At 49.7% G+C, this 70,697-nt stretch overlaps 1 protein-coding gene and 3 long non-coding RNA genes across 4 annotated transcripts in view; 3 read left to right on the top strand and 1 right to left on the bottom strand.

Annotated features, from left to right (window-relative positions):
* The window catches only part of LOC141371920 (uncharacterized), an 11,217-nt gene extending 8,427 nt beyond the window's left edge, over window positions 1-2,790 (top strand). Inside the window, exons 1-3 of the long non-coding RNA XR_012377267.1 lie at window positions 1-873; window positions 1,134-1,320; window positions 1,415-2,790. The exon at window positions 1-873 is cut by the window's left edge and continues 8,427 nt beyond it. This is a non-coding gene — a long non-coding RNA (uncharacterized lncRNA). The remainder of the gene's footprint in view (window positions 874-1,133; window positions 1,321-1,414) is intronic.
* Window positions 1-10,927, top strand: part of LOC141369897 (uncharacterized) — a 50,094-nt gene extending 39,167 nt beyond the window's left edge. Inside the window, exon 3 of the long non-coding RNA XR_012377265.1 lies at window positions 9,449-10,927. This is a non-coding gene — a long non-coding RNA (uncharacterized lncRNA). The remainder of the gene's footprint in view (window positions 1-9,448) is intronic.
* An 11,012-nt stretch (window positions 10,928-21,939) lies between these two features.
* LOC141371925 (uncharacterized) lies at window positions 21,940-39,897 on the top strand. The gene is made up of 4 exons (XR_012377275.1): window positions 21,940-21,997; window positions 34,779-35,899; window positions 36,598-36,705; window positions 39,526-39,897. It is a non-coding gene; the product is annotated as an uncharacterized lncRNA (long non-coding RNA).
* On the bottom strand, window positions 22,846-31,955 carry KCNMB1 (potassium calcium-activated channel subfamily M regulatory beta subunit 1). Its single transcript, XM_025867054.2, has 4 exons — window positions 31,833-31,955; window positions 29,515-29,672; window positions 27,859-28,030; window positions 22,846-23,670 (listed from the first exon to the last, which is right to left on the bottom strand). Exons 2-4 carry the CDS (start codon window positions 29,646-29,648, stop codon window positions 23,419-23,421), a joined length of 558 nt encoding a protein of 185 aa, XP_025722839.1. The 5' UTR covers window positions 29,649-29,672; window positions 31,833-31,955; the 3' UTR covers window positions 22,846-23,418.
* Window positions 39,898-70,697: the final 30,800 nt, after the last annotated feature.

Raw genomic sequence — 70,697 nt, 5'->3', positions numbered from 1 at the left:
TACTGCCTCTACTTTTATGGAGTGGCTTTAGGGGCCAGGGGCAGGAGTGGTGGCACCCAACAGTGGCAGCAAGTGGACAGTGATAATGACCTTTGCACAGACAGAGTGGCTTACTATGCCAGGCACTATATTAAGCACATTGATTTCATCGAAGCCTCCCCAGATGAGGTAAAGATTATAATTCCCATTTTCCAGAAGGAAAAGCTGAGGCTCTTCTGCTTGCACAGCAGTGGCTAGACTGCAGACCTTAGCATCTCAGGCCTGTCTTTGGCCTTTGCACTTGCTGTTCTCTCAGTTGGAACAGTTATTACCCCCACAGAGCTGTGTGGCTGGTTCGGGTCTCCCTTAAATGTCATTTAATGGAGACAAGCTTTTCTCAGTGACTCTGTAACCTTAGGAGCTCCTGTCCCTATCCACCCACTTAGTGCTCTTTTCCTTCAAAGCACAGTCCTGTATGTAGACACACTGTCTATCCGTCCTTGCACCACAGGAATGTGACCCCAGTAAGCCCAGGGACTCTGTTTTGTTCCCCATTGTCTGTTCAGCGCCTGGAGCCAAGGCCCAGCTAGTCGGTCTTCAACATTCATATGCACGGAGTAAACAGGCCGGCGGTTAAACGCCTGGGGCAAAGGGCCATGCTCTTAACCATCACCTATCTTGCCTGGAGCGGGGAGGGGAGACTCATTCTTGGGATTTGCCAGCTCCCTCAGACCACAGTGCTGTGTCTCTTTCCCCCTATGTTTCCAATGACAAGACTCCAGATTCCGGAGCTGGAGCCCAAACACAAGTCCCCCCTGGACCTCTCCTGTCATCCTGAAACAGATGCTGCCCGCAGCCTCCTGGGAGCCCCTCCTCCTGCAGATCCCTGGCCAGGTTTGAGTTCGGCTAATGTCCCTGAAGTCACAGCCATTGTTCCTTCTGGCTTCGCGATCTTCCGTGTCCCTGCCTCGTGTGGGAGGGAAGAGAGAGGCAGCAGGGTCTAGCTGAGAGTCCGTCCTGCGGCGTTCAGGGGGTGGTACTCTCTGTGGCAAGTGGCCAGGTGGCCAGCATCGCCCCCCTCAGTCTTTCTCTCAGCTCTCTCCTGCTCCCTGGAGCCAGGTGGTGATGCTCTTTGTCTGCTCCTTGCCCACCAGGTGTGTTGCACGGTCAAGTTCTTTCCTTCCCCTTCTTCACATCTACCTGCCCTGTGTCTCCATCCCACTAAGATGGCGAAAGGTTAACAAGGTTCATGATGCATCCACTCCGCCGTCAGGTCAGGAAGGCACTGAACCTGTGTGTCTAGGTTGCCTGGCCCAGTGTTTTCTACATCCTGGGACCTCGGTAAATATTCACGCAAATAAGTGAACCAAAGACCAAGTGCCATTAACATTCCCAGATACCATGTGAGTTTTAACTGGAACCTTCTATCCTTTAGGGAAAAAAGAGTGAATAAAGCGGCAATTTAAGCCCTAAGACATCAAGCACAATGGGGTATTTTCCATCAGGACTCCTCTCTCTGTATATGTTGTGACTCATACCATGCCGGTGAGTCAAGGAGCTCTGTGTTTGTGGGCTGTCTTCGGAGTCTGGTCTTAGAGCTGAAATTTGATGGTGACCCCCCAGAAGGGCTGAGATTTGTTTCAAGATTCACTTCCACGTGACTCATGTAAGATGGGGAAGAAACCAGACGTGGAGCATGAATTCCACTTGTCTGGCACTTTATCAACTGGTAGCCCGTTCTCTGGCTCTCAAGCAATCTATTCTTCTCAAACATCTCAGAGAAGCAGATGACAGGGAGACAAGAGAGGAAGAGAAAGACTGATGGAGAGGAAGAGAAAAACTTTCCCAGGGTTTGGCTTATTTCAGCTGATGGGGGATTTCACTTCTGCTGTTCGTGTGGCCACAGGGCCTCACTGTGATGCTGATGGCCCCAGGAGGACCTTTTGAATCACCAAGGAAAGTAAAGAGCGGACGTCATGGGAGAGGTTCATGCTCTGTGTTTGGGGGGGGGGGATGAGATGTCCGCCGAGGTCCCTTCCGACCTGCACAGTCTGTGGTACTGAACAACAACCAGATTTTTTATTAAGCCTATCTGCATACTGGGTTTCATATTTGCATACTGCCTTGCAGGTTTACTTCTGAGTATTATACTGTAATCAAATTGACTTCTCTTCTGGCATTTCTGAGGACTACTTTCTTCATCGAGGAAAGCGCGAATCGCACTCCTACCCGGATGAGAGCGCAGACTTTTGGCCGACTCTGAGTCGGGGCGCTTAGAGCTGGAGGCGGTCAGAGGCATTGGTCTTCCCAGTCCCAGTGGCAGCGAGCCCCTGCTGCTGGTGCGGGGGAGGCGGGAGCCGCACAGCCCTGCTCCCCCGGGGGTCCCACCCAGCCTGACTTCATGATGCAAACCAGGCCGCTCAGCTGCTGCCTGCAAACTTTCCTCCGAGTGCCAAGCGGCAGCTTTCGGCTCTGTGGGGACTTCTCCCACATCCTGATCAGGGCAGGGAGAATTGATCTGTTAGATTCACCAGGAAGGAAAGAGCGGGAGAGCGAGCAGGAGGCTGCTGAGTGGAGTGTTTTTGCGTAGCAGTCCCTCCCTTCTGACTCGAGTATTAATTGCTACATTACCACTGCCATGTAAGAAAGACAGTCGGCAAAGCCTGGGAAAAACCAGCTCCTCCCTCTCTGCTCCGCTCAGCCTCACTCCTCCTTGGTTCCCTCGGAGTGCCCTGTGCCCTGGCAGGACATCCCCAGGCCGGCCCCCCACATCCTGAGGGCCTCCCATGGTGAGGACTTGAGTGGACAGCAGGAGGGGGTGGAGGGAGGGAGGGAGGAAGGGAGCAAGCCTCCTGCCCTGCAGGCTTTCTGGATGCAGAAGCCGGACTCACTGCAGAGGCAGCTGTGCTGTTCCCGGAGCTTCTGGGGTACCTCCGCCTCTCAGGGTTTGCCCAGGCGGGCTCCAAGTTCCAGGGCCACACGAGGTGGCTGCTTTCCCTTTCGGGCACCGACAGCAGAGCCTAGCTTCCCTCTATCACCATGAGCGGCTGTTCCAAAACCTGCAAGCTGGGGTTCGTGAAATGTGCCCAGACCATCTTTAAGCTCATCACTGGGACCCTCACCAAAGGTAGGGAGCCTGGCCTTGACCCTCGTTTTCTGTCTTAATGTGGTCTGGCTGGCCAAGGTGGCAAGTGCCTTGGCATGGCATCTGCGACTGCTCTGGTGTGCCGGGGTCTCAGAGGAGGGCGGGGGCGAATGGGTGGCTGGGCGTCGGGGTTGCTGACAACCTGGGTCCTGGGTCTGAGCGGGCAGGCACCCCGCCAGGGAGCTCAGCCGGTCATAATTGCCTGGAACTTTGGAAATGGATTTGGTGGTGTGTGGCTGATTGGTTACAGGCAGGCAGAGGGACACAAGCCTTTCCAGAGCACTGGAAGCTGCTTAGCGTGACTGGAGTTTCAAGAAGTTATCCAGGGAGTGTTGTGTCTTGTTGATAAAAGAGAGATTTGATGCGGTGGGCTGTGAGTAATTACGCAGAACGGAGCCGCTTGAGGAGGCCAGCTGGAGGTGGCGGCCGGGCGGCAGTCCACCACGCACGCGTGAACGCAGGATTCGTATCCACTCGGGGGGCTGATGCGTCAAGGACTTTCTCTCGCCGGGTCCTGCATTTCTGGGGCTTTGTTCATCGCTCTGCTCTCTTGGACCCCTGTCCCTCTGCGGATGATGTCTGTGTCAACGTCTGTCTTCTCTACTCCTCCAAGAACTGGGGTGGCAGGGGATTGGTAGGTGCAGCTCCCCAGGCGGCAGAAAGGGTGGTTAGGAACCAGACTTGGGACTGTGTACACGCAAGTCAGCCCCAGGATGCGGAAGGGAGGCTGACTTCTCCTCGGGGTGGCTCCTATCTCTGGAACCCCCCATGACACTGTGCCACGGAGGGTTAGGCATTCCGAGAGACTCTGGCAAACTTTTTGGAGATCAAATTTGGAGAGAGAGCAGCAGCATGGTGTGGTTTCACTGGCTGAAAAAAAGCCTTTAAATATTCATGCCCTCTTTCAGGAGCAAAGAGTGTTTGGAGGAGATGCACTGGAAGCAGCAGGGCTGGGTATTCATTCAGGGAAGGAGGGAGGGCCACAAAACCTTGGCCAGGATTTTTTTAAATGACAAGGAGGGAAGATAAAGGCTGAGTGTGGCCGGCTGTGATGACTGGGGCACAGGTGTTCCGGGCCCAGGAGGTCTGGCCTGGGGCAAACTGAAAGGCCACTGTGGGGCGGGGGGAGGGCTGCTGAGGTCTGCCAGCTCCTTTCTCAGCCCTGTCATCACCCCTGTTCTGCCTGCACAACACTTCTCAAATGGGGCGCTGCGCCTCCAGGATGCCCGGGGAGAACAACAGCCCAATGCTGAGGGTCAGGCTGTGGGCAGATTTCCTGGGGCCCATGTGGGATGGACAGAGGTGAGGAGCTGAGAGCCAGGATTAGAGGATGCCGCAGAGTCCTCCCCACAATTCAGTCCTTCCAAACAGGATTTTCTTCCCATGTCATGGGCTCCAGGATCTCAGGGAACGTGGGGTGAGGTTCAGCCTTTGCTTCCCAGAGGTTTAGCAGAAAGAGCTTTGGCCCACACTCGGGAAACTGAGGTCTCAACTCTGGCTTTGCTCCCTGTGCTGGCCTCAGCCTCTCTGAGCCTTAGTTTCTTCATCTGTAAAATGAGTCCATTACCTGCAACCTGTTTACCTTCCAGCATTGTTGAAAGGCTCCAGGGAGGCTGAGACACGGGATCCCTCTACGGACTGTGTTGCAGTGACCAGATGGGAGGGACCTGACAGCTCAGGGACTGAGGTGGGCATGGGTCTGGAGAGGGTGACCTAGGCCATGCCATCTGCAGGAACAGGGTCAAAGGCCTTCAATGTAGCTGGATGCAGGTGGGTCTGTGCACTCCAGGCAGCTCCAGAGGGGGAGAGACCACAGCAATAGAGTTAAGTGTGAGAAAATGAGTCAGTCAGGGAGAGCGGGAACGTGCAGAGGTGTGTGTGTGTGTGTGTGTGTGTGTGAGAGAGAGAGAGAGAGAGAGAGAGAGGATAGATGGCTATTTGAATAAGTGAGCAGGAAGATATTGTCTTTTGCATATTTGCCTACAATCATTTGCTTAAGATTTTATTACTGAGCACCTACCCTGTGCCACGCTAACTGCTGGACACTAGACACGTGGAGAATATGACACAAGTCCTCCATCAAGACATGTGCACTCTGGTGGGGCACAGGCTGAACACCAGACACGCTGAGTGCAGAGATGGAAGAAGGCTTGGGGGCCAAAGAGAACCCTGAGGCAGATCCAGAGGCTCCTCCAAAAGTGGCATCAGCTGAGATGAGAAGGGGGGCAGACTGGGCAGGAGGGGGCAGGTTGGCACTAGCAGAGGGAGCAGCCCTGGAGTCATAACCTCTGCAGAGAAACCAGACCGCAGGTCAGGATGGCACCTCTCTCCCCTCAGAATTCCAGAGACTAGGATCCATGGGACACAGAAAGGGACCAGCACGGGGGACCTAGTGGCCACCTGGACTTCCTCCGACCTGCATCCGTACTCGGTTTCCTATAGCCAGGGCTCAGGGAGGCGGACCGCGGTGGGCACCGGGGCAGGATCGTGTCTCTCCACTCTGCAGAGAGCACCAAGTGTTTACATGGCCCTGGCTCTGTGCCAGGCACGTGCTGGGAAACCAGTGTTCTGCCCAACCCAGGTGTTTGCTAAATATTTGTTAAATAAATGACCATGGGAGCAGGGCCAGGACCGGAGCAGCGGAGCAAAAAAGGTCTTTCTTATGCATAGGCCAGCCCTAGGTGACTATAGATTAGATCCTACATGGACACATTACAGTAGTTTAATGATATCTGGGTTTAATTGTGATCTCACTTACTCATTACTCATTGCACAGGGTCCTCGAATTGCAATAATCCAACCCTTAGACGGATTTTTCTTTGTCCCTTTCAGAATTGAGGAATGTAAAGATTCTACAGGACCAGGCATCTCCTGCTGGTTATGGGGGCAACTCGTTATTTCCTACCTGCCCGGGGAATACCCAGAGAATGGGGAGAGCCCAAGACCACCCTTCCCTGTCCTTCCATTCCGGGACCACAGCCACCTCCCCCTTATTTTAGCAATCCCCTCTCCCACTGCTCTAAGCTGCAGGTGGCCCAGACTTTTCTCACCAATGCCCTTTGCAGAGATGAACTGATCAGGTCCTCCTGCTCACACATCTCCTTGACCTTGAGCTTTTCCTCCATAGTTCTGATCACAATCTGTGATCCATGTTCCTTTTAAAAACATGTTTGCTAAAGGCTGTCTTCCCCACCGGACTTGAGCTCTGTGAGGGCAGAGATCACATGGGCTTTTCCTCATCACTGCGCCCAGAGCAGCTTGGCCAGTGCTGGGCCCGGAGTGGCTTGCTTTGCCGACAGCATGAAATGATCGAAGCAGCACCTCAGGGCGCAGACGTCCGCCAGGGGTCCTGAGAGGAAGTGTAGAGTGGGAGCTTTCCAGGACGCACCATGCAGGCCCGTCCCGGAGGTGCTCAGTAAACACTCTCTGAACTCTGTCCAGCTGCAAGACCCAAGTCTGTGGCCAGAGGGTGAGCCTCCAGCCAGCCAAATGGTTCAGAACTGTGCCTGAGCTTTCTCGGTGTCTCAGAAAGGGCATTTACTTGTCCCCCAAGAAGGGAGGCTGGGTGGGGGGAGATCCAGCACACCATTCCAGCTCCTTCAGCTTGACCCTGATTTGTTCTACGTACTGAATTTCTCCAAAATTTAAAGAACGAGTTTCTCTTGCTTTAAAAAACAAAACAGAAAAGTTCGTAAACCACTTATGCAGTGGAAAGGACAGTGGGTTGCCAGCCTGGGACATTCTCAGGTCCACTGCACAATGTCCAGGAAGTCTTCTGCAGGGTCCCTCACCTCTCCGGCCTCAGTTACCTAATCTAGAAAATGGAATCACAATGCCCTCCTTATAGGATTAAACAAGAGAGCTCCCTGCATATTAAGTACTCGGGAAATGTTTGTTGATAGGACTGCAGTTCCCCAGGACCATGAGTCCTCAGGGCAGGCACTCCATCTCACTAACTGCTGGTTTCTTCAGAGCTGGCCCAGACGCTGAGGTGGCCTCTCTAGAATATTCTATTCCCCTCTCCAGAACTTGCTTTCCTAAGGTCCCACCTAGTGCTAAGATTGACCTTTGAGTCCTTTCCCACACCTGATTCTCTTATTAGGAGTTAAAAGCGTGACTCCCAGAGCCAGGTCCTCCCGGCTCTTTAACTTAGCAGCAGCCCAGCTCCTGGCTGAGACCCCCAGTTAACCCCAGGGCCTGGGGAACCTGCCTGGTTCTCTTCCTACACAGCCAGCTCCCTAGCCACTCCCCAGAGACCCTGGGGCCGCGGGTGGGAACCCAAGTCGTGCAGGCTCCACTGTGGTTGCAGAGATTTAAACCCATCTCCTTCTGCACTTTGGGAACCCATCTATCACCCCAGACACAGATGGCGAAGCCAAAGCCAGCAGGAGGGAAGAATTCAATCCGGGAGAGCTTCTAGCTGTCCAGGCCACCCGCACGGCAGCAAGGTGGGGAGGGGGTAGAAGGGCTGACCTTGTGAGATTTATCACAAGGACAATGCCCTGGAGCCCCGACTCCCCTCCCCCACCCGGGCTTTCTCTCTGTGCTTCGGAGCCATCACACACACACACACACACACACACACGCACACACACACGCACACACGCACGCTGTTCCTCTTGCCTCCTCTTCTGGGGGAACTGACCTTGAACTTGGCTCTGCCTTCAGGCAGGCCCAGCTTGAGGCTCAGCTCCGTTATCTAACAGCTGTGTGAGCTTGGGGGAGGTATACAACTTCCCTAAGCCAAGGCTCATCCCTTTTAACTGGAGGTAATAACAACACGTAGTGCGAAGGTTGTTTTGTAACTCAGTGAGGATGACGCGAGTGGCAGGCTGCGGCTAGTCGGGCTAGTGGTGGGTCCCTCCTTGCGCTGTGCCCTAGGCACCTCTCCTGTCTTGTCCCAGTCCTGACCTTGGGAGTAGGGGTGGCAATCACCATTTTACCAGATAAGGAAACTGACCAGGTGGCTCAACTGGCAGTGAGTGGCAGAGCGGGGATTAGGACCCAAGTCCTATGGGGGCCAGGACTAAGCACTTGCCCCTCTACTCCATGGGGCTAGAGAAGACACCCCTGAGGGGATTGCTCCCCACTTTGTCGATGGCAAAGAGTGCCTCAGCTTCCCACTAATTGTGTACGTGGATTTGTCAAGAACTGTTATACCAGCTGGGGCTCTTTCTGTCTTCCAATGGGTTGTGACAAATTCCTTAATGTGGCATGGCCTGGGTTAAGGAATAAGGTTTATGGGGAATAGAACGCTCTGCAGGCCAAGGTCAGAAAGACAGCCACATACATGCTCTTCCAAAATCACTGTCACCTCCCAGATAGGTACACTGGGGCCAGGGCACCTGCCAGACATTAAATGGGCTCCAAGTCCATGAGGGACCCTCCCAACCACTCTCCCTTCTTATAGGGCAAGTGTGAGGAAGGTTCATGTCAGTGGGGAAATACACGAGGTTTTAGGCACCAGGCACTTTAGAATTGAGAGACTGACTGTTCACTAGCATTCTCTGGGAAAACAACAGCCTTGACCCTTGGAACCTCGGGGCCTATGAGATGTGACAGAGCCCTCTGCCAAAAGGAGGAGCCACCTATCCCATGAGCATCTCAGCTTATGTGCACTTGCCCCCCACCCCGGGTCCCAGCTACCTCACTGTCCTGGCACCTCAGGCCAGCACTGGGTCATGTTAGGACAGCCCTACTCCCTGGTTGCATCCAGGAACCTCTGAGGGCTTGTGCCTTGTCACAGGCAGAAAGTTCAGTCCCTGGGGGTTCTGGTCCACTCCTGCCTCTCCAGTCACAGCCAGCACTGGCCAGTGTGGGGACCAAGCTCACCTGGGCTCTCCCCATGCCCACTGGCTCTCATTCCAGCCTACCTGTCTCTCATCCTTGCCTCCCTATACCATGCACATCACTCCCTCACCCACTTCACTGGCCAGGTGCTATCTGGGGTCCCCATAGTCCCATAGCAGCCTCCTGCCACCTACCAAGGCTGTCCTTCTTTGGGGGCCACTTGGCCACTCTTCCATTCCAGTTTTCCCATGCTCTGTGAGATTGGCCCCTCAGTGGCAGGCCTGCATGGCCTGTCTGCCATGGCTGATCAGTGTCCCCTCAGTGTCCATCTTGTCCAGGAAGGTAGGAGGGAGGACCCGTGCTCTGAGGACCCTACGGAAGGGCAGAGGGTTGGGGAGAGGAGAGGAAGCAGGAGATGAGATAGCACAGGCTCCCCGGGGCCAACAGGAAGGAAAGGAGGCCAGGACCCCAGGAAAAGATGTGAGGGAAGGTGTTTACCCCTACCACTGACCACCCTCCCTATATTCCTCACAGATCCCCAGTCTGGAGGCAGAAGAAAGCCTTCCTCCTGTTGGGATGAGGTAAGGAAGGCCATGAACACAAAGCCAGCCCTGGTCCGCTCTGGTTGAAGCCATCACATGTCCAGTCCGTGTTCTTAGACCTACAGCAAGTAACAGCTTTGAAGCCAAACCTGAGTTCAAATCCAAATCTTCACATTTGCGCACTGAGGGGGTGGCTTTCTTCTCTGGACCTCAGTTTCTTCATGTCTAAAATGAGGGAGTTGCTGATTTTGAAGGTCCCGTCCAGTTTTAGAGTTTTAAGACTCAATACCCATAATTACAGCACTCCTCACGGACCTGCTCTGGGCCCGGCCCCGCTCTAAGCTCGGCGCATGCGCAAAAGCACAAGAAGGTGGCGCACTCTAGTCAGCCCCACTTACAGATGAGAAATTCCGGGCTTCAGAGAGGGAAGGGCCTGGCTCTGAGTCACACAGCCAGCATGGGACAGAGCCGGACGTGGAAGTCAGGCTGTTGGTCTCCGTGTTCCGGCTTTGGCTCCCTCATTTCACACCCTCCATTTCTAAAACTCAGATCCGAGTTGGGAAAGCAATGAGGACAAAGCTGATGCCTCCCCGGTTTGGCCAAGAGGCGAAGTGTGCTCTTTCAGAAATCAGGGTGTCAAGGCCACTGTTCTGACTCAACCAGCACAATTCCGGAGAATCCCCCTGAGACCCAAGTCCCCCGTCCACACTGCAAACCACCACCACACGCTATCTTTTCCAGCCGAACAACAGAAAATAGGGGAGAACTGGCTGGACGGGCCCGGCCTGCAAGGACAGGAAAGAAAGAGCACCGTGCAAGCCTTCCCTCTATAATGTCAGCCTGACCAGTTTCCACCTCTTGCTGGAAGGAGGTGGGTTAGGAGCAGAGGCAGAGAACTGGGCAGGTGTCAGGGAGGGAGATGTGATTTTGATGCTTGTGTCTGGGAGGCCGCGGGTAGCCTGCCCTAATTTTCTTTCTGTCATCTTTTGATTAACCCTGGGCCAGTTTGGGTGGCATTTTTCAAACCATCTACGCTTGGCAGGCAGAGTCAAGCCCAGGCTTGCCGCTCACTCTCTGTGAGCATCAGCTGGGAACTGGCTGTCATTCAGAGCCTGGGACAACAGGAGGCACACTGGCCGCAGAAGGCTCTGGCAGCCTTGTGCCGGTTAATCACGCCCGTGCCTCCCAAGCCCAGAAACAGCAGCCTGTCATGCCAAGCTCAACAGGCACCGTGCAAGGAAGAATAATTGCCACAGTCCCTTGAGTGCTCTTTATTGGCTGGGGCTTTCTGGGGATCCCTACATTCAGTCCAGCCTTAGCCCTGTGTGTGTTCCGGACTCTCACTGTTCCCACCTGAGGATGGGAGACGTTGAATAACTTCCCAAGGTCACAGAGCCAAACGGGGACCCAAGGTTCCACGCAGTACGAAGGGAAGACTCTCTTGGTCGAATCCCTCAGCGCTGTCACCTCCCCCCCCGGCATGGAATGAACTGTGCCACCACCCCAGTGCATTTGTTGGAGCCCTCACTCCCAGTGTGACTGTATTTGGAGATAGCACCTTAAAAGAGGTAATTAAGGTTAAATGAGCTCACGGGGGTGGGGCCTTGATCAGATAGGACTGGTGTCCTTGTAAGAAGAAAGGCACACACAGAGAAAAGGCCACATGAGGTCACAGGGGTCATCTGCCTGCAGAGGAGTGAGGTCTCACCAGAGAGGTCTTAACCTTGCCAAACACTTTGATCTTGGACTTGCAGCCTCCAGAACCACAAAAAAATAAATTTCTGTGAAGTCACCCAGTCTGTGGCATCGTGTTATTGGCAGCCCTTGAAAAGTAACATCCCCTCTACGTAGCATCCTTTCCCATATTTTTTATTGTAGTAAATGTACATAACATGACATTTACCATTTTTACCATTTTGAGGTGTACAGTTCAGCATCGGGAAGCACATTCGCACTCCTGCGCAACCATCCGCTCTGTCCATCTCCAGAACTTCTCAGCATCGCAAACTGAAACCGTGTCCTCAGTAAACACCAACTCCCCGTTCTCGTCTCCCCCGGCCCCTGGCAACCACCACTCTCCTTTCTATCTGTACAAATCGACCTGTTCTAGGTGCTGCGTGTCATGGAATCATACAGTAGTTGCCCTTTTGTGTCTGGCTTATTTCACTTAGCAATGTTCTCCAGGCTTACCCATGGATGTGTCAGAATTTCCTTCCTTTTGAAGGCTGAATAATATTCCATGCATGGACAGACCATGATTTCTTTTACCTGTTCATCCACTCCCATATTTTGAACATACAAAAGGGATCCCATTATCCCTTTGTTCACAACTCGGCCTCCGGTGGTTTCTTGACACATCTAGGGTCAAATGCAGACTTTTCTCTGGGGCTTCCAGGCTTTGCTTGATCTGCCCTCTGCAGTAGCATCCTCCACCTCTGGTCTCCTCGCTGTGGTGCACCCCAGCCACCAGGCCCTGTGGCTCTTGCTGGCCTCACAGTTACTGTTACCTCCCCTGGACACTGTGTCAGATCTCACCTGGCTCTGTCTGGCACATCCTCTCCTGTACAGCCCCCCAACCACACACACCAGGCACTTTCTGTCCATGAATGCTGCCTTGTTTTTCCACATAGCACTTACTGCTCGTGCAAGGACATTACCCATTGATTCACCTGTTTCTGGTCTGGCTCGCCCACCAAGAGTTCAGTCCCATGAGGGCAGGGACTGTGACGACTGTCACTGCTTTCTCAGCAGTCGGTGCAGGGCCTGGCACATAGGCAGGACTCAGGGGAAGCTGAGGGGTTGACAAGGCAGGTGAGAAGCCTGAGGGCCAGGGAAGACCACCCAGCAACCAGGCAGCAAAACTGGCCTTGAATCTGGGCCTCCAGATCCTCTTCCCTTTCCCCAGAGGCTCTGCTCTACCTTCCTGTTAAAGGCCCTGGTTCTCTATTCCACCTTCCCATGTCTGTCTGTCCATCCACACTTACCCTTTAGCAAAGCCACCAGTGATCCTGCCATAGGGCATAAGGGCTTGAGCCATCTGTCTGGCTCCTTAGACCCCATCCTGAGAGTTGCCCCTTCCCGTCACTGCAGCGATGGGCCATTTAGTTCATCTTTAATGCATTCTTCCCATGGGAAGAGAGTGGTGTCGCTGCAGGGAAAGGACTGGTGTTGTTTTCCTTTTTGCCCTCTGTCCGTTCAGCCGGGAGGCTCCTCTGTGAGTGTGTGAACTGACCAGTCCTGGGCAAAGGCCTCTGGGGGCTGTAGACACAGCTGACTCCCCTGCCCGTGCTCCAGCCCTTGCGGGTCCAGGACCTTCTGGGACCATGATTTTTGGAGCTCCTTAGACTCCAAAGCCAACCATTACCCTCTGGAAGCTGTTCGAACTTTGCAAGTCCCATCACTTCTTTGAGTCTTGCTTTCTGCTGGAAAGTGGACACAATAATATCAGTCTTGCACGTTTATTGAAGGAATGCACTCCAGTGTTCCGTGCAATGCTGTTTCATATAAAGAACTCAACAAATTATGGCCTGTTTTTACTTTTATGGGTTATTGCTGTTTATAAGAACCAAGGTTATGTCTCCTCTCTCCTCTCCTCCGTATACTAGTCAAACCTCCTGGGTTTCAGAAAATGGCTGGTTGACCGAAATCAGAAGAGCGTTCGAGACTTCTCCAGCATGCTCTTCACCTTCCCTTTCCCTACCTAGAATCGGAGTATCAGTGGCAGAGAGTCTTATTCTAGGCAGATGGGACAGGAGGGCTAGCAATCCATTCGAGAATGAGCTTAGCATCCAGAGTCTTCGAAATCCATTCAGTCCATGGGGCACCTGGGTGGCTCAGCCAGTTAAGCATCTGCCTTCAGCTCAGGTCATGATCCTGGGGTCCTGGGATGGAGCCCCATGTAGGGCTTCCAGCTCAGCGAGGAGTCTGCTTTTCCCTCTCCCTCTGCCCCTACCCCCGCTCGTGCTCTCTCTCTCTCTCACACTCTCTCTCTCTCTGTCTCAAATAAATAAATAAAATCTAAAAACAAAACAAAACAAACAAAAAACCCATTCAGTCCAGTCCCTCCCCAGTCCCTGCCCATTCACAGTGAACAGTCTCCGCCTGGTGAAAAACAGGAAGTATGGAAGTGAAACCTTAGCATTATAAGCCTAAAACCTGAGTGTTACAACCTCTCTTGTGGCCTGGGTCAGACTCCCCCAAGAACGCCTCTACCCTGGAGGTGGGAAGCTGGGCCCCAAATCTCAAAGCCTCAGGGCAGGTGGGCTCTGGCAGGACATTTAGCAACATTTGGTGAACTAAAGCCCAGAAACTACAGGGGACCTGTCTCCCTGGGCACTGTGGTGTAGAAGGCAGGCGTGGGGCTCCCCAGCACTAACCAGCACCTGTATGTCATACCTTGGACTTTGCCGTCCTCCCCAGAGAGCTGCTGAGAGCCTGATGGTGGCCAGCATGTGAAGGGAAGTCAAGGCCACTCAGGCAAATGACCAGCATGAGACTCCTAACACTCCACCCCAAACCTCTTCCGTGTACAGATGGGGAAACTGAGGCCAGAGCAAGGAACACGCTTGAAGTAGGTACCTTGAGCCAGAGTCTGGGGGCTGGGGGCTGGCAGCCAGGGGCACCAGGATGAAGAGAGAGCCAGCTCCCCGCAGAGGTGTGGCCACCCAGCAGATGGCTCTTCAAATCCACACAGTCAGTGACTTCACCTGAGACAGAGCAAGGCCCCTCCTCTCTGGCTGTGACCTTGTGCCTTCTTCTCTTGACCTTGTGCCTTCTTCTCTAGCAGGTCCTCCCAAGTCTCGCTCCCTTGCCCTGGCTTGTCTCTTAAGTTTCTGGGCCTGCAGGAAACTCCCCAGCTGAACTACGAGCTCATGGGGGACCGGGGCCATATCTTAGTTATTTAAGAATGCCCAGCATCCAGCACAAGGCCTGGCACAGAGTAGGGGCTCAAAGGATGGAAGAAGAAAAAAGGGAAGGAAAGGAGGAAGGGAGGGAGAGATCATAAACCCTTCTATATCAATGTCTTCCTGTGCCTCCACTCAACCCTTATAAATAAGCAAAGCAGACCTCTCTCTCACCTTCTCTCTGTTTCTCTGTGTCCCCGGTCTCACACCCTGAAGTGATCTCGCTAAGTCCTACTGACCGTTTCTGGCCGGCATTTCTCCCGTCGCTGTCTTCCCATTCTCGGCGCTGTCCCAGAAGTCCACACCATCACCATGTCTCAGTGCTGTGCTGCTGAGGCCTGCAGCCTGCACTTCCTCCTGTTTCTCCCGCCCCTTGCCCCCTCCATACCACGGCCAGACACAGCCAGGGTCCAGCCAGCCCTTCCACCCAGGAGCCGACATCTCGAAATCTGTTCTAAGCAGGTGATCAGGGATGTGCACAGAGACTGGTACACGGGGGTGCTCACCATGGTTACTACATTGTAATAGTGAACAATTGAGACCAGCTGGACTCTAGTCCAAAAACAGTGGGGTTTTTTTGGGCTCATCTATCCGATGGAGCAATATTAAAGCTTTGAAAAATTATTTTGAGGACTACTTAAAAACAAGCAGAAATGGTCTTAATATTAGGTAAAAAAAAAAAATCAGGATACAAAACTGTATGTACCATGAAGGTCCAATCTGTGAATAGATATGTGTACAGAAAAGTGAAATAGAAAAGAAATAAACTGATGCATTAGCGTGGGTTTCAGTTGGACTTAAGGGCTATATTTTAAAGTTCTTCTGGATACTTATCTGTATCATCTACATTGTCTTCAATAAGCATGTATATTTAATCAGACCATAAGGAAATCATTTGCTGAATATACATCTGCAGGTTTTTACTTCCTCTCGAGACCTTCAGTGATGGCTGTGCTTTCCCTACCTCAGTACACAGCCTTCCCATTCTCCTGGAGCACGCCCTGAGCTTCTCGGCCTGGCTGTCACAGCCATGGCCTCAGCCCACCAGCTGCTCGTGGCTCCCAGCCTCCATCCGCATTCTCCTCCAGCCAGACTGGTTCCCACATGGTTTCTAAACCAGACTTGCGTTTTATGTCCCTGAACCTAACTCTCCAATGATTCATTTTATTTAAAGATTAATTATTTATTTATTTGAGAGAGAGAGAGAGAGAGACCGAGCACGAGCAGGGGGGAGGAGGAGAGAGAGAGGGAGAAGCAGACCCCCCGCTGAGCAGGGAGCCAGATCCTGGGATCATGACCGGAGCTGAAGACAGACACTTACCCGACTGAGCCACCCAGGCTCCACTCCGATGATTCAGAAAAACAAATACACACACACATAAAGAGAGACAGACAGACAAAGAGAAGGAATGCAAATACAGCAAAATATTGACAACAGTTTGTGAACCAAGTACATGCTCCCAGGACTAATTTTGCAACGCTTTTATAGTTGGACACTTTCAAAATTAAAAGTGGGGGAAAATAAGGGAGCAGTATAATGTCATGCTTAAAGGTATAGGCTCTGCTTTGAAATAAGCTGAGTTTAAATCCCAGTTCTGCTAATAGGGCAGCAGTGACCTGAAGCAAGTTGCTTACTTTCTAGGTCTCAGTTTCTTTGTTGGTAAAATGAGGATAATGAAAATCATAGTGTATTTCTGTCCTACAGTTGCCTGGAGGATGGAATAAATGTGCGCAAAGGCCTTGGTGAAGAGTCTGGCACACCCTTGAGTACTGTGAACTATTAGTACCAGTGTTAAATATAGAAATCAGATTCTGAATGGTGATGCTATCCACAATGCCTTCTACTTCCCAAAGTAACTCGACCCTTGGTTAACTGAGTGAAGTGCTGGGGCTTGGAAATCTTTTGCTTACGTGATTCTCTTCCTGCCTCTGGTCCAGAGCAGCCAGAACGCAGTACGGTTCCCACCGGCATCCGTACCTCCAAGTCTTGGCACAGTGTCCGGCACCGAGGAGGCAGCCAAAAAGTGCACATAACCCCAAATGAGGAACTTGAAGGGCTCAGGTTGTGCTTTTAAGAAAGTTCTTCTCATCAGATACAAGCTTGTAATTTTGCTGATGCAGCCACTCTATTCCCCTGGGCTTCCTGGAGATGAGGCATCACCTTGATAAATTAGCTGTGGATATAGGCGTCCTGCAGTTGCATGGAAATGCAATTTAATTTCCAATTAAGCCTGATTTCTGGGCCAAGGGATTTGCCTGCCTCACACTTGGAGGATTATTCCAGCCAGATCTATTGTTGTCAATGATGATGGTTCTCCCAAGAAGAGGACTTTCACGGAAGCTGGTCCATGGCCCTTGGATGGTTCGGCCAGGCAGGGATGTGGCCCCTCAGGGATGTGGCCCTTGTGTGCAGGCACTGCTTTTCCTCAGGAACTAAGTTTATGCAAATAGATTCAAGAAAGTTCAACACAGAGACAGGCAGTCTGTTTGTGGCTGAAATTTTTAAGATGGAGTAGAGCTAGAAATGGATTGGGAGGGACAGAGAGGCAAGGTGGTCCTCAGCGGCACTGATGAGAAAGAGAAGTGGGAAGTTGCTAGCGAGGAAAGGGGACAGTAGGAAGTTCTCTGGGCTCAAACAGAGAAGGATCTGTATAATCAGAGGAAAGAGACATGTTTGCTCAAAGAGAGAGTGAGCATCCGTGGAGCATCTTTTATGTGTTCGTCACAAGCAAACTATACGATGAACAATGTTAGGCTCATTTTCCAATTAAGGAAACCGAGACTCAGGGAGATTAAATAAACTGCCCGAGGTCCCAGGCCAGCCAGATTCCAGATCTCACTTTCCTGAGCTTTCTTCCCTACAGGTTCACCCTCCAAAAACAAATAAAACATGTAACTCGGAGCCATGAGAATAATAAGGTCACACAAAGCTGAAACTTACTTCCCAAAAATGTCAGAATGAGAAAAAAGCTTTTAGAACATGTTCTGAGAGTGAAACTAGCTGATGGCTGAGTCTACTCGGAGCAAATAATCTGATGGAGAGACAAGCAACGCCCACCTGTTTGGGTTTGCTCCTATCTCCTCCGCAAGGAGTGAGATCTGAGGACTGGGAGTGATGACCCAGGATGTCTAAGAGGCTCACGTGAGGCCAGGAGCTCAGAGGGCTCACGCTGCTCCAAATCAATGAAGTTCTGGCTTGTGTCTCAGGGAATTTCAATGGAGGGTGTATCAAACAGTGTTTAAAGACACATGTCTACAAGACGTTTCTAAGAATATGACTACTTGAGTGGTCAACAGAGTCCTAGAAAAATTACTTAAATAGCAAGAAGAGTCACTAACGATAGTAAGAGAAGACTCTAAAGTTATACATAAATAAGCATGCTGTCAACTTCTGGATAAATTCTAGAGTGGCCAAGTGGACTATTAGACCAATGGTTTGGGAACAAGTGGGAAAGAAAACAGGTATCACTGAGAGAAGCATGGGGTCCTCAAGAAAGAATCATGTCAGACCAGCCTCTCTTCCATCTTCTTCTGCTTTTTAATAGACCAATTCAGGGACTGTTGTGGCCTGGGGCATGCCTGGTTCCTGCCCAGTGTCTGATGGGCTATGGGCTGGGCGGTGACGGAGTCGGGCAGATTGTGCTGACTGGCCCCTGTCTGTCTTAGTAGTGCCCACATCAGAACTTTGGCGGGGCTTTCTTGGATACATATGTTTGGACCTCAACCTCCCTCTGTTCACTCTTCAGAGGTGTGGTTCCAGGGAGCCAGCTGAAAGCCGGGGCTCTGTGGGAAGGTATATGGAAGCATCCGATAGACTCCCAGTCCTGACTGCTCGGCATTTTCCATTTTGGACACAGAGCAGAGACTACGGGGCAGGAATCACAGAGTTTTGAGAGTATGGTCTGAAGCCATGCTGTCCAGGTTTGAATGCCAGCTTTGCATTTGACTAACTTCTGATCTGAGGCAAGTTAAGTCCCTCCCCTCTGCCTCAGTTGCTTCATTTAGACAGTGAAGACAGGAATAATAACCTAAAGGGTATTGTTAGGGTGAAATGAGCTGTGCACATAGAAGCTCAGCCCAGAGCCTGGCCAACAAGTGCTCAACATGTTTTAGCTCTTCCTACTATTAGGGATGACACATTCTCGAACAGGGAGACCTTTGCTAAACATATCCCCAATGGAAGTGGCTGCTTCCCAGTACAATGCGTTACTCATCAAAAGGATGTTAATGTAAATTGTCACTAAAGAGGACTATTGTAGGGAGGATCCCAGCACCAGATTAGAAAGAGGGGAAGCACTAGATGATCTTTAGAAAAAAAAAAAAGATTTATTTATTTTAGAGAGAGAGAGCATGAGCTCCAGGGAAAGGCAGAGGCAGAGAGAATCCTCAAGCAGACTCCCTACTGAGTGCAGAGTCCGACACGGGGCTCGATCCTAGGACCCTGGGATCACGACCTGAGCCAAAATCCAGAGTCAGCCGCTTCACTGACAGAGCCCCCAAGGCACCCAGCACTAGAGGATCTTAAAGAACCACTGACCTTCAGAGAACATGAGTTTGTATTGGAATAAGGGGAGTCAACGAGCAGGGGCTCCAGAACTGACACAGGGGGGCTCAGACCCTCACAAGTCTCTCACTGGGAGTGGGGAGAGAAGGCATATCTTGAAGCTGCATGTACTTAGCAAGCCCCTGTGTTTAGTTTATGTATGTCAGAAAAGAGGGAACTCAGTGTGGGGGGATGGAAATTATGGGAGATTAAAGACGCTGCAACTGCAGGAGGAGGTGCAAGCCTTTGGGTAAATCCCCAAATTTGTCCACCGGTCATCTGGAAGCTGTAGGCTTTGCATCTATATCCAGCCCTTCCCCATCTCTCAAATCTTTAAGGAAGTTGACTGAGGATCATCTGCTTTCTATGAGTGGGAAGGGAGAGTTATGGAAATCTAGAAAGAAGCTGAGCATCTCAATATTATCGTGAACGGTTTTGACCTTGCAAGCCTCCTCTCTGAGAACCGCTGCACTGGATTGGGGTGAATTTCTCCCTGTCTTTCCGATCTTGCTTCAATCTTTCCCTTTCCCCCCATGTGAAAAGGCAGCCACTGATGAGGTACACGATAGCTACACTTTGTTCAAACAGTACCTTCCCAAATATTTCATATAGCTCAAAATTCCCTGAGTGCAATTCTAGTCTGAAAGATGAGATATTTTTATGCACCAGCCTGTGTTGTCAATTAGCAATAGAATGAATGCAGTTTACAATCCATTCACTTGAGAAAGGAGTTCTAAAATTAGGATAAATTTTGGATAAATTGTTGTTGGGGTGGGGCTGGAATCATTTCAATGTCACAAAAAGATTTTGTTAATATTTTATATTGCACTATTCCGAATTTGTGTAAGTTAGGCTCTTCACCATGAAGAAGGGAGCCCTTGATAATGGTGGCGGAGGGGGACAGGAGGAGCGGCAAGAACGGAAAGCTCCTTGAAGGCAGGCACTGGGTCTGATTCATCTCTACCCTCCCCATCCCCTGTCTCCAAGCCCCAAAGCGTGGGCTGAGTTCCAGGGGAGGGATGCGGGAGAGCATGCCAGGTGCATCTCTCCAGGTGTGAGTCAAGATGAGATGAGAAGCCAGAACGGTGGAAGCATGAGATGCTCATTAGTAGTGATTTATTAAGGACTGATGAGGGCTTCCTGCTCCTCGACAGCCATTATTCCAAAAAACATCTTTCCTGAGTGTCTGACTTATCATGCTTAAATGCTCGTATTTCATGCTCATCCTGTCCAGGGAGTTCGGTGAGCAGCAGGAAGATGGAAGCCAGTCTTATTGACAGGAGGAGGGCAGTTGTCCCGGGCCAATGAAGGTCATCATCAATAATGCATAGTCCAGTGGGGGCTGGGCATTTTTCTAGAGCCACATGGCCTTTCCCCTAGCAGGGGCTGTTTGGATATTCTGAGTTTCTGTGTATTTTAGCCCCAAATGCAGGTACATGGAAACCAGATGCCAAGAAGTCCCTTTCAGAGGGACTCACGCAGCAAGACTTACGGTGGGGACTTTTTTCTTATTATTTAAATTAACTTACGTTTTTGAGATACTTGCAGACTCCCATGTAGTTGTAAGAAATAATACAGAGAGATCCCATTGTACCCTTTGCCTAATTTCCCCCCAAAGGTAATGTCTTTGGTTAGTACCATTACCATAGTACAATGTCACCACTGAGGTTTTCTTAAAAGACTCGGAGGACTCTTGAGACTTCCCTGACCCCAGAAAGGAGAAACTCTGGGGTATGGTGTACTGTCTCCCCTTGGAAGGAATATCCCCACCCAAGTGAGAACCTGGAGGGCATAAGGATACATCAGGGCTCCCTGGTTGGAAGCGAGAGATGTTCAGGCAGATTATAGATGCTTCCCCTTCACATCTCTGACTTGTATGAGGGCACCATTGGGTTCCAGGGGCCCAACAAGTTTCCTTACCTGGCCCCTAGGGCTTTGGAGGACTGGGGCCCTCAGCCCTTTAGCTGAGTCTGCTCAAGTACTGTGGTTGACAGTCCACTCTGGAATCACACAGCCCAGGGCTTGATTCTTAGCACCTCACCAGCTATATGGATGAGCTTGGCCAATGACCTCTGAGAGCTTCAGTTTTTCATAATATCATATAGCACTTACCATGCGGCAGTTACTATTCTAGGAAGCCTATAGAATAACCAGTTTAATGCCAACAATCCTAAAAGGGAGACATTATTAGTTCCTATTTTGCAAATGAGGAAATTGAGGCACCCAAAGGTTATTTGCCCAAAGTCACCAGCTAGGGAATGGCAGGGTCAGGTATCTGAAGGCAGGCTGTCCTCATTCAAGTTCACATAGTTAACCACTGTCCTGTGTTGCTTCTCCTCCTCTCTGAGGTAGGCTCAGTAGTACCTCACTGAATTGTTATAAGGCAAACTGCTTAGCACAGCGCCCGGCATGTAATACATAAGCACCAGTAAATGCTAGCTAACATTATCACTGGTATCATTGCTTCTGGAAGTTTCTCAGTATCCAATTACTTGCATTCTGGCCACCTACCATGTGCCAAACCGTTATTCGGCACCCCCAACTACCCTAAAGGAGGAGTCACTTTTTTATAGATGAAACAACTGAGAATCAGTGAGATGAAATCTGGCAGAAGCAGAGACAAGATTCCTACCCAGGGGCTGTGGCCAGAATCACAGCTCCTGAAGGAACTTCGGAGACACCAGCCTAACTTCACATCCAGCTCAGGGCTTGCCCTGTCAAGTAGTCATTTATCTGTTCTGAAAAGCCCGGTGACAGGGCACTGGTTCTCTATACCAGTGGTTGTCACGCTTGAGGGCACGTCAGAAACACAGAGTGCTGTCCCCTCCTCCGTCTGCCACCCACCCCACCCCATCCCAGCCCCTTGTGGTTTCTGACTAGGAAGGGCTGGAGCCAGGGCCTGAGAATGTACATGTCTCCCAAGGCTCCACAGAATGCTGATGTCGCTGCACCAGGAACCATACTTTGAGAACCGCTGCTCTAGGAAGACTTCTTGGAAGAGTAATGGCAGAGATGATGGCATGCTCCACCTGTGACCTTTCAAATGTGAGACGGGCTTCCCTTGCAGGGCCAGTGCCATATACTTACCTGTATTGTAAGTTATAAATCCCCATCTATATGGTTCCCTTCCTTCCATAGAGGGTTCTTAAAATTCTATGTTCTCAAAAGCCTGCCTCTGATTGGAGCCCAACCGCTCCCCAGCCCACTTCCAACTGCTTGGTGACGTGAGGCTCACCCTTCCAAATCTTTCCAAAATAATATCTATCATTGTTTTGGGGATTAAAAACAAACCCAATGAGGGGCACCTGGGGGGCTCAGTCGGTTAAGCATCTGCCTTTGGCTCAGGGTATGATCCCAGGGTTCCTGGGATCGAGTCCCGCATCGGGCTCCCAGCTCTGCAGGGAGCCTGCTTCTCCTTCTCCCTCTGCCCCTACCACCCACCCCAGCTCATGCTCACTCTCTCTCTCTCTCAAATAAATAAAATCTTTAAAAAAAATGAAGAGAAGCATAGTTGTTTAAAAAAAAAAAAATGAACAATGAAACCACACCTTCCTACGGCTGAAAATTTAGAAAAGTACCAAAGATAAAAAGGGGGATGAGAAAGAAAATTAAAATTAACCACCATCCCAATCCTCAATCCCACTGTTAATATTTTGATATATTTTAGTGTATTTTCTTATAGCCTCTTGTGATACATATATATATATATACACACACATATCTACACACATATATATTTTTATTGAGATATTGATATATAACATGACGTTAGTTTCAGGTGTACAGCATAATAATTTGATATTTATATATATATTGCAAAATGATCACCACAGTAAATCTAGTTAACATCTGTCACCGTACACAGTTATAGATTTCTTTTCTTGGGTTGAGAACCTTTAAGATCTCCTCTCCGCCACTTTCAACTACGCGGTACAATGTGGCTAACTATAGTCACCATGCTGTCTGTTATATCCCCAGGACTTCAGTATTTTGCAACTGGAAGTTTGTACCTATATTTGTTAATATGGGAATAAAAACGTACATAGCACCTAGTGTCCTACAAGCAAATTCTAAATGTTCTCTATACATGGGAGCTGCTGTGGTTTTCATTATGGAATTCAAAGAAGGAAGTGAGGTCTGCCAAGGATGACAAAGGTAGGCCTTTGAGCCGACCATGAGAATGCAGGCACGGAGAGACGAGCATCCTTGCCGTCTGTGGGCTGGTGGGGGCGCAGCAGGAAGTGGGTTTCAGTCAGCTGAGTGGGGACAGGTAATGGGAAGCTGTTACCAGCCGGCCTTGAACTCTCTGAAGCACCAGGGAGCCAGTGTACATTCTTAAACAGGAATGACATAACAAAGGGACTTCCCAAAGCCCACCCAGGTAGCAGAGGTTGTTATGGGCCGGGAGCGGAACAGTGAGAAGGCAGGGGGAGGGGGCAGGTCTACGCAAGTCCGGAGCCACCTGGGGCCCACCCAGTCCCCTGCAGCTCCCGCAGCTCGGTGGCATGGATAGGTCTACTTCTGAGCCGCCAGGATGGAAAGGCACTGGTTGATCTTCACCATGGCGATAATGAGGAAGGTGGGCCAGACGAGAGAGAAGAGAAGGGTCCGGGGCCCATAGAGGCGCTGGTACAGGACACTGGTCTCATTCTCCCGACTTGTTGAGAAGCAGTAGAAAATCTGTTTCTTGTGGAATGTGGCCCTGACCTTCTCCACATCGGCCCGGGCCTCTTGGTAGTTCTCCAGGCTGCCTGGGATGTAGGAGCACTGCGGGGGGGAAGGCAAGAGCACCCATGAAGTTGGAAATCCCGGTTTCTCTGGGAGAAATGAGGGGCCGGCATGAAGGAAAGAAAAGTGCTGGCTTTGGAGTCGGGCCTCCAGGTGGGAGTGAAGTCTGTCGAGAGCTTGGCAGGCTGTGCACTGCCTGGTTCTAGAGGGTTCCTTCCCAGTGTCACGTGTGAGGGGGGCGGCCCAGGAGCCGCTCGCCCGGAGGCAGGGGCCCAGCTGGAGTCCTGGCTGTAGAACCTCAGGCAAAGTGCTTACCTTTCTCAGCCTTGCTGACTTCTCTCTTGAAGGGGTTAAGAGCAGTATCTCTTTCAAAGGATGTTATTAAAGATGGACTTCAAACTTCACTAACCTATGAGTGACACAGACCAAGTGGGCTCTGTATTCGGATTCAGGGCAGAAGTCCTACACTCAGTTTCCCACAGGGCTGTGTGCACGTAACGTCCACAGGTGAAGTGGGTGAGGGAAGATGACAAGAGCCAGCGGACACTCGCCTTGTGCCATGGAGGACAGTCAGGGACTGGGGAGGCCTGGTGAAATGGAGAGAGCCAGAAGCATCCAGACTGGCAATCGTCACTCCATCTGGACGATGGATGCCATGTGATCCAGGAGACCTACTGTACCAGGCCTCCGACATTTCAAGAAAAGCCAGAAAGCCAAATTTTAAGGTGAACTCCCACAATTTTAAAATAGTGGCAAAAATGTGCATTGCAAACCCTTTGAGGTCTAGCCCTGTGTGAGTGAAACAAAAGATATTGGCAAGCCAATATTTGACACTGGGATTCAAAGGAAGGAGAGAACACATTTGAAAGAACTTGCACAGGCAGACCATAGAACACACTTAATTCTGACACCGATTGTTGTTGTTAGGAGCCTCTGGCTTGGTCAGGTGAGGTCCAGTTGGAAAGCTCTGCAGAGGAAAACTCTGCACAGTGGGGAGACCCTGGTTTTATCTCCGTTCTGTGCCGGGAGGTCTGAAGGTTTTTATGTGAGACTCTGGAAGGTTCTACAAGGTGGGTCCCCCACAGCACCTGCAGCAGACTAGCTGGAGGGCTGACCAGAGCACGGATTCCTACTCACTCTGAATTGTTGAGGGTGGACCCAGCAAACAAGTGACTCCTTCATGCACAGTAGTTTGAGACCACTGGCCTGGGACAGTCATGTCCGAAATCAAAATGTGGAATGTTGCGCCGGCTTCTCCCCAGGCCTCGGTTACTCCCTGGATTTGAATGAGATCCTGTCCCCAAGCTGCCTGCCCTGACAGCACTCATCCAGCAGTAAAGAAGATGGTTGCATCATGGTCCTGACAGCCTGGGGATGGGGGAGCTGTGTCCAGAGCCGGTTCCCAGCCAGCCAGGGAGCAGCTGAGGCTGGGGAGAGCTGCCTCCAAGGAAGCTGACATTCAAAGTTGTTGGGCACTGCAGGGTCCCAGGAGCAGCTGAGTTCAGAATTCCGTGCAGAGAGGACCTCGCCTATCGCCCCAATGCCTCTGACTATGACCTTGGGTAACTGACCCCATTGAGCAAAGGTGTGGCTGTGGAGCCAGAGAGACCTGGATTCAGCCACCAGGTCCAAGTTGTGTGACTTTGGTGGGTGCCACCACCTCTCTGAGTCTTATAATTAGGTCTGTGAGGGTAGCTACCCCGATGACTTGTCATGGAGACAGGACTGGAAGGTGCGCTGCAGAAACTGACCCGGGGTGCAGTGCAGCAGGGAGATGCTAGCAACCTCGGGGTCAGGCAGGCCGCCTGCAAGCCAGCCCACTCTCCCGGTCCCTATCACAACAGTGATCGCTTCGGCTTGATTTTGGAAATTTATTGCTTGCTCCTTGGGATAAATCAGCAGCCATCAAATGCCAAAGAAGAAGCAGGAGACCTGGTAGGAGCTGATTCAGGGGGATTTGGGGGCTCTACCCCATCTGGTGGAGCTGAGTCATGCTAGTGTTGACATAACAGGTCTGGACCCCCTTGCACTGTCCTGACCCACTTCTCCGTGACCCCCCAACACCGTCGGTAATCCTCCTGCGCACCCTCGGCACCCTGCCCTTCCCATCCCATCAACTGCCAAACTCTGACCATTGGCATCCATCCCTACTGCAGGCCCAATCTCCATCCTGGCTGTTGGCCATGTCCGCAGCCCTCTCTGCCCAGCCACTGAACTTCACACTCCTCTGTATCACTCTGATCATGCACCAGGCCCACAGACCCTTTAAATACTCCTGGTTGCTCACAGAAGTAATTCTAAACCTCAGAATCCCCTGGAGAGTCCCGAGATTCTGCATCAGTTGGGCTGGTGTAGAAATCCAGTTTTGTTCAGTCCCCAGATGGTTCCAGTGCACGGCCAGAGTTGAGCAGGGCTAGCTTGCTCAGTCACATTTTAATTCCATAATTCGGTAGTCCTTGCAAAGATTATGGGCACACAGCTCGTACGTTGCCAGAATATCATTAGCACTTCCCTTCTATATGGTTCTTTTAGGTCTCCTTGAATTTAAATTCCTGGGACCCAGTAGAACCTTCCCCTGGGAAATGCTATGGGAAACGGTGATCAGTTAGGAGCCGCTTATGACTCGACTCCCTGCTACAATCAGCACCATGAGCGTTCTTCGGAGTGAACTTGTTCTAGATAAAGCTCTGGCCTTCTGATAGAATCACAAAGGAACTTCGAGTGTTCTGAGCCCAGGCTGGTGAGAGACCCGTCCTGGTGGGATCAGAGTGCTGACTGCCTTGGCGTTCGCTCTTCCTACGCTTGCTGCTCAGGCAGATCACCCCCACTTCTCATGAGGTTGAACCAGTGTGGCTTTTGGTAAAACGGTGGTTGTAGATAAGCTTAGCCCTTCCCCCAATTCTCTTCTTCATGCTGGACTTTCAAAGCTTTAAAAAAAATCCCGATTGAACATAAACGCCTAACTCCATGCTTTGTGGGACGGCTTCCTCCACCTGCTTCCCTAACGGTGCTGGGCTGTGTCTTGCCCTGGAATTCAACACATACTTCTCCTGGCCTACTGCATTGTGTCTGCTGTCTCACTCAGACATCCTTAAAGACTATCGTTTGAGCAAAAAAAAAAAAAATCTGTAAAGTGCTTGCTATAATCTTAGTTTTAAATATAGGAATGAATTATTATCCATAACTTGTAGCATTCTTCATTAAGGTTTTGCTTCTCTCAAAGAAACAAACAAAAACCTACCATAGGCCAGAAGCTTTCTGCTTCCATAATTGGGTCGCGCGGAGCCCACCTGTGCAGCCTCCCCCGGCCCCACCATACCCTGTGTCGGTGATGGCAGCATCCCTCCCAGTCCTGTCTCTTCTAGGCCCTTCCTGCCGCCGCGCCCTGGTCTCCGCCCTCCCCTCACCAGGCAAGCTGCCCCCATGTTTCTGAGTGTCTAACAAAGCCTGACCCAAACGCTTTTCGGACACCCTCACCTGGCTGTTGGCTGGAAAAAGTCACTCCCGCCTTTAACCGCATGATTTTGTCTGTTCCTCTCTGTGGCACTGATCCCTCCCCACTAGATATTATTTCCCACATGAGCTCTCTCCTCCTGAGTCCAGAGCTCCTAACACAGGACGTGCTCAGTGACTACTGGATGAATGAGTAAATGAATCAATGGATACAGCCAACTTGTATTTTCTGGAAGAAAGAACGGGCTGGGGGACTGGGGGGGTGGTGTGGAGAGGCAGTGATGGGAAAATCTCCCAAGCACAGGCCTCCAGAGATTGCTTCAGGCCTGAGCCTCCGGTTTCACCGAGGGGGGGGCCAGTCTCAGGGGTTCTTCTCTGTGGGGTCAGCTGACCATTGGCATCCATGGTGTGTGACTTTGGTGGGTGCCACCACCTCTCTGAATGGCAGGCACGTGCCTGCCATCCATCTGACATGGAGCCCAGCACACCACACAGCCTCTGAGTCCATCAGAGCACTTCGGCAAAGGCGGCATCCGGGTCATACAGCACTTAGTGGCACAGTGGGGATTCAAGAACCCAGGTCTCTCTGACTCCAACCCAGAGCTGCTGAGTCTGGCTGGACCTCATACCAGCTGTGAACCCTTGTCAAGTAGGCTCGGCTTTCTCAGCTTCCACTCCCCAGAGCGGGGATGGGGATTCAGTTAGGAAGAGGCCCACACACCCGCCAGGGGCAAGGGGACACATGCCCATCACCTCCCACCCCCAAGTCAGTACCTGCTGGTTCTGGTCCCGAGTGTCCTCTGTGTGGTACAGCACAGCCCACCGGCCCACAGCTGACACGTTGACCCACAGGCACGGGTACTGGGGCACCTTCTTGCCCTCCAGTTCTTGCTGCTCCCTGATGTTGGTCTCAATCAGATGGCACATGGATTTCTGGGTCCACACGCTGGGGAGACCATGCACACACATACATATCTCAGAACCTGCGCGGCACAGAACACCAGCTTTCAACCCCTTTAGAGAGACCTAGGGCTGGGATCCTCATCTTGCCATAAGCGTCCAGCACTGAAGGAGTACGACCCCAGAGTCACTGGACCCAAGAAAAGAACCATAGAATCAGAATATCAATGATTATTAGCCTCTTAGACATCATCTACATAAATGGTTCTCACCCTGGCTGCTGACCCAAAACCCTGGGGAACTTTTGAAAAGGTTCCCATGTCCAAGCCACACCCCAGAAGAGTTGAATCAGAATTTCTAAGGTGGGCAAGGCTCAGGCCCTGATATGTTCTTAAAAGCTCCCTGCCTTGATTCTGCTAAATAGCCCGACCCTGAGACACTTTATCCATATCATCCTCACCTTGCAGGGGGTGGGGAGGAAAAGCTCAGAGAGGTCAAGTGACTTTTCTGAAGCCACACAGGACCTGAGAGCAAGTCTGATGAGCTACAGAATCTGTGCCTTTCCCCCAAAAAAGAGTAGGTGCAAAAGGGGCTTGATTTGTGCCTGGGCAGGGAAGTGGGTGGGGATGGTGCCTAACCAGGAGATAACGGGTCACAGGCATACAGCAGTTCTGAACAGAGCCTCCCTTGGGTAAGATTCCAACCTGGAATCACTCCAGGGTTATAAAAAGTGAGGAAGAAGCAGGGCCAGGAGAGGCTAACAGGCTCATCAACACATCAGCGAATCAATTGTGACTCATCTCGCATTTATCAGGCAGGACACACAGTGCCAGATGGAGGGGCTGTCAGCGGCTGGAATAAGCCCCGAGGCAAGGGTTGGAAACTTGGCCTTGAAAAACAGGTTGAGAGAACTGAGCACGTTTGTTCCAAATAGAGAATGGATCAGGAACATCACAGCTTTCCCTTTAAAAGCTCAAGTGGTTGACATGTCAGGGAGCAAGAAACGTTCTCTGAGATTCCAGAGCAGAGCTCCACGGGAGCAGTTTTGGCTCAGTGTAGACATTTCCTACTTCTCAGAAAAGCCCCCAAATGAAATGGTATATACAATGAGGTCCTGAGCTCCCTGTCCCTTGAGATATTCAACAGGAGACTAGACGCCCACCTGGCGATGAGATTTCAGACTGTGCAGACAAGCTATGAAAATCTATAATCTCCAATTTCTCCTGGGATCAAACTCACACTGGGGCATTTGCTCTGATCCTTTGCTGCTTCTTGTGAGAAGGGCCTCCTATGTCTGCTACCCCCAAGTCCCAGAACCCCAGAAGAGTGGGGTCTAGTCGGACCTACCCTCCCTGAGGGATTTCAGTTAAGATTCCAGGACTCGAACCCTTCACCCTCAGAATGATTGTCCAGCCCTTCCTGCCTGGTGTGACGTCAAGGGGAGGGGTAGGAAGAAGGCTGGGGTCCCTGGTAGACCGGACCCGTAGGAGAGTGGCTGGAGGATGGGGGCAGGCAGGGAGAGTTCCGTACCTTTTCTGGTAGAGGGGCAGCATGGTCGTGCCCAGGATATAGTAGGCGATGACAGCGCACACCACCATGGCCACACCCAGGCAAAGGGCCCGGGTCTCTCCCCGCTTCTGGGCCATCACCAGCTTCTTCCCCATGTCCACTGCAAGCAGTGGTCATTTCTAGAGCCACAGAGGCAAACAGACAGATCAGCACAGGCGACGAGTAACCCACAGAAGTGGGGACAGGGAAGAGGGGAGGGTGCTCAGTGATCAACATCACCTCTAGTTTGCTATAGAGCTTTGCAACCTCTGAGGGCTTTTTGACCCCATGTAAACCTCCCATCAACTCTGAGAGGCAAGTGTTATCATCCCCATTCTACAGTTGAAGGATCTGTGGTTCAGAGAGGTAGCGTGATTTGTCCAAGGCCACACAGTATGTGTGATAGGTTCAGTAATGGCCCCCAAGAGGTCCATATTCTCAGCCCTGGAATCTGTGAGTGGTACTTTACATGGCAAAGACCTTAATTTAAGGATCCTGAAATGGGGAGATTATCCTGCATTATCCATTGGACCCTAAATGTAATCACAAGGGTCCTTACAAGAATGAAGCAAAGGGAGATGATGAGACACAGAAGAGGAGAAGGTGATTATGACCGGGGAGGAGAGACTGGAGCGATGTGGCCACATGCCAGGAAGTATGAGCTGCCACCAGAAGACAGAGGAGACAAGGAACAGTGGATTGTCCTCTCTGCCTCTGGATAGAGTGAGCCCTGCCGATACCTTGATTTCAGCCCTACCGACACCTCGCTGGCTTCCAGAACTATGTGAGAGGAGATTTCTGTTATCCGGGACTCCCAAGTTTGTGGTGATTTTTTACGGCAACAATAGAAAAGGAATACAGGAGATAAATGAATACAGTGGGCAGTAGGGGTGGGACATCTGAGCACTTTCTCCTAGGACACTCGTCTCAGAAAAACCTGGAGCATTTCCCAGTTAACGAACAATCTTTGGGCAAGGCTGGCTGCGCTGGGGGCAGCAAGCAGAGAAGGGGCAGCGGGGGCCCCCATCCAGCTAGGTGGGCTGAGTTCTTTCCCGGAGCGTGGGGTGCACTCAAGAGCTGCCCTCGGCGTGTGCCCTACCTTTCAGGCCCCTCAGTCCTCCCAGCCCCGGGCACCCTAGATGCTGGGAAGGCAGGGGTGCTGTGTGACCAGCTCTGGGAAGTCAGGAGGAGCAGAGAGGGGAGGAGAGGAAAGGCTCCCCTGTCACAGAGAAGTCTGAACCCGGCCGCTTGCTCAGAACCCACCTGTCTGTAATGCTCTGCGGAGCTTGTTGCCTACCCTGAGTGAGTGGCTTTGCAGAGTCATGATCAATGCTCCTAAAACCTCACAGGATAAAAGAATGGGGTGAGGATATGGGTATGGATATAGGGTTTAACAACCATAGTGAGAGCCTTCAGGCAGGAGGAAGGGTATGCACTGCTGATGTCCCCTGAGGCCTGGACAGGAAGAAAGGGACTGTATAGCCCTAACAGTAGGGATTTCAGTTAGACTCCAAGAAGAACTTCTCAATTTTGAGAGTTGCTGAATATCTCTGAACTTTTTGGCTCTTATCTTCCATTTAGAAAAGTCACTCAACATCTGGGGCGGATTTTGGAAAGATGGAGAAAGGTGAAAGAAGATAGGACCTGGCATTTTGGTTGACATTCTTTTCCTTAGGAGGACAGAGCACAGAGTATAGTGTTCAAGGGTTTGATAGAGTGTGGGGCAGGGAGGGTTCTGAGGTCAGCAGATCTGGGGTCAAATCCTGACTTTGCCACATAGCAACGGTGTGGCTGTTAAACAAGAATAATAGTATGTGCTTCAGAGAGTTCTGACAAAGATCAAGTGACATACCAAATATCACATATTGATCCTGTGTCTGGCCCAACGCCAGCTCTCAGTAAATATTGGCTGTTACTATTAACAAAGGGAATCCTGAAGGTTTGGAGCAGAAGTCCCCAGTGCTCTTGCTGAGCCTATTTTTGTTCCACCCGTCCCCTGGGGCCAAGGGCCAAGACTGGGTCCTGCTGTCCAGCCTTCTGCCCTCTGGCTGCTCTGGAAGCTGGGACCTGAGTGCGAGGACACTGAGCTACTCAAGTGACCCAGCCATGGAGCAGGCCACCAGACCACGGGCCCAAACACCAGCAGGTCTAGTCTTGGCTGAGCCACTCTGGAGCCCAGAACCGTGATGGGCTTCCCTAGGAAGCAAGTTCCCACTGCCAGCCTCCTTCCTCCAAGATCTCCGCTCTAGCTCCAGGCTTTGGAGAAACCACTGCCCAAGTGCTCTGGACGCAGTACTCACAGTTTCTGGTGTCCGGAGTCTTCAGCAGGCAGAGACTTTTGGCCTGGCCCCCAGCCCCCACCCCAAAAGAGGCTGCCTGAGCTGCAGCAGGAAGCTTGGGCTCCCAGCCCATCTCTGGGAAAGCGGCCTTTGGTCCCCATCTGGGACAAGCCTCCATGCCCAAACATGGTCAAGTCTGAGCACACAGCCCCGGGACACAAACTCCAGAGAGTCGGTTCCAAGCCCAGGAGACAAGGGCAGCTGTTCCCCAGGCCCCCACACCTGCAATTTCCAGGGTCTGTAGGAAACAGATTTTGAACAACAAAAGACTGAGCAAAACTGAGAAGCCGGGAAAGACCATCCTGGTACATTTAGAGATATTTCTTCGTCACTCAGTCTCTCTGGGCTGGCAGAGAAGCCAGGAATAGGAAATGATTTTCCTTTTGTTGACAGGAGGGAGGGAGGAGGAGTTAGAGCTCCGAGGGGTTGGGCTTCTCAGCTACTAGGGGGCTGGCATATTCCCCCAGGAGCATCCAAACGCTCCTGAGCCTTTGGCACTTACATGCCATGCGACCCCAGGCGGGTCACAGCACCTCTCTGAGCCGCAATTTTCTCAACTACGTTATTGGGATTTTTTTTGAAACTAATTTTGCTGAGGGTAATGATGAGTGTTAGGGATAACAGAGATTTGAGGCAGAGGAAGAGAAACCCACCTTTTAAAGCCCAGCCAAGCAGAAGCTAAAAGCAGGGAGGCCTCCACAGCTGCTCCAGCCAGCCAGGTCCAGGGACAGCCTGCTCGGCCAAGCGGCCTCCCAGAGACTGTCGAAGTAGTTTGGGGTCATGGGCAGAGATTTGTTCCTCTCAAAATGGGCAAGTGAGCAGCAAGGGGGGTCTCTTAAGGCCTTAGACCTTGCAGGTAGATAAACAATGAAGGACACCGGGCCTGGAATGAATCCCCAGACGAGTGGTTTTCCAAGATGGCCCTTGGCCCATCCGGGAGCCAGAGAGTCCTTCTGGGAACCATGAACTAAAGCAAAAATGCCAGTCCTTCCTCCCGCTCCCCTGGGGGAGAGAGACACCATGTGCGAAACAGAGGCATTTTTAAGTAGGACCAAAGGGCTACTTGCTCATAATTGACTGAATGAGTAATTAAGGGTTACACATTTAGAATTTATAAGCAAACCTTAGCATTCTTCACAGGGTACTTTTCCTCTCAGAAGATGGAAACAGGCAAGGAATGGGGACTATAAGCTCTTCTGCACAAAAGTGAGCCCCCGTCCTAAATGCTGGGACAAGCTCTGTTCTCAAGGGGATGTGGAGAAGAACTCAGGTCCCTAGCTGGCTGTGGGGCAATGGGTGAAGGGCAAGGAAATAACAATGCTACAATAAAGATTAGTGCTCTGCATTAACACAGGCTGTTAGAAATCACAAATACCTTCCCAACTCCAAACTTTCAACACCCTAACGTAATAAACACTACTGGCCCATAACAATCTATTCGGGTAGAGATTTTTCTACCCACTTTATAGATGGAGTAACTGAGGTTCAGAGAGGTTAAATAAAGTGCCCAAGGGAAGTTACATTGTATCTCTGAATCTCAGTCTGTCTTTTTCTAGAATGGAGATAATTATACCTATTTTTAAAAACAAAAAATTGAAAAATAAGAGATCACCTAAGCAGATGGGCAGGTTGTATTTTCCAAAGATGGCCATGCCAACATGCATCCCATCCCACATGCTCCCCTTACAATGTGATATCAACACTCCTCCATCAAGAGGGGCATCTCTGTCCTTCGACCTTGGCAGAGCTCTGTGACCACCTTACCAATAAAATCTGGTGGAAGTGACACTGTGTGATTTCCAAAGCTAAGTCATAAACCGTGATACAGCTTTCACTGGGCACCCTCTCTCGCAACACTTCCCTCGGAGCCAGCCACCATATCATGTGGGAGCCAAGAGGCCACACGCAGGTGCTCCAGCCGACAGTCCCAGCTCGGTTCTCAGCCAACAACCAGCATCCCCCAGTGACATGTGAGGAAAGGAGCTTGCAGATGACTCCAGCCCCCGCCTTCACGTCCCCCAGCTGAGGCCTCAGACATCATGGAGCAGAGACCAACCACCCCCCCTCGCACTCTCTGAATTCTCCATCTACAAAATCCATGAGCAAATTAAATGGTTGTTTTATGCCACTATATTTTGAGGGAATTTGTTATGTAGCCACAGTAACTGGAATATACTGTAAGTGATTTAAAAAGGGAAACTTACTGTTGCTGGTGATTGTGGTAGTGTTGAACCAGTGAGGATGAAAAAGCCTGAAATGACTATATGGAGTGTTATGGGGAAGCTTTAGAAATGCTCTATATATTCTTATCTCAGGTTGCTCACTGCTGCACAAATGGAATAGAAGGACAGTGTTACAAGAGGGAATTTTCATTTACTGAGCAACTACTAAGTGCCAGGGCATGAGCCACATCCATATGTAAATACATACACATGTATACATGCATACATATACACATACGCATATATACATGTATGTACACGTGTATACCTACACACCGTGCACACATGTATATTCATGCACATATATACATATGTGTACGGCATATACAGGTATACATGCACACTTACACATATACATACATATACATGCATGCACACGCACATGCATGCACACATACACATGCGTTCACATGTATATGTGCTTCTACAGGCGCATGCAGGCACACATCTATGTATATGCACATGCACACTTACACATACATACATATACACGCATGCACATACCTACACATCCATACACCTATACACACATGCACACACATACGCATGTGAATATACATGCTTACACACATGCATTGTAAGTATGTGTGTACACGTACACACATATGCATACACAAATGTACACATCAGATCCGTTCCTCTCAGCAGTCCTCACAAAAGGTCTTGTTTCTGTGATTTGTCCAAGGTCACCCCCTCGTCACGTGATGCGATGGAGCCTGCTGGGAACCTGTGCTTGCTGACTCCACAGCCCATCCCCGTCCCTCCATGACTCCCTGAGGCCCAGTCTTCAAGAGAACCAGTGTTTTTTCATGAGTCTGCTTCAGCGGCTGTGCAAGCCCCTCTCCTCAGTCTATAGCCCTTTCTGGATTGTGCATCCACTTATTTATTTAAACCCTTTTGAATCAATATCTATTCTCTGCCACCACTTGGGATAATAAGTCCCATAAATCAAATTGGCAACTGTGTCCTGAGCCTGGGCTGCGGGTGTGTCGCCGGCTGCGTGCCTCGGGGAGAGGGTGTGAGTCGCCCTCTCTCCCAACGAAGCCACTTGCTCACAGACACTTGAAGACCAACTGTGCGGGGGCTCTGAGTACGTCCCTGTGCTGCGCTGGATCCCGGTGGGGAAGGGACGATGTGGATTTTTTAAAACCACAAATACGCACAACAGAAAAATAAAAGGATATATTTTCAGGGAGAAAGAGTCATAACAGACAGAGGAAATCACTGTGAAAGATTTCTCAGTGCAGCTGAGAAGACAAATGTCCACATTTGAATTAAATGGTGAGACTGGACAGGACGAGGAACACGACAGGGCCACCCCCTCTTGAGTGAAGGGAAGCCTCCCGCCTTTCTCATTGGACTCTTCCAGCCATGTTTTGCTTCCCCTCATTTTTCTTACTTAGTGACAAGGTATTTTAGCCTGCTGTATTGTTAACATAATTGTAAGCAGCTTGAGATCCTCTTTGAAACAAGGAAGAACATAAATAAATAAAGAGCACTGCTATCCATCTGTGCAGGAAGATCATTTTCCTATGCCTCTTCCTAACAGCAAAATCATCCACGCTCACCGTGGAAAAGTTGTACCACAAACACATGCAGGGAGATGAGGCGCAGTGATAACCCCGCCACTTGGAGAGAATTGCTGGTCAGGGGGCGTGTGTGTCCTTGCAGACACTCATAAGAGGATGCATGCATTCTCTCCCTCCAGAGGGCAATTCCCTGTGTCCCCACCTGCTAGGGAGCTCTTCCTCTTCCCTGGGACTCGGTCCTGGGGTCCTCACCTCACTTCCTCGCCTCCTGGGCCAGGTCAGTGCTGTGATTTAACATTCTCAGAGCACCGTGTGCAGCTCCTTCAGAACACTCCTTGTTCTTGTAATGTTATGTTTATTCATGTACATTCCTCATCCACGGGTCTCCCCACTGGAATGTAAGCTCCCTGAGATCTGGGGCAAGAACTGTTCTTATTCACTGTCACATCTCTAGATAAACAGAGAATCTTGGGGATTTGCTGTAGTTTGTGGTTTAGTTTGAAAAAAAGGTCTTTTGCCTTTTCAAAAAATATTCACCATCTTACCCATTTTTAAGTGTACGGTTTGTGAGTGGTAACTATATTGACACTGTTGCTCAGCAGATCTCCATAACTTTGTCATCTTGCAAAACTGAAACTCTGTACCCATTAAACAACAACTCCCCATCTCTCCCTCCTCCTAGGCAGCCACCATCTACTGTCTGTTTCTCTGGGTCTGACTACTTTAGATGCCTCGTATAAATAGAATCATACCATAATTGCCCTTTCGTGTCAGGCTATTTCACTCAGCATGATGTCCTCAAGGTTCATCCATGTTGTAGCATTTCACCGGAAAAAAACCTCTTGCTCCTTAATGTAACAGAATATTGTAATCATTTCCCCATACCAGAAAATATTTTTTAAAAGCTTGCACAGTACTGTTTTATATGGGTAAGCCGTAGTATATTTAACTGAAGCCATGTTGTTGAATATTTAGGAATGGTGCTTGTTTGCTTATTAGTGGAGCTCAGAGTCACCTCTGCTGGTCGGCGGTCTGTTCCACCCATCCCCACCCTCATACTCATCATTGTTCTGGAACTGACAGGTATGGCAGAATTGGATTTATAAGGACACAGTCTGGGGACCAGAACCTGGGGATGCAGATGACAGAACCATAGAAGTGAAAGATGGCAGCAGGATATAGTTTCCTAGCCCGGGTTCACGACTGATTTGAGCCTTGAGGGGAGAGGGAGAGACAAGGCAGAGGGAATAGGTCAGGCTGATGGAGCTGTTTTCACACCATAGTCTTTGGGACTCAGACTCTGAGGTGATGAGAACAAAGGGCTCACAGTGATGCTGGGGCCCTGGGCAGTAGCCCCCTAATAAGGGAATCTGCATCATCACTTATGGCAACTGCGGCAGAGGCAGCGGCCCGACATATCCCTGCACCAGTCAGGGTCTTGCAAGAAGGGCAGGGCTGGCGATGTGCTGAGCTGGCTCACACCAGCCTCATGAGAGCGCACGCCAGCCAGTTGTTAAATTCCTGCGAGCCTGAAATCGGCCACAAGGGGAGGAGTGAAATTTACAAACACTGCAAATCGGGGCTTTTGCTTTTAGAGAGCCGGCTTCCCAGCACACCACTTTAGAGGGCACACTCAAACTGGGAAAATCGAGGAGGTTTTAGGAACTATTGACAATGGTGTGGGCAGGTTGTAGGGAAGCACAGGGAATGGCAGAGCACCGAGGGGACTAGCCACGCTGGATTGAGGGATGAGGGAAGGGAGCTGTATCCAGCATCAGAAAGAAAGTCTCCTTGAGCGAGGTTACCTCCAGCCTGGGACCCTCAGTGGCTGAGCTGGGGAATGAAGAGCTGACTTCACTGTCCAGGGACCCTTCTTCTGGTCTCCTGAACCCCATTCACTGAATCCAACTGGTAGAGAGGAGCCTGTTGCTCTAGTCCTTATGGTCAGCCTGCAGAGAAGAGTCTAAAGCCAGGTGGGGAGTGGGTCTGGAAGGACACCCAAGAAGATATGAGTCCATCTCCTCGAGGTGGCTTTGGGGCTGGAGAACCAACAAGCAGGTCAGAGCAAAGAGTACTTGAGCACATGAGGGAATCTCTGCAAACCCCAGAAATATCTGTGTGGCTGTGAGCTCTACCTCTGAGCCCAAATGTTTGTCTATCAATATAAATGTTGCTCATTTGTAGCCTCCAGCTGATAAGAGCTGAGAAAGTTCGGGTGACATAAACAGTGCTGCATTAAATATTCCTTGCAACTTTTGCCCATTCCGTTTCCCTAGAATAAAGACCAGACAGCTGAGCAAAAATTCCAGAACAAAGGATTTCTACATTTTTCAGATTTTGATACTTGTTGGATACTTTTTTCCATAACATTGATACCAACTGACAAATGTGTGTACACGGCCTGTATATAGAGTGGCTGATTCCACACATATTCACCAGTCCTGTACCCCATCAAATTTAGGAATTGTTACCTATTGGCTAGATGAAAAAATTTCAGTCCCAGTTTTAATTTGCTTTGCTTAAATTACCAGCAAGGGTTGAACAGTTCTTCATATGTTTAGATGCAAAATATTTTATTTGTGCCCAGTTTTTTTTTTAAGTTCAAAGGAAGAAAATCTATGAAAACAATTCATACAGTGCCCGGCACATAGGAAGCACTTGGCTTAGCATTCATTCTTAAACTCATTCAGTGCGTGTTCATGGCATGTGTAATGTATGGGATCAGGAGTGAACAAGAAGCCCCTGCTCTGGGCATGTTTGACTCTGTCAAGATTCAGGGCCTCAATCTGCATTAGTTGCTTTTAGTGGTACCTGTCAGAGGGTGGTCCAAGGACAGAACGACATTCCCTTGCCCTCCCACTTCCACCTCCCTGTGCGGTGGGGACTTGGAGGCTGCAAACAGAGTAGTCCTTCTCCTTTGCTGAGTCATGGAATATTCCTCCAAGGGCATTAGAGATCAAGTAGGTTGACAGCTTTCTTGGTGTGTCAGGTTATCTATTCACAAACTAATAGAGGCAAGTTGTAGAGAATCTGATAAGCACAGAAAAGTAAAAGGAAGCAATCAAAGTCCAAACATCCCAAGAAAACCACTGTCAAAGTAATGATGTTTAGAATATATTCTTTTTTTATTATTATTATTAGAGAGAGAGGGAGGGGCAGAGGGAGAGAGAGAGAATCTTAAGACTCCATGCCCAGTGTAGAGCTGGACGCAGGGCTCGATATCACAACCCTGAGATCGAGACCTGAGCCAAAATCAAGAGTCGGACGCTTAACTGACTGAGCCACCCAGGCACCCCCTAGAATATATTCTAAAGACAAATGCAAATGCTTTCTAAAAATAAATTTAGGAATATTCTGTATAAATTCAAGGGTTTGTTATTATTAGCTATCCTCCAGGGATAATCTCTGAACATCAGTCTTTGCTCACCTCTCTGATTCTTTTCTTCCAATAGATTTCTAAAAGCAGGAATCAGAATCAAAGAATATTAGCCTTTTAAAGGCTTCAACCCCCTCACTTTTCCTAGAAGCATAGGATCCGCTTTTCCTGGAAGCAGAGGATTCAATAAGATTTGAACTTCCCTTCCACCGGTGAGCTATCTGAGCCCAGAGAGGTGAAGTGACTTACCCAAAGCCACACAGTTTTAATGGTGCAGGGATTGGGATTCAGACATTTCCCTACAACCTCTCAGAGTGTCAGAACCTAGGCTGGAGCCCATGTCCACTGACCCCGAGGCAGTGTTCTCGCCTTACTCCTCTTCTGTAGACAATTTCCCTACAGGTAACTAGAGCTCTCAACTCCCAGGCACTACCATGTGGCAGGCACTGTGCTAAGTACTGGGAACATAGCATCTCGTTCGATCCTGACCCTAGGAAGTAGGTGCTGTGATTGCCCTCGTTTTCCAGGTGGACAGACTTGTCCAAGGTCACAGTGCTGGTGACATACAGAGCTGAGAAGCCCACCCTTCCAGGCTGTGAGGATGGAAACTTGAGCTGTCCAAATACAGGAGCCATGAGTGGCATGTGGCTTTTGAGAGCTTGAACAGTGGCTAATGTGAGTGCATAACTGAATTTTTTAAAATTTTATTTCATGTTAATTAACTTAAACAACAACACGTGCCTGGTGGACAGTCTACAAAGCCATAAACCGTTTGGCCACTCTGCTTCCCCTGCATTGCCTTGCCTTTGGCTACCTCACAGCTATTCTCCACAAGTTGGAAAGGCTCTCCCTGCCTGCAGCCTCTTCTCAGCCTGGGGAGGAGCCCGGCCTGTCCTTCCTGAAGCTCCTCTCCAAGTCCGTGACTCAGTCTGAGCCAGGACCCATGGGGGGGGCGGGGCACGGGGAGGGGGGAAGGCCACCCCTTGCTCCTGACACTGGCCCCCTGGGCTGCGCATAGGGGGCTGGGCCCAGCAGGTGCCTCCTGCAGGCATTTTAAAAAGAGGAGCTGCAGAGGAAGGCTTTTTAATCTGCCTTGTTGCACATTAATAAATATGTATATTTGTGATTCACAGATAATAAGAAGCTCAAGGTCTCCACTGACTCTAAGTGCAAATACCTTTATGAGTTTCACCAGAGCCATTTCTGGGAGTTAACAAGATAGATTTGAACGTCTCTGCCCTCAGGGGACACAATCTCCCAGAAGACCCTGTCTCTAAGGAGCAAACTGTAGAGGCGCTCAGGGCTGATTTTTTAATTCACCCTGTACTGAGTGCCTTCTTCATGCCCGGCACCTAGCTAGGCCCAGGACATACCTCACTGTGTTTGTTTTTTAGGGTTGCTGTAACAAATTGCCACAAACGGGGTGGTTTAAAGCCATTCAAATTTATTCTCTCACAGTTCTGGAGGCCAGAGGTCTGAAATCAAGAGGCTGCCAGGGCCACGTTCCCTACAAAGTTTCTTGGGGGAGGATTCTTCCTTGTCTCTCACAGCTTTGGGTGGCCCCGGGCCTTCCTGGGCTTGTGGCTGTGTCACTCCAATCTCTGCCTCTGCCTTGCACAGTCTTCTCCTCTTCTGTGTCTCCTGGTCTGTCTCACAAAGACAGTTACCATAGGATTTGGAGCCCTCCCAGGTAATCCGGGATGATCTCAAAATCCTTAATTACATCTGCAAAGACCTGTTTTTCTAATAAGGCCAGATTCACAGGTTCCAGGAATTGGACATGAACAAATCTTTTCTAAGGCGGGGGGGGGGGGGGGGGGGGGGGGGGGGGGGGGGCGTGGACAGGGATCGAGACACCACTAAAGCCACTATACCCACCTTATTTATCTGCATGACAATGCTGAGAGGCAGGGGAATTAGGATGGATTAACTGCTGCAACAATGTCAAGATTTTATTGGCTCTCCCCAATAACAGTGCGGTTCTCATTTGTGGGGAGTCCAGAATGTACGCTTCTGTTCAGGTGGCTCCCCTCTAGGTGGTTGCGCGTGGAATCAGGCTCCTTCATCTTATGGCTCCACTGTTTTGTGGCCTTGAGGTAACCCCAGAATTATCTAGCCAAGTAGACTGGAAGGAGGGAGTGGGTGCAGAGAGAAAATGAGAGTGATTGCTACTTAACCACCTTGGCCTAGAAGTGACAGGCATGACTTATCTTCACATTCCATTTTCGAGGACCAGTCCTGTGGCCCCACCCAGGTGCAAGGGAGTCTGGGAAACGTAGTCCTGGATGAGACTCTACGTCTCAGCGTGAATTGGGCGGGGGGATCAAACTTTGTTGGTCAGCTGGCTGTGACAGCCACAGGACCATTCATTCACTTATTCCTCATTCATATAATTCATTCTTTCACTTATTTTTCAGAAGAGGAATTTGAGGCTCAGAAGAGTTAACTGATTTGACTAAAGTCACAGAGCATTTAAGTCATAATTCAGTCAAAATTTATTAAGGGTCATCTGGATTAGGTGCCCCTCCTTCAGGTGGGCCTGTTCTAACTTTGAACTTTGCACACCGTGTTACTTATCTGTGTGTGTGCCAAGAATAAGACTGATCAGATTTATCTACACGGGTCTCCCTGTTCCTTCCCCACCCCGGAGCATTTAGTCCTTTGTCCTCCGCTCTCAGATTCTCTTTCCCTCCTCCTGCTGGTCCCTCTAGAGAATGGGGGGAGAGAGCGGGCTCTAGAGAGGGAGGAGGCAGAGACATAACACAGAGCTGAGAGCTGGCATGGGAGGGATGGCAGAAAGAGAGAAAATCCTCGTGGGCCAGGTGTCCTAGAAAATTTTCTCCGGTTTGACATGTGAGGGGTTTTGGAGCAGCTTCAGTTAGGAAAAATTCAGGAGCAAAGGAAAAGTAGGAGACGTGTAACTGCAAACGATGAGTGTTATTCACTTTTATGCATTCAAAGGAAAGCAGTGATTTTCTTTTTAATTTGTTTGAATTTCTTTTGTTTGCTAGACTGCACTTCTAGACTACAGCTCCATATGGAGGGAATGGGCTCCAGGTAGCGTGACTACAGGTCCCCAGTAGCTCAGACGGCCCCCCTTTACTTCAGTCAGCCCCCTTCACTCTCAAAAATAACCCGGCTTTCACAGTAGGTTATAGGACCACACTTTGGTGTTTGAGTGGGTAGGTGTCCCCATAAGACCGAGGACTCCCCTAGGAGACTCTGTCTGGTTCATCTCTAAATGTCCAGGCCTAGCTCAGGCCCTGAAGTTCAGTTGGTGCCAAGGAATAGATGCAGGAGCCAGGGAGAGCAAAGCTGTAATTTGGGCCCAGGCCTTTATTTTCCAAATGCCAGGCTCACCTGCTATGCCAACTCTGGTTCTGGAGCTCTCCAAACACAGTGAAACAGTTAAAAAGTAATAGGGGTGTGGGACTGCCTGCCCTGTATGGACAATGAACACCTTAGGGATTCAGGGACGGGAGCTACTGAAAACACCAAGAACAGTTCCCACGCTTCCCACTTCAGAGCCTCTGGGAGAGAGGCCAAGTCCCAGGGACAGCCTTCCAGAACTCACCATCCTGGCCTGACCTAGAGGACACAGCTCAAGCCTAGCCCCGCCCACCCATATCCGTGGTAGACAGACTGAGGAGGTCACCTCTCAAAACACGAACATGCCAGAGTTTGAATTAGAACTCTTCAGAGAAGGAAATTCATCTCCTATTTTCACTTTTTTAAATGTGCATTTATTTTTCATTGTAAATAGCTTAGTCTTAAAATTTTGAAATGAATAATCATTTCAAAAATATCTGTAATCCCATCATTTAATTAATCTAGTCTCTGCATTTTGGAATCTTTTCCTCCAGGATTTTTTCCCCATTGTAAGTGGCCTTTCTGTACCTAGTGATACTCATAGACAGGTGTATCAGTTATCCACTGCTGCGTAACAAACTACCCCCAAATTTAGCAACAATGATTCGTGACTCTGCTATGTGGTTCTTCTGGTTTGATCTGAGCTTGGCCAACCTCAGCTGGGCCCACTCATGTACTCAGTTGGCCCTAGAAGGCCTCACCCATGTCCCGTGATTGGCTGGCCATCAGCTAAGGTGACGGGGGGTGACTAGGGTGACAAAGGGTTTCTTAGCTAACTAGATGAGCCTGTTCTCATGGTGCTGGTCCCAAGAGTAGTGAGAGAAGCAGAAGCTCCAAATCCTCCCAAGGTCCAGGCTTGTCATTTGTGCCATGTCACTTACACCATATTCTATTAGTCCAAGCTGGTCACAAGCCTGGCCCAGATTCAAGAGGGGAAGGAAAGATGACCTCTTGGTAGGGGAATCTACAAAATACTGTGGTCATTTTTGCAACCTACCATGATTATATAAAGTGTTGTACTCTTCTGCTTTTTCACTTATTATTATATTATAATCATCTTTATTATTAATACACAGTCTTCATGACATTATTTTTACTGCCTGCATAATGGTTAGAAGGTGGATAGACTACAGTTTACTTAACTGTCTCCCAACTGCTGAACATAAAGACTACTTCCAGTTATAAATAAGGCCACACAAAACATCTTTATGCAGGTAGCTATTTCTGTCATTTTGATTGTTGCTCCCAGAAATAGAGCCAAAAAAGGATAATTTTCTTTATTGATACATACTGTCCAGTTATACTGCAAAGAAGTGCTGTTTTGCCTCCAACCCCAAGAAGAGAGATTTTCAACAGCAACCCGTAAGCCAGCCTTCCTGTGGGCCACCTGGCTTCCCATGGATCTTCTTGCTTTCCAGTGTACTAGGTCAGGGAGCTGGGATAAAGCACAGGCTGGGCAGGGCCTTCCTTGGGCAATGTTAGGTTAGCATCTGTGGTCAGCTTCTGAGGGTCCGCCTTGGGGTGGACAACAACTGATTCAGGCCCCTACAATCTCTTACCTCTTGTCTGTCAGAGCCTGGATCGTATGTCTCCTGGACCAGTGATTCTAACCATCTGTACCATCTGCACCGGAGCTGGGGAGCAGGTGGGACCCCAGACAGGCTCCTGTGTTGGGCTGGTTCAACCCCTTCCATGGCTGTGTGCAAAGGCCCTGCTCAACCATGACTCCAGGTGATCCTCATGGAAACCCACGTGACTGGCAACACTGAAGTTGGTCCCACTTCTGGATGGAGACTCGGGACTCATCCCCATTTCCCCGTGCTTAACCTCCTAGTGCGGACACCCTCTTCCACTTCCTCAAAACTTATTTGCCTCCTCTGCTATGTCCTCAGTTCCCGTGCTTTTAAAATACCAAATGATCAGATAAAGGATTATGTTTGTGTTGACTATGCTTTCCTCTAAGATAACAGACTTACAGCTACATGGAAGACTTCTGAGATGGATGGCATAATCTGCGGAAAATATTGGATACCATGATCAGCAAATTGGTGGAAGAGAGATTTGGGGTATGTTCATGGAAGATCACAGATATGTGGGTCTAGATGTTGAAAGAGCTCCGTGGAGCCCGAAGGGACTGGCCTTTGGAATGAAGCAGGGAGGAGTAGTTTGGAGAGGCTGTGTGCATCATGTGTGAGCTCACAGGCTTGGAGTTTGCAAACCCTGGTTCCAATCTCCACTCCACCCATTCATGGCCCTGTAAACATAGCCACATTATTTCATCTCTCTGTGCCTTAGTTTTCCATCTGTAAAACAGACATAATAATCCATAAGGGTGATTGTGAGGATTTGGGTAATAAATGCAGTAGTAATAATTGTACATACTGAGATTTAAAAAAAAAAAATGATTTGGACACAAAGAGGCATGATGTGGCTTATTCAAAGTTGCCTTGGCTGGGACTTGTTCAGCGGGGACCAGCATGAGCAAGGTGGCCCTCATATCCAAAGAAGCCTTCTCTGTCTCCTCCCATAGCATCTTTCTCTACTTCCTCTTGGCTCCAGCTTGGAGAAAACACAGGGTTCATTCACCCTCCCTCTTAGGCTCCTTCCACCTTCTGAGGACTGTAGCCAGAAGGATCCTGACACAGAAAGGAACTTCCTCCCTGCCTAGAGCTTGGAAAACCCCAGGGGCCTTACACATTGGTGAGGTCCAAAGCCAGGAAGGAGAGAAGGCCACATGCCCAAGCCTGTGCCATGATCCTCTGTAGGGAGCGACAGCAGAAGATCTCAAGGCTGGAGACCCCAAGTAAAAACCCCGAGTGATGTGAGGCCATCAACTTATTCCCCTGAGCCTCAGCACAGTTTTAAATAATTCATTTGTTGGCTTTTTAAGACAAAACAGCCCATGTTGCTCTCCTTTTGCCCATGAGATATCCAGCCTGTGAAACAATCAGTTGATAGAATCTTCAGAGCAGGGTAGAGCCTGGAGATGAATTTGAGGGGCTGAAGCTGGGGGGCAGCCTGGGGTCTCAGGGTATGTCTGGTGGACAGTTAGTGCAAATGGGAAGAATATGTATAGATCCAAGAAAGGGTAGGAATTGAGAAAGAAAGTAAGCAGGATACCAGCATGACTGATACCTCCATTTTCCTTGTACTCATGAGTACAATCAAGAAATTATTAAAAAAAAAAAATCCCACCTAGGAGGTTGGAGAGGTATCATCTCCCTTGAACAGGTAGAAAAGAGAGGTCCAATGAGGTGACGAGACCCCCAGCTCACAAGTGACAGTGCCAGACCCGAACCTATGCCATCCAACCCTGACCCAGGGCTCTTTTCTAACAGCGTGCTCCATGCCAGGCACTCTACTCTTTCCTATACCACCTCCACAACAACTTTGCCACAGGTACCGTCATTATTCCCATTTTACAGACAATAAAGCTGAGTTTAGCTCTGGAGACCAACTTGCCCAAGGTCACACAGTCAGGAAGGTTGTGGCAGGGATATGGACTCAGTGTGGCCTCTTCAGAGCTTTGGGTCTTAAACTCCACACCACATCTCCACTGTCTGCAAGGTGAGATCCATATGTCCTCCCATGGTCCTGCACGACCTGGGCCTTTTCAATGCCCCATTCTCTACTCCAACATCTAGGTTACTACTACTGATTTTGTTCACCTCCCTCTATCCTTCAGGCCTTGGCTTAAAAGCTACTTCCTCCAGGAAGCCCTCTCTGACCACTTCCCAGCCAGGAAGGCCACCTTTTTCTGGGCTCTCATTGAACCCATATTTCCTCTGCCACAGCCATGCCTGGCCTGTGCTGAAACTGCTGATTTTAAGGTCTCCATGATAGACTGTGAGGTCTCAAGGGCAGGGGTCACAGCCGCTTGCTCCCTGCCCTCAGCATTTGGCTGAATGGTGGTGGGGAAATATGTCCCAAGAACATCCTCCATCTGTTCCCTGCAGGCCCCCCCCATAACGGGGTGCCAGGCAGGACACATTCCCTGGGGCCGGAGGCAGCCCTTTTCCGTGTCCCAGCACCCACCCCACCCCACTCCTGCCTCTCTCTCCCCCGTCTTGCCCAGATTTCAAGATGCACTTCCCGGCCACCTCCCCCAATGTCTCTTTGGCCACCCGAGCTCTGAGGCACCCTCTCCTCCATCCCACAGTGTCCAAAGACTTTTTCTAAGGAACACCAGTCCCACATAAGATATTTCCTTGGCCCAAAGTCTTGGGAAAACCCTGCCTAATAACACATTTCTTTGATTTCCACATATTAATACTTTGGAAATCAGCACATGTCTTACATTTGATATATATCATATATGAAAGTGTTTATTTCCTAGGAAAGTAGTTATTGCATAAATGTTTCATCTTAGGATTGATGGCACCTTGTGATCAAGGAAATGCCGCGTGGAGAGCCTGGTGCAGATTGGGAGAGGAAAAGTCCCAGGAAGTCCTGCGGTAAAGCAACAACATTAGCACTGCTTAGCCCACTGCTTCATAAATGAAAGCTGAGCCCTGAATATGTTTTAGAAGATGTATTAACACTTCATGGGGAACTACGTCCCTATAAAATTCACTTTGAAAGCATTCCCTTTCAGTGCTAGTTATAATTGATGGAATCTATTTCATGATCCCCCTTGTGTTATTTCTGCCATTATCACCTATTTACTAATCTTGCCATCTCACCTAGACCTCGTGCTTCCTGAGGGCAGGGCGTACATCACTGAACCCGCTGACAGGCTGGGTGCCGACTCCCCGGAGGTGCCGGATGCCTGCTCGGGAACAGCGGATTGAGGATATAAATGACACGGCTGCTCGGAACACTCATCCTCAGCAGGGGAGGGTGCGTGACTTCCTGCCGTGGCACCTGACTCAGGGCGGTAGCCCTTCAAAGGGTTGGGTTCTGTTGAATCACACTTTGTTCAGCTGTGTGACTTAAGGCAAGTTGCTTGATCATTCTGAGTCCCCATTTCCCCATCTGTAAATGGGGAGAATTACAGTTTCTAGCTTCTGAGGTTGGTTAAGGGAGGTAATATGAGCAGAGCACTTAGAACAACTCCCGAGATAAGAATGCAAAGTCTAGCTGTTGCTGTCCTTTTGCCCTTACTTGTCATCGTGAAATCCCCCAGTAGTCTGTGGTGGGCAGGGTTCACTAGAGGAGGCGACTGGATGATGGAAGGAGATTATTATTATTGGCTGGAGCAGAACTATTACAGAAGAGTCATGGGCCTGTGGGGGCATCCACGAGACAGGCCAGGCCCATCAGAGGGGATGTGCTGCTTGGGCTCTGGGGTGTGAGGGCATTCCTTACTCCTCAGAGAATCTCCCGGCCTTGGCCAGGCCCTCATCTATAATCTGCTTTTGCCAAGTGCTGAGTGAGTGAGCTCCCTGTGATGTCACTCCATGGGAGCGAGGGTGTGAGCAGAATTGTCCTGCATCCTAAACTTGGAGGGTAGAGAACACCCTGTCAGAACCACATGTATCCCTAGCTGCTCCTCCAGCCCCTGCAATGTGTGTCAGAGAAGGAGGAAGTGGTCACAATCCAAGAGTCTTGTTTTATTTTTGGTAGTTCTTATTGGGGCACAAGGAAAATGGTATTTTAAATGTTCCCTGGCTTATTGAAGAATGTTTTCTTGGCTGTTGCCATAGCCCTTGTCAAAAGTCTCAGTTGAAAAGAAAAATAAGCACAGAAAAAGAGAAGCAGAGCAAAGATTCATTCAGCCTGTGGGTCTCTGCGTGAGTGTTTTACATAAAAAGGAAGGTGATAGGGGAGAGTTCTGGAAACATTTTATTCCCAGAGCACCTGGGCTCTGGAAGGCCGAGAGCCTCTCCTCACTAACAGCGCCAACTCCCCTGGGTGCACAGGAGCAGGAACTGAACCTGTCTCTCCAGGTGAGGGGCTGCAGGCCTGGGGGGCAGGAGGGATGGCTGGTGTGGCAGGCAGGTTATAGAGAGTGAGATACCCTCACAGCTGAAGAGCTGGGGGAGCAGAGGAGGGAGACTCTGTTCTAGGCACCCAACAAGGCCCACTCGGTTCATCCTCAGACTGAGCACGGCTGGTGACTAATGTACCCAGAGTCACAAGGGCGGTGAGAGGCGGTCTGGGACAGAAACCCTGGTCTGTCTGATGCTCAGCACTGTGCCTCTCCTTGTCCACCATGTCATCTCCTGAAACTGAAATCTCAAACTTGACAGCATCCTTCCATAACCCCCCTTTTCTGAGAGTGGGTCCCTAACCTACACAATCCATACAGATACTTGCCGAGGACTTGCCTTCAGGAGCTTCAGACCCCAAAGAGTTGCCCTCGGGGCTTAGTCCTGGGGCCTTGACACATTCGTGAACACTCCTGACCGGTTCCTCTTAGCAAACCAACAAGACCGAGCTACTTTTCCATCCCCAGCCATGCTCTCAGCTCCGGTGCCTCAGGCACAGAAGAGCCCCCATGAGTCAGCTCAACAGAGGCGGGGTTGTATTGGAGTTTTGCACACAGACTCCAGAGCCAGTCTGGGTTCAGATCCCACTTCTGCCACCAGAGCCACCGTGGCGGTTTGTACCCTATGCAAGGGCTTCGGTCCAAGATGGCAAGGGGGGCTGGCACCAAGCCGTGGCCACTGCGCCACCTCCCAGAGAACAGGGTGTCTTACATGAGTTCCGGAAGGGGGCCATGTGTGCTAACCACAGCTGTCTGCTGTTTAGAGCTAGGTTGTTTGGGTGAGCTGCATACCTTCGTTGTGCCTCAATATGTTCACCTGAAAATGGAAAAAATAATGTATTGCTCAGATGTGTGAGGGTTTGCAGGATGAACACCCAGAAAGCATTTACAGCAGAGCCTAAAACATAGTAAGTGCTCGAGGCACGTAGTAAGTATCTGAAAGATTAGCCATAGTATCTGACCAGGATTTTATTTGAAGATTTTATTTATTTGTTTATTTATTTTAGAGACAGAGAGAGCATGCTCAGCGGTGGGAGGGGCGGGCCAAAGGGGAGGGAATCTTAAGCACACTCTGTGCGGAACATGGAGCCCAGTGCGGGGCTCGATCTCACAATCCTGAGATCAGGACCTGAGCTGAAACCAAGAGTTTGATGCTTACCCCACTGAGCCCCCCAGGTGCCTCTGACCAGCATTTTTAAAGGACCGAACGTGAATCCACAGTATTATCCAGTTTTACATTTTGCTGTTCTTGTTGTTGTTGTTGTTCTAAGCCCCAGTGTCGCCGTCGGAAACCCAGAAAAGCCTTCGGAGGGTCTGTGAGCCCCCACCAGCCGTCTTACCTCATCAGCTTGCCCCTTGCCCCCCGCGCGCTCCACACAGGGCATTGCAAACACAACGCAGGCACACCTGTGCGTCCTTCCTACACCCTGAAACGGAAAAGGAAAGCTGGCTTTTTTTTTTTTAACTCATCTTCCGTTTTGGACCAATTAAAAGAAAAACATTTTAATAAGCCCTGTGGAAAAGGGAACTGAAGTTGTTCCCCAGGCTGAGCAGTGAACCCAGAGGTCAGGGCAGGATTAATAAGGATGCTATAAATGCAGACAGTGGCCCATATCTCTACGGGCAAAGTGCTCTGGTTTGGGAGAAGGGAGAAAATTAAATTATAATGGGAAAATATACATTATTTGGATCAAGATGAAACGGAGGAACTCAGTGGTGTGTAAATGAATCTGAGTGAGTCTGTCAGAAGGATATCGAGGTTGGCTCAGCACAGCGGCCCAAGGAAGCCTAGCAGGGCCATGAAATAGGGCCCCATGGAGAGGCATGTTCACTCCCAAGTTAGACCTTCTCCCTGTTCCCAGTGCCCTGTCAGCGGGCTCGTGCTCTGTTTTTCTGGGGTGACAGGCAAATACGCATGGTCACCCACCCAATGAGCATTGAGGAAGCACCTTCCCTGCCCCAGACCTCGATGGGCACTGGCCATTCAGAAGGGGACAGAGCCGGCTCTGGACTACCCTCAGGGAGCACGCAGACACATGATGTGGTCGGCCAGAAGATGATGCTAATTTACCGTGGCTTTCCACGCACGGTGCCGGAGCCCCTTGGCAGGATTTTCTTACTTTTTCTCACAGCATATGGCCCTCTATCCCTGCCAGAAGGCGAAGCTGATTATGATGCCTACTTTACAGATGAGGAAGCTAAGACTCTAAGAGCTGAGGGAACAGCCACGCAGCCAATATATGCAGAGCTGGGGTTAGAACCCAGGGGTTTATGCCTTTGAAGACCAAGTTTTCATCCACCTTGCAGACAGCTGTTGTGATGGAAGACAGCAGAGGAGTGTGTGTGTGTGTGTGTGTGTGTGTGTACACGTGTGCATGCAGGTGGGTGTGTAGGGCATCGCTGTGCATCAACCTGAGATGAGCATTCCTGGAAGGCTTCCTGGAGGAGGTGATGTCTAGTCAAGTACTAAAGGAAAGGTGTTGGGTGCCCAGGCTAAAGATTTGGATTGTATCGAGTGTTGTTTTTTTTTTTGAGCAGAGGTGAAGCATAATCAGATCCTCAACAAACAATATTTAATAAGCAAGTATAATGTACCAGACAATCTATTAGGCACAGAGAACATTACAAAGATCTAAAACAAGATGTAACCCCTGTTCTCTCCCAGCTCCATTCTAGTTGGAGCGATGAACACAGAACTATCAAAAAATGATTAGTGACAGTGTCAATAAACTCATGCCAAGTGCCACACGAAAGGCAGAGTCCAGGTGCTGTATTTAGGTGGGAGGAAGGAGCTGACTGGGCTCTGGGGTAGTCAAGGGGATTCCCGGGATAGATGGAATCCTAGTAGGGTTGGAGGAATTCAGAGAGAGAAATGGGAAAGGCACCAGAACTGGGCCTTAATCATACCCATTTGGGGGTCCCGAGTGCTCAGCAGACAGCCTGCCTCTCACAGTTGATGATATGGGCTTGCTGAATGAATAAATGTTGGGTCGTGACAATAAAAGACAAACGGTTGAGAGGTAAGGTGTGACTGAGGGACTGTGGCGTGTGGGGATGGCTGGCCTCGGAGCCTCTCACAGCCCACCCACCGAGTGCTGTTCAATTGACTGTGACCAACCCCCCCAACCAGATCGGCTTCCTTCAGTTTCTGGCTTTCCGTTTCTCCAGGAGCAGGCACACACTAGGCCCTGTCTGTTGGAGCAGTGAGTAGACTGTGCAAGAGAGCAGCAGGAGAAAAGGTGAGAGAAGTCGGCTGAGAGCCAACGGAGGAAGCCTTGAATGCCACAAAGTTTAGCCTTTTCCCTTGGGCAAGTGGTGGCCACTGAGGTCTCTGAACATTCAAGTAGCAGGAGGCAAACAATTTGGGAGAAGATTAATGTGGGTCTGAAAGCAAAATGTACTGAGGTGGGGAAAGGAAAGAAGAAACATGCTATAAGAGAAGGCTTCAGGAAGTGGCTCCTCCCATTTAAAATGAGCAAACCCTTTGATCTAGAACTTTGGTTTCTCGACATTTGCCCAAGGAGGTCACTGAACACACGAGGAAAACAACAGTTTCTGGAGATCCTTGCAGTGCCTTCTGGGACAGAGAACTCTGCAACGTAGCTCCCTCTAGAGCCGCAATGCAGAGCGGGCCAGCTGCACCGGCACCTGCTCCCCGTTTACCCTCTCCTGCCCCTCCCCTCAGGACCTGCGCACCTGTTGTTCCCTCTGCCTGCAATGCTTCTCTTCTGTCCAGTGACACGACTCCTCCCCATCTCTGCCTAAATGCCTCCTTCTCAGTGACACCTTCCCTGACCACCCCCATTAAAACCAAACACCTGCCCCCTGCGCTCCCGGCTCTACCTGTCTCCCAGCACCTGTTACCATCTGACCTAGTCCCTATTATATATATAATAGGATTTATTTTGCGTGCCTGTCTCCACCATCCCCTACCCACATGCCCACAGCATGTAAACCGCGCACAGGTAGAGGCGGTTGTCTGTTGTATGCCTAGTGCTGGGGCAGCGCCTGGCGCCCGAGAAGGGCCCAGTGAAGATTGGTTGAATAAGTGAATGAGTGAATGAATGAATGAATGAGTGAATGAATGATGGGTGGGTGGATCTGTGCATATGTGGCTTACACGTGACATCAGCTTGAGCACCAGGGAACAGGTCAGGGCAGTGCCTTGCTACTTGGGTCTTGGCAGATAGAGGATGGCCTGAGTACCTTAGTGCCCTACCGACTGGGGTCAGAAGTGCAATGGACACTTTCACATTAATTACGCCTGCCTTTGGCCATTTCCTGTCATGATGAAACCTTTCTAAACATAGCCACACTCAATTAAGATGTCACAGCACTTACACGGCAGCTGTGTTGTACTGGAAAGGCCTTAAGTCAGAACCTCAATTCAGAACACATGAACTCACATCCCAGATATTTACCCGTATCTCTCTTGGACGAGAAGACCCTTCACTCTCTGAGCCTCAGTTTCCTTGTCTGTGAGGCGGGAATGATAACAGTAGCTATGTCACGGGGTGGTGTGAAGATCAGGGAAGGAACTGAGATGAGATCAATAAAGATTTTATTTGTTTATTTGTCAGAGAGCGCGAGAGAAAGAGAGCCCCGAGATGAGAGATTTTTATAAATTGGAAAGCACCACAGAGATAACCCAATGTTGCGTGACTCTCTTATGAGTGAGGACAGATCTTACCATGTTTCCTTTATGAACGAGGGCATATTTGGCAGCAGTGAAAAGAAAGGGAGAATGGTGTGCAGGCACAGGAGGAGGGGGGAAGGCCTTCTGAGTTCTCCCCATTTCAGAATCCCGGTGCAAGTGGTGGTACTTGGAGCTCATTTTCTTTGTCTGCAGGGTCTGAGTGCAAGCAGAGATCTGAACTGTTTCAGAATTTCCTGGGGGAGTAGAACCTACTCAGTATTTGGTTGGCATTTATTTCGTTCTGTGTTTGTGCCTGGGAAATGGTGAGGAAAGAGTCAGAAGGGAGATATGGCTCAGGGCCTGAGCTCCATTAAAGGGAGTAATTTATCTAAAGTGCAAGGACGGTGACAGGTCACGCTTGGCAAGGGATGGGGAAGGGGCAGAGGAGTGGTCTGTGCAAGAAAGTGTACAGCCCTACTTGCAGGCTTTAGGCCCCCAGCACCATCCTGCGCAGGAGCCGGGAGCTGGCCCTGAAGAGGGGGACGGGTGATTCCATATCATTCAGTGTCTCCTGGCAGTGTTCAACTCAGAACTCACGTCTGATCTGCCCTCAGCCCCAGGCCTCCCAGTTCTGCCTGGCCCAGCCCTATATAAAAGCAGTCTCCTGAATGGGGTTCTGTGTCATCACAGGCTCTGGCCCCCCATTCGCCGGCCCAGCCCTCCCCTGGGACCTGCCGTCACAGCAAGCAGGAGCAAAAGCCATCAACCAACTCAGAACCAGTCATCTCTCTTTCTTGTGGGGAAATCAACACACCACGGCCATTTATGCCTCCTGACTGTTCCCCTAATCTTGTCTAACTGTGTCTGTAACCACTCCTGAGCTAACGTTTAAAAAACAAAAGCAGCTGCATAAGTTGAGAATGGGGAAGAAATGACATGATACAAAGCATAGTCAGCATAGAAGGCAAAACTATTTCATCTTCATGGGAACTTAGATTTACTGGCTCTGAGTGCCTGGGTACTGCATTAGGAAGAGCTGGGTCCATAGCTCTGCACGTCCAGTCAAGAGTGCAGCAATCAATTAGCAATGTCTGCCTCGGGCAAGGGAGGGGGAGCTGATGCGGAAATGTCATATACAATTATCCCTTCTTATATCTAGCCACATCTTAATGACAGCTTTTCTGGAAAAAGTCTATTTTAAATATTAAATGTAGATGTTGATTATTTGATGGTTCCAGGTTTCAAACTTATAAATATAAAAGTGTGTGTGTGTGTGTGTGTGTGTGTGTGTGTGTGTAGAAGAAAATTATTTGCTATCCCTTCTCTATCAAAACCTGAGTTCTTCAACCAAAAATTTGATGAGAATTCTTTGGAGCATAAATAAATGTTTAGAATCTACCCAGACTCTCCCACTCTGGCTGCTTCCTGCTTCTGTGTGTAGCACGAAAAGAGGCAGGTGAAAGTGGGGAAGAACTTCTTCCACGTACTGGTAAGGTCTCGAATGTCTGACACATAGTAGGTACTCGGCAGATATTCATGGAATGAGTTTTGAATGATGAACTCAGTTTCTGTGTATTTTTTAATGATTCAGAAATGTTGTCACTTTAGCTGAATTTCAATAGAAAACGTTATCTCTTGTCTAATTGTTCTTTCTCTATGAGCAAATATGATGGGCCAGTTGGGATAACCCATGTGGGCATTGGTCCATCATTTTTCTGAGTGAGAGGATGTGCTGGTTGGGGGAAAGAGGGAAGGAGTCTCCTGCTATGTGTCCCCACTTCCATATTTGCTTGTTTGCTATCTGTCTCTCCCTCTTATTTCCCCTCATATGTTCCTCATCCTTGGGTACCTAATCCTAGATCTCTGGCCTCTCAAGCTCAGCTCTACTGATATTGTCGTGGAGGACTGTCCAGTGCATCGTGTGGCATATGGCAGTAGCCCTCACCTCCCCCGACCAGGGACCAGGAGCAACCCCCCATCCCGAGTCGTGACAACCAAACATGTCCCCAGACATTGCCAAATGGCCCCTGGTTGCAGAATTTCCCAAGTTGAGGACTACTGCTATCACCCCCACCCCTGGGAACACGGCTGCTTTCTTCTTTCTGAGAAGATTCATGCATTCATGTCACCCTCCTCAGAAAGCCTTGTGACCACTTGGTCCAAACCAGCCTCAGAGCTCACCATCCCCTCACAGGGCTGCATTTCTCTGCAAAGCACATTCTCTCTGATAATTTCCAGGCATATGTTTGTTGGTTGCTTGTCTGCCTCTCTCTACTAGAATGTGAGTTCCATGAGGGGCCTTTTCTATGTTGACTATGTCTATATCCCAGGGTTTAGAAGTGCCCAATACTTAGGAAGTTCTCAGCAAGTGTTGTTGAATGGATGAAGGCAAGGAGGAAGTGCTTGGGGAGTGGATGAAGGCAAGGAGGAAGTGCAGACTTTATTCTAAGAGTGACAGCAAGCCCTTTGGAGACCCCCTAGATGCCTCCAAAGTCTGCCCCTGGACTCCTGTCTCTTTCTTCTCTCTCCCTGTTCCCTAGCCTCACAATGGGCAGGGTTGGGAAGGATCCCTCAATCTGGTTTGAACTCTTGAGGCTGAAGCAAGAGCTGACGCAACCGCTGAGCCCCATCTCAGGGTGGGGGGAGACGGTCCTTCCATCCAGGAGGCAAAGCCGCTGGGGTAGTTCCTCTCTCAGCAAAAGCTGGCCCCCCTGTGCACCGGTGTGGGCCTGCCCTTACACCATGCAGGAAACCCCAGATCCAAGCCCTGGATCCAAGGGAGGCCTGGATTCTCTGCTTGCAGCTCCTTGCAAAAATCAGCTTGAAGAAGTGATAGGTAGGAAAGAGCAGTGAGTGAAGAGGCCCATTCTGCCCAGGAAAGCCATCCTGGAGCCCTTGGGTTGTGCTAACTCCACCCTCCGGGCGCTGCTTTCCCTGTTGTGTGCTGCAATGCTGTGGCTGGCCTGGTATGGAATGTCTATGAGAAAAAAGCTGCATTTCTGCATTTAATATGAAGACTTTAGTCTACTCGGTATCTCCCGCACCAGAAGACTTTGGGGAATGAGAACAGCTCACTTTGTTTTGAATAGTTACCATATTCTAGGCTCTATTCTAAGCATATCATGCATAATAACTCACCGAGTCCTCACAGCAAAATGGTGAGGTCCACACTATCAATTTCCCCATTTTACAGATGCAGAAACTGAGGCCCAAAGAGATTAATCAATTTCCCCAGATTCACTAAGGATTCTAAATCAAGTTTGGTCAGGAAGTCCACATTCTAACCCTTAAATTACATTATCTTTTTTAAACTAATGCCATTATATGGCACATTATCTTATAAAATGAATATGTCTTTTACTTCAGCAATTCCATGCTTAGGGGTGTGTAATATCCTGAGCCTAAGGAGGTATAAAGATTCAGTGGCAGAGATGCAGTATTGTTTAACATGTAGAACACAATCTGCATCTCCACTGAGAGGGGTTATTTAAATAAGTCGTGGTTCCTCCATATAAAAGGAGTTGTTCAAAATGACATTATTCATATGTACCAACATGGAAAGACGTCTACACTACATATTTAATAGAAAAGTCCAGAAAAATTGCATTTATATAAACAGTGATTTGATTTGAACAATGGGATTGCTAATGACTTTTAATTTCTTCTTTTTGCTGGTCTATAGTCTCTAATTTTCCTACAATGAATATGTACTACATTCTTAATAAGAAGGAAACCCAATAAAATGTACTGGATAAAAGAATAAGCAGCTGGAAATCATTCTCTCCTGGGGAATTAACATCTTCTCTGACAATCAGGGCTACAATTTCTTTGCTGGAACCTTCTGTTTATCTCCCAGGAGCTGCTCTTGGCCAATAGGGAGACGAGGCAGGTGATCAGAGGAGGGGAGAACATGAGGCCAGGGTGTGCATTCACCTGGTTCCCTCTCTGTGAGGTCACTTGGACAGACAGCCACTTTCAAGGTATCTGACTCTACACAGCCTCCTGTCTGCTGGGTGCTGGTGACCCCCCCCTCCCCGCCGGTGCAGGGAGAGGAGAGAGAGAGGTTGCCCAGCTCTCCCTGTGCTGTCTCTAAACCCCACTGACACCTTTGTCATTAGCCCTTTTATAAATAAACTCTCCTCATATCACCACAATTTAGTATGGCATCTGTTTCTGGTTGAGACTCTGACTGATACACTTACCCTATTTGCTTTTCCTTCTTCCCCTCGGTCCCAATTCCCTAAAATAAAATGACTCTCTGGTTGGCCTGTCCAACTTGACTTTCTCTCCTGATAGCTGCTCTTGCCCACCAGAAATCTTCATGTGGACAACCAGAGAACCCGTAGCACTCACGCCCATCGCGGGACTTCAACGTTTATTCCCAAACCGAATTCTCTCTTCTTTTCCCATCTGCCCCTCTTAATTTGTCACATCCTTTCAGTGCCCAAAGACTGTGAAGTCGACCTCAGCAATGTCTTTTTCAAACGACCCCTTCACACCATTTTTCCAGTTCGCTCCCTCATCCAGGTCTCCTCCGCACCTCCCCTCCTCAGTCTGTGTTATGTGTAACTTCTGGCAAAGGGTCCTTGAAATATGATTCTGGTCCTATCTACTCCTCCACTCAAAACCCAGGGCCAAGATGACCAAATCCAAATGCCTCAACCTTCCACCCAAAGGCCTTCATACAAACTGAACCGCTGGGTCTTTATATGCCCAAGTCTTTGCTCATGCTGTGTCCTCTGCTAGATCACCATCCCACCACCTTCCAAGAGTTCCTCAAAGGCTGTTCAACAAAGCTTATCCCCACATGGTTTTCCTTCCCGTAAGTAACGCATTCCAAAGTCCTAACCTAGTTGTACTTCTTTCCTGGAAGTGATTCTTTTCCACTTGGTACTTGGGTGAGTATCTGGGTTAAGACTGTGCTGTCCTTGAGGCTGGTGACATTTTTTGTCTTTGTATCCCATGAGGTCAGCCAAGGGTCTCAGTCTAAGTAGGTACAAAGGCTCTGTGGTTACTGACTGAATGGATCTTCCTGCTATACAGTGTGAAGTCACTGTCTGAGTGAGGAAGGAGGGAGCTTACACAGAGGGATGGACAGACTCAGCCTCTGGTACTGACCCCTGCAAAGATAAACCACAGCCAGACCCTAGGAAGGTGCAGAGACAGAGATCCCGGGGAGGGGGGGGTGGGGGTGGCACAGCGGATGAGATATGTGGGCCGTGACTTCATCAGCCCCGGAGCCAGTGACCAGAGAGCTGGAGGAATAACATCCAGTGGAGGAAACAAGTAAATGCCCAAATCCCCTCTTCCGGCATGACCTCCGCCCAACACAGATACTACCATTGGAAGAAAGGAAACAGATAGAACTCTGGATTTGAATATAATTCTGAAATAACCGAATTTCCCTGAAAATGACTAGACTGAGTTTTGTGCTGTAAGCAGAAGTAGGGCTCGAAGTTAGAATTGCGTGGAGTTACAGAGATCAGCATCTGTCATATCTGAGTTATAAAATCTTTTGTATATAAAACTATGTGCTCACAATGTGCCAGGTGCTCAATATTCGTAATCTCATTTAACTAGGGAGACCGTATCATGTATTGCTTTAACTGGGAGAGTTCTGGGACTGAAAGGGGTGCTGTTAATGTTGCATTGGGATGCAGGTTTGAGTGGATCTCAGCTTCTGGCTATCCTACAAGTAAGCCTCTCAACATTCATACGAACAGGTAACATGTGTGGGCCCATTTACCGATGGGGAAAACAAGGCCTAAAGTGATTGAACCCTGAGTCCAGAATAAATGAGGAGAGCCACAACTCAAGCCCAGCTGGTCATCTGCCAAAGCCCGCATGCTTCCATTTTGCGCACGACCTCATGCTGCCTCTGCCCAGCTGTCCCCTCACCACCTTCCCCACCCACTCTGTTCTCTCTTCTCTGCCAGCAAAAATATAATGAGGTCACACATGTCATTTTACATTTTCTAGTAGCCACATTAAAAAGCAAACAAAAACAGGTGAAATCAGTTTTAATATTATATTTTATTTAACCCAATATATTCAACATGTCATTTGATGCAATCAATAGAAAACAGTTATTCATAAGATATTGTAATCCCTTACCCCCAGAGAGCATACCCCACTTCGGACTAGCCACCCTTCAAGGGCTCAAGAGCCCCCATGTGGTGGTGGCTTACCCTTCGGTGGGTGCCGTCCCCCCCAACAGACCTGCTGAGAGCTGACCGCAGACACACTGCCATCTAGTGGACAGATGCTCCTCTCCTGAAAAACCATCTCCAACAAAACTAGCTGCATCCAATAAAATCGTCCTCAGGACTAGCTCCCCCAAAAGCACTTGCGGGGGGGGGTGTCATTTTGGAGTTGGTCCCCAGGGCAGATACGCAGTCATAGAGCAAATTCAAGTCAACACGTGGCGAACCAAAGCCAGGGTTCATTTTTGTTTCCTAGTTGCATAAGGATTTGGCAGAAAATGATACTGTTTTCCAGGATATGTTTAAAACGAGCCTTCAAGAAGACAGAGTTCCTTTTTTTTCACACCTAATTTCACTGTGTGATTATATAAAGGGCTTCTCCCCAGAAAATATACAACTTCTCTTTTAATCCATGGTAAAAAGCCTGGTTTCTTCCAAGTTGTACATTTCTCACTCAGATCGGGTGTGGTCACGCAAGGATTTCAGTTCATCAGGGTTTTCCCAATGCGAATAATTGATTAAGAACCTATGATGAGAGCTGATGTGATTCCAATCACTCCAGAGAGGAGTGCTTGGCACCACAACGGCTCGGCAGGCAGAGGAAGAAGCAGGTGGGGCATTCGCTGACCTGGTACTGACAGAGCTGTCAGCACCTTGCAATCCTCGGGATAGTGTTGGGTTTTGCACAGACACCAACATGACGTGCACCTTTAAGGAGATTAGAGTCTTCCCAGGGGAGCCCTACAAAACCGTCACAGCTACACAATAACAAGAAGAACAGCATCATGATGGTATGTGAGGACTGAAATTGTCCTTCAATTGCAACACTAAGCAGGACGTAAATTGGATATAAAGCAAGTATTTGAGGGGAATAAGAAAGGAACTTCGTTCTGGTTTCAGCCCTGGCACTCCCTGGCTTTGTGACCATGTCTCAGCCACACAACCTCTCTGGTCCTCAGCTTTGTCATCTCACACTAAGCAATAGACAATCTGGACAATTTACACTTATAGGGTGGGGAGCCAAGGAGAAAGGAAAGACATGTAGGAATTTCGGTGAGTGGCTGGGGAGGAGTTTCCCACCAGTGGGATGGCATGAGCCCAGGTACAGGAAGAGAACGTGCGGCAGGAGGGAAGAATGCTCAGTTGGCTAACCTAGAGAAAAGTGATGAGCTGGGATGTCCTCATTCTCTATTCCAGGGATAGAGATTGTCCTGCTCGAGGCAGGAAGCTGGCTTAAATTATTAACTTCAAGAATATAGACTTCAAAAGGATCTTTGAACTAATCCAGAGTAACAAATCTCAAAGACTATTTTATAGAACACTGGTACCTCATGATGGTTAAATGGGTCTTTAACAAAACAGACCTCTTTGCCACAGGACTTCTCAGAACCTCTAACATTCGATGATCTCCCAGAGGGCGGACAGTACACAGCGTTTCCCAGACTTATTTAATTAGGGAACTATTTTTTTTTTTAAGGGACATCACTTGAGAAGTGATCCAGAGAACGAACTTTGAGAAACACTGCTCTGGTCCAACTCTGCCATTGCATAGACAGGGAAACTGAGGCCCAGAAAAGGCAGGAGGGGAGTCTAAGATTCATAAAGATAGTGGCAGAGCCAAGACTAGAATTTCACTTTTTTTTTTTTACCCAGCAAATTCTTTTTTTCTTTTTTTCTATTGGTATTATCCGCATACAAAAAAACTACAGAATTATACAAGATATCCATGTTGCCATCACCCGCTTAAGAAATGAAGCATTGCCAATTCCATAAAAAACACCTTGTATAACCGCCTCCCCAGTCTCTCCCCAGGGGAACCCCTATCCTAAATCTGGGGACATAATTCATAGAAATCCTGGTGGAATTTCAAGTAAATCCCATCATCCTCAGAGGCTCCTCTTAGCGTCTTCCATGGTCTGTAAGTCATGATCGTCTTAGAATTAAAAACAAAAACAAAATTATCCCACTTGGGCCAGAACAACAAAGATAAAAAAAAGCCCACCTAGAGAATCCTCAGATTACCTACGTACAGCTTTTGCAGCGCATCCGAGAAGTGTTATGAATCAGTGAACTTTCTCATTTTCAAATGGGCTCTTCATATGCTTTATTAATTCTGTTAGATGCGGGGGTACCTCTTGCTTCATTCTGTGCAAGACTTCCGTGGTATGAATTCCCTGCACCTCCCCACCCATCCGCAGGCCAGATGGGGAGCCGGGTGCTGTATAAATGTTTAATTGTGACACAGTAAAAATATTTGCTTTCAGTAGCTGGAAGCTACCAAATGGAGGTAGGGCTGTCTACTAGAGTTGCCAGACTTCATTCTAATGAGAACAGAAATAAAGGCTGATTAAATCAAATTCCCCATAGTGCAGAACCACTTAAATAAATGTTTCATATTGTTTGCATGATGCTTTTAAAATGTAACAGCTGCTTATGTAACCATTATGCTGGACATAAATCATTCATTGCCACCACCACCGTCAGAGCAGAGCTTGGCTCCGTTCCTTCAGCTGCTGACATTTTCATTACTGGGGGACTTTCTAGACAGGCCACTTGGGCTCCCCCCTCCCCACCCACGTGCTGGGTAGGGAAAAGATGTGGACTATATGGCAAGCACTAAGCGGACATTTCTGGAGGCCCTGTACTGTGTGTTGGCCATTGGGCTGGCTTCTCACATTTCATCACAAGAAGGCATTATTGTTCCTATTTTATAGATGTGAACACTGAGGCCTATGGCAATGAAGTAACCTGCCCAAGGTCCCACAGTAAGTCATGGGGCCCGTATTTGAACCCAGGTCTGGCTGAGCCTTGGCACACCACACGAGTCTGTCCGAGAGCAAAGGGCACATCTCCCCAGCCCCCAAACTCCACACACCTCACGCCTTTTGACAATGATGAGACCAACGGAGGCCAGAGCAGGACTCAAAGAACCAGGGACTCATTTGAGCTGGGGCTGGGAGGTGGGAGAGGAACAGAGATTCTGATCTGAACTCCATTTCCTGGGCCGGCGCCCTAATCTAAGTTTCTGCCATCTCTCAGCGGTTCACCAAGCCGGCCCCCTGCCGGCCCCCTGCCAGCCTCCGTGCCTTCATTCTTGCCCACCTCAATCCATCATTCACGCACTCATCTCAGTCATTTTTTTAAAGTGTAAATCAGTCCATGCCATTCTTCTGTTTAAAAGCTGCCAGTGGCTTCCCACCACTCTCAGAATAAAGCCCAACCTCCCCCCATGGCCCTCAAGGCCCTGAGTGAAATGACATCTGCCAACATTGGCTTGCTCTTCCCTACCACTCTCCTCTGTCGAGACATCCTGGCTTCTTTCTGGTCCTCAGATGCCTTTGCCTCTTGCCTGCCCCAGGACCTTTGCACATGCTTTAGATCTTCCCGTGGCAGACTCCGATCTGTCAATCAAACCTCAGTTCAAAGTCACCTCCGCAGCAAGGCCCTCACTGCACCCTCCATTGCAAGCTGCTCTACCCTAGACTCTCTCCAGTACGCAGCTCTGTGTCATTTACTTTGAAGCACTTATTCCTCTCTCAATTTCTTGACTTGTTTTTATATTCTGATTCACTAGAAAGTAGGCTACATGAGAGATGTCTGAGCTATTCACCACTGTTTCCCCAGCCCTAGAGTAGTGTCTGAAACATAGAAGGTGACCCGTAAATATTAATTCAATAAATGAATTAACTTGCCACATCCATTTCCCCTGCATCTAGACTGGGGTAAACCTAACCTGGCCCCCAGAAAGAGAGAATTTGAATCTGAAAGACAGTCATCACCTGCTGTGATGACTTCCTGTAGGTATCCCACCCTTGTAGGTGATATCAGTCATGGAGGAAGCAGAGAACTGGTGAAGAAAACCCAGCAGACCCTCTGGAGTTCCCTGTATTCACAGGAAGGAGGGACAACCAGTGTCCCCATCTCTGCAAGGTTGAGTTTAAAGAGGAAATAGAACATGAGGCAGGTTGCTGGTACTGGCCAGGCTTTAGACACCCCATTCTGAGGGCCAAAGACTCAGCCACGGTCCCTGACTTGGCTCCAGCCCCACCCTCCCTCCTGCAAGTGCCCCTTGCTCTGCAGTGGAGGCCGGACCACTGTCCCCAGACCCTGGACACCAAGCAAATAGGCTTGAGAGAGCTTTGGAAGGCAGAAGCCACCCTCCTGCTCCCATGGCAGCTCTCTGCGGGCAGGGCAGGGGCTGGAGACAGGCTCTCTGTGGCCCTGTCGCACCGCCTGTCCCAGAGCTGCCCGGGCACTGGAGGGGGAGCTAGTGAGGTGTTTGCGATTGGAAGGGCTTTACAGATATGCACGCACACACGCACGCGCTGTTTCATCACTGTCAGGCACATTACCCAAGGAGGCAGCTGTTAATAATAACCCATATATTAATAACCTGTTAATAATGTACACATCCTGTTTGTTTCATTTCCCAGCTCCATTTAGAAGCCTGCCCCTCTCTCGCCATGCCTCCTGCTGGGAGCTAACACTAGAACCCAGGAAAGGGCATGAGACTGGGAGCCAGGCATGCATACGGCATGGCCACCCTCTTCTGGAGTCCAGCCAGGTGCAGGAGACCTACAAGCACTGCACTTAATCCTGCCTCTGTGGGCATTCCTGTTGCCCTGGGTGTGAGAAGGGTGCAGAGAGAGGAAGTGACTTCCCCGGGCTCCCACAGCCAGTAGGTGGCAAGACCTGGCCCCCACCAGCCCAGCCGAGCATGTGGGGTGGGGAAGGGAACTCCTGCCCAGGAGGCCTGAGTTCCCGGCTAGGGCAGGCCCGGATGTGGGCGCACCCCACGCGCCAGCGCTGCGCCTCACCAGCCTGCCGTCGGCACCATGCCAGGGGGTCTGCCACCTTCATCTTCTTCCTGAGAGTGGGCTCCCCCACCCTCCCCACCCCGCCGCTTCCAACCAAGGACAGTGTGCTGCCAGGCTGCCAAGACCCAGAGACATCTCTTCTGCTCACACTCTCTGTAGCATCTGGGTCTGATCTCCAACCCCAGGCTCAGCAAGCTACCCAGAGCCTCCCACATGAGGCCTAGGGGTCGACTTCAAATTTAGCATTTGCAGTGTGTGATAGAAAGAAAACAGTTGAGACTTACAAATGCAATTCCCTATGTCCAGAATGCCCTCTTCCCTCTTCTACTTGGAGAACTCCCACTCATGCTGCAAAACCATGCTCAAGTGTCCCCTTCCCTCCGGTTTCCTCCCTTGTGGATACATTCAAGAGAAGAACCTCTCTTTTCCTTAGCGAAGAAGTTGAGGAAAATCTAAATTGCTCCACATAAGGAAAAAGGTTGAGAAGGACCTTGAGAGCTGGGAAGAGGCCGGCAAGCACCTGAACTTGAGAGAAAGGGCAGAAAGGGTGAAGGCTTTTTCCCAAAATGCAAAATGTAGGGTGCAATGCCCTCCTCTGTCTCCCCACAACAACTTAAGTCAAAGTCTACATTGCTTACCAGTGTTCTCGGAGCTGGACCTGTGTTTAATTGTATCTTGTTTTTTGTGAAAACAATATTCCTGACTGACTGAATATAGCAGCAGGAAACATAACATCTGGCTTTAAAATGGCTTACACCCTGATATGTGTTGTCGTCTTCCCAAGCAAAGGCTCAGGGTGTCGGCAACTTTAGGGCCATTGCCTCAGCAGCTCCATCCCACCCTCTGCTGTCCTGTCACAGTCACAAGCCTCGTACAGCCCACTCCATCCAACGTCAGACGGACAGAAAAGTGTGTGTTTCCTTCACTTCTGGCCTTCATGTGGGGACGAAAATAAAATAGTCCTCTTCTAATGCCTCCTTGATCCGCCTTCGATTCTATGCCCCTGCTCACCCGCTGGGAGTGTGGCAAAGGATCTGGGGTTTGCCGGCCCTGTCGTGAGAGTCGGACTCTGCCGTCAAGGGTGCAGGGGTGGCTGCTGAGTGAGCGAGTGGCAGCGGGGCAGCCCCGTGACAAGGCAGGGCTTGGGGGAGCGAGCATGGAGGGGCCTTCTCCACCGTGCCGCTTCTCACCATCAGGGAAGTCCAGATGACCTGAGGATCGCCTCATGCCTAAATCCAGAGGGACTGATGCCAGAGATCCTTCTCACATCCATCAGCCATGGGAGTCTCGGGAAGAGATGGAACTGAAGGAGGCCTCCCCTCTGCTTGGATCCCTCCACTGATGGGGAACTTGCTACTTCTGGACACCACCCTTTCATCACATGGCAGCTTGATGCGCTAGGCAGTTGCTTCCATGAACCCAAGGCTATTTCCCGGTTACTTTACATCGCCCTGGTCCCACCACGTGCGTCTTCCTTCAGCAGCCCGTTTCCGCAGCTGGCACTGACGGGACATTTTAGACCACAGAGCTGGACTGGATAAATCATTCTCCTTGCTAAAAGCCTTCAGTGAGTCCCCAGGGTCTAGGGAATAAAACCCAGCTTCATGGCATGGCGTGAACCTTGTCACAGTCCCACTCCAGCCTGGTGTCTCTTCCTTATGATCATCCCTCTAACACATATATTCTTATACCCCCAGTAATAGCACACTGAAGCTCTTGTCACTCCCCCAGCACCTTCATGCTTTTGTTCAAGGTGTTCTATTTGCCCAGCATTTCCTTCTACCTTCTCCGGTTGGCAAACTCCTACACACCCTTCAAAGCCCAGTTCATTTGTACCCTCCCTGCCCGGACAACTATTCCACCTGAAGGAGATTACATTGTTACTTCCTTGGCTCTATCATACCCTGTATGGCTAATGCAGCACTTAGCATTGTTTGGTGCTTGGTGACTTTCCTAAATACTCATCTCTACCCAAGGACTGGAAGGTCCTATCAGATACCTTTGCAGCCCTGTGCCTAAAGAAAGAACTCAGCAGATGCTTGCCTAAAGCAAAGGCTCACCTTGGGAGCCCTGGCCCCCTGTCAGGAAGCATCAGAAGACAGAAATGGAAGAGAACTGTCATGGGGATTCTGTGAGGTGATGTGCAGTTTCCTGGCCCCTAAGAAGTGACCCAGAAATGGTAGCTGGGACTATGACTGTTGTCACTGCTGGTGTCATTACTGGCTCTCAGCTCTTTCTTTAACTAACATCCTCACTAGTTCCAAAATGAAGGGGGCCAAACTGCCTCCCCGATCCCAGAATTTGCTCCCTGGTCTGTCTTCCTCGTGCAGCTGGACACATCCAAGCCGGCTCCAGTTCCCCCCACCCCCTACACCGTCCCTCCCCATCCTTCCCCTCCTGCAGGGCGGATTCTCCCATCTCCCTCCATCAGTAGATGTTGGCAAAGCAGGTTCAGCCTCTTGCCTCTGAGTTAGAGAAACGGATTCTAATTAAGGGACCTGCCGAAAGTGGCCTCATTTTACAGACAATTGGGTTGTGAATCGAAGTGAGCATTAAAGTTTACAGGCTCAACAGAAACCAGCCGGCCTCACTGCTCATCTTCCTAGGCTGAGCCACTGCCTGATATTGACTCGACAACTGTTCGTGGGGGGAGCAAGGAGCATTCGGCTGTGGAAGAAATGTCCATCCATTTGTTTGTTGTTTGTTCTTGAAACCCAGTATCAGACCCGGGGCAGGTGTGGCAACTCCTCTCTCATGATTAACTCTCCCCCTTCTCTAGCCTCACATAAGAAGACTTTAGGTGGTGCGGAAAAAAAAAAAAAAAAAAAACAGGGAAAGGGCTCTAATCCATAAACTGAGATCCCCACGGACCTGCAAGTCCAAGGCTCTGCTACTTGGGGTCAGTGGGGCACCGAGTCTCTGCTGAAACTGGGCTTTCCAGACCTGGTACACAGGAAGCCAGGCACTCCCACTGGATTCCTCAGGGTTCTCCAGGTCAGACAAAGAACCAATAGGATGTACATAGATATACATCAGAGGACATTTATTATAGGAGTTGGCTTATGTGCTTGTGAAGTTCAAGAGGTCCTACAGTCTGACATCTGCAGGCTGGACAACCAGAAAACTCAGTCTGACTCCAAAGATCTGAGAACTGGGGGCCAACAGTGTTAGTCCCAGTCAGAGTCTGACGGCCCAGGGACCAGGGGCACCCAATGTGATGTCTGAGGAGGCCGGGAGAAGGGGACATTCCAGCTTAAGCAGAGAGGAAATCCACCCGTCCTCCACCTTCTGTTCAATTGAGGACATCAAGGGATTGGATGATACCCACTCACTTTGACAAAGTACTCAGTCTAAACTCTTCTGGGAACACCCTCACACACACACATCCAGAAATGACATTTTATCAGCTATCTAGGCATTTCTTAGCCCAGGCAAGCTGGCATGTGAAATGAACCATCGCACCCAACAAGGCTCTACCACCTACCCACGTGCTCAACATCTTTCTGGACTTAAGGAGACGAGTCTCTCTTTTTTCCCTCTTTTCCCCCAAGCTTTCTCTTGCTCCTGTCCCTGCTTGGCTCCAGGACATCTCACCCTCTCTCCTCAAAAGCTTAGAGCTGCTCAAGGGCAGATTCCATCTTACAGCTGTGTTTGGGTTAGCCTCAACGGTGTTATGTCTTTTTTTTTTTTTCCAAATTGAGACATTTTCTAAAAGCTGAAGTTTCCATATAAAAATGCAGGCTGCTGGTTTCTCTTTAAAAGTAGGGCAATCTGGCAGGTCTGGGCTTGTGCAGAAACAATTAGATGATGCTCAAGAGCAGAGTTTTTCCATAAGGCCTGAGATTCCAGCAGCTAAAGGACCACTCCTCCCACCACCCCCTCTCCCCCAAATAAAATCCCCCCTGAACTCATTTATATCAACTTCTGTCCCTATAGATATTTATCTTAGGTTTTAACTAGCAATAGGGGGCTTTATTTAAACAGCAGAACTGCTTAAATGAGATAGTACGTGTAAAACATTTGGGACGGGGCCTGGCACCTAACTGGGCCTTAGTTCAATATTTGTTGAGTGAATAATCTGATTATCAAAAAGACAGATAAGCTGGGCACACAAAATAAGAATCCTAGCTCAGAGCTGGCACTTGGGGGCTCAGGATTCCACAGTGTAGGGTCTATGGTATGAGGCCCACCATCAGGGAAGTCCAGATGACCTGAGGATCGCCTCATGCCTAAATCCAGAGGGACTAATGCCAGGCCCATGCTTGATGCTGCCAGGTGTTTATTTTAGGAAATTACAAGACAGCGATGCGTTAGCCCAAAGGGCCTGGGCTGACAGGGGCTGAGTCGGCATTCCCGGGGACCACCCAGAAGATCCCCAAGCTCTTTACTTTTAGTTTGTTATTAGATCTCCACAGGAACCCTGTGAGGTAGGAACTTATTTCCCCATTTTACAGATGAGAAAATTATCTACTGAAAGAGACAGATGTTGAAATGGCCACACAAATAAATATAAATAAGATAAATTCTCTCTGAGGGAAAGGAATATACAACAGTATGAAACAAAGAAAATGGGCCTGGTCTAGGTGGTCAGGGAATGTTTCTTGAAAGAGGTGACACCTGAGCCGAGCACTGATGCTGAGTAAGTGTTAAATGGGGTAAGAGCAGGCAGGAGGGGATATCCTCAGTGGCTCTCAATCCCAGATGCACAACATGAACCACTTGTGGAGCCATGATCCTGGATGTACTGTGCCTGTCCAGTTAAATCAGTAGGACCCGGGTACCAGTGTTTTTAAAAGCTTTATGGATGAACCATGGAAATGGAGCAAAAAGTAAGTCCAAAGCTAATGCACTCACAGACAATAGCCATTCACAGTGATCTGGCTAAACAGAGTAGGTGTTCACTAACTGTAAGCAGGTGGGATTTTCAACATCTCCATCATCATTACTACCCCTGCCTCCTCCAGATGGCTCGCTGGCTTAAGTCCAATGCCAAAGGAAGGAGGGAAACCGGCCTCTGTTGAGGGCTTACTGAGTGTCACATTATTTATTCCATTTAACATTTAAGAAAACCCTCAGAGAAAGGAATGTTATTATTATTTTACAGGTAAGGACACTGAGGCTCAGAGCAGGGAATTTGCCAGTCCCCCAGCTCACCAGGGCCAGCACTGGGATCCTCCCCCAGGCTCATCTGGCTGAGAGCCTGCATTCCTTCCCCTGACTTCTGCATCTCCATCCATCAGAGGTGTCTCCTGCTCACCTCAGCACCATTTCCTGACCTGAATGCCTCAGCTTGGGCTGCATTGCTTGGGTCTGGCCACAGAGTGGGTTCTATGGATTATGCCCATCTTGAGCCGGGCAGTGCCCAGTCAAAGAACAAGGACTGAGAACCAAATCCTCAGTCCAAATCCTGGATTCAAATCCTGCTCTCCTGATCGCTGGCTGTGGCATCTCAAACTATTGGTGAGATGTCTTTGAGTCTCAGTTTTTGCCTTCTACAACATGGGGATCCTATTAGTACCTCCCTCCTAAGTTTGTTGTGAGAACTTCGTATGTATGTATTTATTATGTATTCATTATATTTAGAAAAGTGACTGGAATATAGTCAGTGTTCAGTTAATGTCAGACACTGTTTAATATTATTCCGGGAGCTGGGGTTCTGAGAGGAACCCTGAGGCTCTTACTTTCCAAACCCCCAAATCAGGGGGGCATCCTAGATAGGGTCAAGCCCTCCTTGGAAACCAGGATGGGCAGTTTGGGGAAGACGCAGGAATTCTGGCTCAGGCAGGATGTGCACCATGGAAGCTGCTACCTTTGCTGGCCCCGGGGACGTGGGTTGACAGGGAGGGGGAAGTGACTGTCACACCTCCTCCAAGAACAGAATAGAAGGGAGTGCGTGACTCCAGCCAGCTGCCGGCACATGGCCCTGGATGCTGCTGATGTGAGACTGCCTGAGCTGGAATGGAACTGGCCAGAGTCTGGTGTCAGACAATTCCGCTTGGTGACCTAGCTTGAGTCGCAGACAGCTCCGACAGCGGGCCCGGGCCCCTGTGAGCAGTAGCACCCGTGACCAGCAGAGGGCGGCACAGACCACAACCAACTGCCTACAGCCACAGAGCCCAGCTCTTTTCCTAGCAAGGTTTCACTACTGAGTCCGGCCTCTTGGATTCCATGTCTCCCTCCTTCCTCTTCCTTGAAGGCTAGGGGGCCTCTCTTGTCCGATCCCCCCCCCCCCCCCAGTCCAAGGTCTTCTGGATTCTCTTAGCCTGCGTAGAAGTGTTGCTGCAAACAGGGAGTAAGCCCTTAAATGCTTGCTCCAGAGCAGAGCTTCCCAGCATCTGTCAGTCTAGACAGCTCACCCCTCAGAGCTTCAGCTTCCTCATCTGTAAAGTGAGGTTGGAAGGGGTCTTTTTTTTTTAAAGATTTTATTTATTTATTTGATAGAGATAGACAGAGGGAGAGTACAAGCAGGGGGAGCTGCAAGCAGAGGGAGAGAGAGAAGCAGGCTCCCTGCCGAGGAAGGAGCCCGACATGGGGCTTGATCCCAGGACCCTGGGATCATGACCTGAGCCAAAGGCAGCCACTTAACCGACTGAGCCACCCAGGTGCCCCAGGAAGGGGTCATTTGTTAAGCTGTCTTTTTTGTAAGCTCACTCTGTGCCAGGCACTGAGCTATGTCCTTGACTTTCTCTCCCAGGAGGAAGAGGTACAAGACGGTGCCAAAGGCACAGACTCCAAAACAGGACAG

The sequence above is a fragment of the Callorhinus ursinus genome, unplaced genomic scaffold (assembly GCF_003265705.2).
Source record: "Callorhinus ursinus isolate GAN/ISIS: 27379988/994484 unplaced genomic scaffold, GSC_fseal_2.0 scaffold3, whole genome shotgun sequence".
Taxonomy (NCBI): Eukaryota; Metazoa; Chordata; class Mammalia; order Carnivora; family Otariidae; genus Callorhinus; species Callorhinus ursinus.
Note: the sequence above shows the minus strand (reverse complement) of the source record. Positions and strands in the feature narration are given on the sequence as shown.

Coding starts and splice junctions, on each gene's coding strand:
- KCNMB1 (XM_025867054.2), bottom strand. CDS start 29,648: ATGGGGAAGAAGCTGGTGATGGCCCAGAAGCGGGGAGAGACCCGGGCC. Junction 28,031..29,514: donor CTGCCCCTCTACCAGAAAAG/GTACGGAACTCT, acceptor TGGTCTCCCCAG/CGTGTGGACCCAGAAATCCA. Junction 23,671..27,858: donor CTCGGGACCAGAACCAGCAG/GTACTGACTTGG, acceptor TCCCCCCCGCAG/TGCTCCTACATCCCAGGCAG.